The sequence below is a fragment of the Ambystoma mexicanum genome, chromosome 5q (assembly GCF_040938575.1).
Source record: "Ambystoma mexicanum isolate Mex_15411 chromosome 5q, UKY_AmexF1_1, whole genome shotgun sequence".
NCBI classification, from domain to species: Eukaryota; Metazoa; Chordata; class Amphibia; order Caudata; family Ambystomatidae; genus Ambystoma; species Ambystoma mexicanum.
This window is the reverse complement of record NC_090933.1, coordinates 932,512,164-932,584,252: the sequence shown is the minus strand read 5'-3', so window position 1 is coordinate 932,584,252 and position 72,089 is coordinate 932,512,164.

The window sequence follows — 72,089 nt, the reverse complement described above, 5'->3', positions numbered from 1 at the left end:
TTGTCTGCACTTACCTTGCACTTGCCACCAGCTGGCCCTATTTTATTTATTTTATACTACTTACCTTGTACTGCACTTCCCCCCCTTCCCCTTGCACTTTTCCCTTCCCCTTACCCCTGCACTTGCGCGATCTAAATGACACCTGGCCTAGTAGGATCGTTGTCTGTCTTCCCCTTGTTCCCCCCTCCCTGCCTCGTCGCGCCTTGAAACACTTGTGTATAGGCGCGTTACAAATGCCATATCATATCATATCATATCATATCATACAAGATAGGGCAATTTACACAGTAGAACAAGCAGACACGGATCAGAGCTTGGGTGTAAAGATATATAATTATTTATTTAAAAACACATCTATGGAAAACACACTGACACTAATATGGCAAACAACTTCAATCACAGTTACTATAAGTATTTATCAATCCCATAACAATATTTCGACAAGTCTAGGTTCAACGGCACCACTTATTTGCAGACAGAGGTGAATGCTTTAACCTAGGTGGCACTCTAGTATTTGTTAGAAAGGGAGAGAAAAAGGCAGGTTATGAAACCAACTCAGTACCAACACTTTTTCGAAACAAATGCAAGGCGAGCAAGGCAGGGTCTACTGTAAATCACAAAGTTCAGAGGCCAGGCCCACTCGGAGAGAGGCAAGGCTGTATGTCCCAAAAGTATCACAGTGGAAATGCACTTCAAGTCTTTGTAGCAAAATGTCACAGAAAGGTTGGACCAGTTTAGAACAAACGTTTACGAAGGTCTGGAGGCGACCCAATGGAAAGGTAAGGATTTAAGACACTTCACGCTAACCGTTTCAAGGGAAGCCAGGCGGCACAGTACCTTGTAAGTGAAGAGCCAGCTCCGGCGGGGGCAGTTGTTCCTGGTGGTGGATGCAAGTCGGGGCTTTGCCAGAAGATGAGAGGCTCTCGTCGTCGAGGAAAAGTTGAAGATCGTTGCACCACCAGGGAAGAGACCAGCCGCGGAGTGCTCCGTCACAAGGCACCACCTTTTGGTCGCGGTACAGTGGTCAGTGGCTATCCGGTTGCCGGGGTGCTCAGCACGGGCAATTCGACCACTAGACGTCCTGGAAGCGAAGACAAAAAGCAAGGGACTGGTTGTTCCCACCAGTCAGGGGAAGAAGACTCTCCAGCAGGGAGATCTCCTCTGTCGTCGGGAAGTGGCGAGTCGGTTCAGCAGGGCTCCACCGGAGGTGTCGTCGTTGCAGGTCGGCTCAGCTTTACCCTCGTCAGATTCTTAGGTCCTGTGGCGACTTCTGAAGTTCCAGTCCCAAAAGCCCTGCTTTTATGCAGAAAACCCCCATTCATTCAGCCTAGCTGTCAATCAAACATGCTAAGTGGTGAGCGGGGCGGCTCACCACTCGGGCCAATCACAAAAGAGTGCGACTTGAGTTGGCAAGGCAACTCAGTCCAGGGTGCCTAAACCTCCTCCCACACCCCCTGTGGTACCCAGACAGAATGGCACCACTCTGGAGGGCTTCTGTACAGAAGCCCGCCAAAAGTGGAACAAAGGGCTCAACCTTTGGTTCGGAGTTACAGAGGCGAACACATACGCCATTTTAAAAGACCGGGTTCTGGCAGAAAATACCAACCGGTGGATTTATTTAAGACAAATTAACCGGCGGTATGTTAGAGACTAATGTGAAAAAGTATTAGCCTCCAACAATGGGAAGAATCCCATAGGAATATATTCGCGGTCGAATATCAAAAGTAGTATCCACTGCCACCAGCCAAAACTCGACGAGGGGGACGGGACAGTGCCCCCTCGAACAACAGACCCAGGGGTAATCGAATTACCCCTACCAGTACGTCCACAATAGGATGGTTTGTACTGTCTGTTAGTAAATTTAGGCCTAGTAAAGCCAATGGTGACTTTACATGCCCTGGGAGACAGTAGTCAGTCCCAGGGTATGGAGTCTATGGTGGGGATCCTCTAGCACACCCCAGTGTTACGGCACGGAGGGTGCGGTGTAAAACACATAGCAAAACACATGAGGCCCTATGGAGTAAGAGTGGTAGGAAAAGAGTCTCACTCTTGGCAGGATGAAAAAACAAACTCCAGAAATACAGCAAAGCTGCTGGGGGACTCACTAGGTTAGGAAATTCAGCCTAAACAGAGAATTCTCCCTAACAATCACTCACCTGTGAGTACTAGCTTAAGGACTTCCGGCAAACCGCTACCACAGCTGCTGTTCGAACATTGCGACCTGCAATAACGAGAAAGTGAAAAACAATATTAGAATGCGTGCTTCCAAACATCGAATTCCATCAGTCTTACCTGAATTCCATTGTGCTATGCCACGCTTCCATCCAGAGCACCACAGCAACATCTGCAAAGGAAAAGAGACATATTCAGATTTGCTTTCAATATTAAACAACCGCACAGTGCTGTGCTACCTTAACGGATTCGGGGGGCCTGTTTTTCATCGTGCTCTCATCCATTCGCTGCACCACAGCGGCCTGTGAGGAGAAGAAGAAGAAAACACAGGTTAGCTTAAAAAGACAATAAAGGCGCTGCGCTTCACGCTTTCTCTTACCTAGAAACGTGCCTCTCCATCCGGAACGCTAGCATCAAGACCTTTGCACCCGAAACAAAGGAGATAAAGACATTTACGAATTCCCACCATAAACAGAACAAAGACTTACAATTAACAAACCTACCTGCCTATCAGCAAATTCGGGGTCACAGCTAGCCTGGGCCCAAGGAAGGCGTACTGCACCAGTGAAGCAACTCGGGCAGCTCGCCAACAAACATCAAGCGCCCCTGCACAAGAAACGCAGGACGGATAGCTCACCCTACAACTAAGGTGAGAAAAGAGCCCAGTGGGAAGGGAATCGGTCAGAGGGAGGTGGGAGATTCTCCCATTAGAGACAGTTATCACAAATCCTCCCTTCTGTAATTGCAGATTCATTATTCAGCACTGGGCAACTACGCACCCAGGGTTCCAGATCTCAGAGCCTTCCAGACGCCCCCGGGGATATCAGGTGAGCGTAACAAGAGTTGTCATCTGAGGTGGGTTCAAAGGATGTCTGTGGGTAAGAGTATGGTAGTATGAATACTTCAGAAGTTGGTTGGTCCTCGTTATAAACATATAATACATTCTCATCACTATTCATTGTTGTCGGACTGAGGGGTTTTCATTGTGTGATTCTTGTGCAATGAGGTGAGATTTGTAGAGGCATTGTGGACCCATATCAATTTTACCCGATCCCAAATTAGCAGCGTTCCCTCTTGCACCAATTTTCCCTCACCCCTCTTCTTTTATATCACCCAAAATAAAAGAGATGCTCAAACAGAGACCTAAACATAATAATAATGTGGAAAATACAATGGCCGTGAAGTAGAGGCCACAGTCATATGAGTAGGCCCTAGTGGCACTAACATTGCCCCTACTGCTATCTATCTCTGTTGTGGCGTCATTGAGGGCCCTCGTTTCTGCCATGTTTGTACATACAGAGTGGAATACAATGGGTTAAGTACATTTTCAGTTATAAAAAACATAATATTCCATTGAGAAAGAGAGACAGAGAGAGAGACAGAGAGAGAGAGAGAGATAATAACACATACTCATAATTCAAGTTTATATACATACTAATTAAGCGTTCATTCTTTTATTTACACGGGTATCACATTGTTTGTAATTCTCAAAAATTCTGTTTTCACCCATTGATTCTCTTTAGGGTACTGCCACTTCCTGTGCATTGGGCTGTTCCCCTTCTGGTGTCACACTACCGTGGGCTTTTCTAACGTCAGAGAGGTGTAGATTTCAGGCTCTTAACCTTTACTGCAGAAAGTGTGCAATATATCACCTTGTAAGGGCCATGAAATCTTGGAGAATTCCATCTCCTCACGAAACTCTGCCCATATACCAACTCCCCGGGCATTAACAGTGTCATGGGGCTGTCTGTTGCTGCAGTACTTGTGTCAGTCCCGCTTTCCCTAGTGAACGGTGGAGCCACTTGTTTAGCTATGCTCCTCACTGCCTGTGTAAGCTGTGTCAGTTACTCCTTGAATTCCTCCCCTAGGATTGTGGCAGTATTATGAGCATCTGAAGCTCTTCTAATTGGAGATAGTGGTGTTTGTATGCGTCTTCCTGTTACCATTTCGTGTGGGGACAAGTGGTGGTCTTTGCTGGGTTGTGTTTGTAATTGAAATAGTGCTAAAGGTATTCAATGTTCCCAGTTCTTTTTAAGGGTGTGACACAACTTGGACAGTCTGCTTTTAAGGAGGCAGTTTATTTTCCCGACCACTCTGTTCGCTTGCGGGTGGTTAATGGAACATAATTTGGGTTTTATTCCAAGTAGTGACTTTACTTCTTTTAAGAGATCGTTAACAAAGTGTGTTCCATTATCAGAGCGTATAACATCACAAATGCCCCAACGTGGGAACACTTCGCTTACCAAAAACATTGCTGTGCATTTTGCATCTGGGTGTGCACAGGATCCTGCTTCCACCCAGCATGAAAAGGGGCATACCACCACTATCAGGTATCTAGCTCCATTGCACCTTTCTCCCATGTCTACATAGTCAATGTGCAGCTCACGGAAAGGTCCGATGGGGCGGGGCAGAGTCCCTCGCAGTGCCCTGATGGTCGTTCCAGAGTTCTATGTCTGACAAGTTCCACATTATTTTTTTATTTATTTATATTTGTAAAGCACACTACAGCCCACGGGCATCAAGACGCTAAGGAGTCTGAGGATTAAGAAGGCTTACTTAAAGGGTTACCGTTAAGCCTCCCAATGACACTTGAAAGTTACGCTGCATGAATGCTGAGGACTTTGTGGAATAAGAAGGCTGCTTAGTGGGTTACAGTTAAGCCGCCCAAGGACACTTGAAAATGACGGTATATGAACATTACACAGATAGCTAGATCGATACATAGCCACACAGACACATATCAGAGTGACTATAGGTAGAGGCAAGTTATACGAACAGGCAGGTTTTGATGGCTTTGAAGCATGGGAGTCAATTAGTCTAATGTGTGGTGGAAGGGCATTCCAAGTGGTGGCAGCCACAGCAGGGAAGCTAGAGCCACCTGCGCGAACTCTACGTGTCCTGGGTACAGTTAACGTGTTGGAGTAAGCGAACCTGGAAGGTCTGGCTGCAGAAGGTTTGGAGAACCTGTTAGCAAGGTAGGGGGGAGCTAAGTCGTGAAGGCACTTGTGAGTCAGGGCAAGAGTTTTGAAGATGATTCTTTCTTTAACGGGTAGCCAGTGGACCTGTCTTCTGAGCCCAGATATGTGGTCCCTGCGAGATACGCCCGTGGCTGCCCTGACAGCGTTGTTTTGGACCAACTGGAGTTTAGCAAGATTTTTACTGGATGTGCCTATGAGGAGGGTGTTGCAATAGTCCAGTTTAGAGCCTATTATTGCTGTAGCAATGGTGAGGCAATTTTGTTGGGATAGGAAGGGTCTTACTGCGTTAAGGAGTTTGGAGTGGTAGGCCGAGGTTGATGCAATGGCATTGACCTGCCTAGTCATGGTAAGATAGGGATCAAGGTAGACACCCAGGGTCTTGACTACTGATGAGACACTAATGGGGATGTTGTTTACAATGAATGAGCTGTAGCGCTTGTCCAGCTTACCCAGGGTAGAGGGGGATCCAATGGGCAGAAGTTCGGTTTTCTCACTGTTGAGACATAACCTATTTTCCGCCATCCAAGATTGGATCGTAGAGTAGATGGTGTCGAGGGTGTTCAAATCAGACAAGTAATCTCCGTGAGGGGGATAAGCACTTGGGTGTCATCAGCATAGTTGGTGTATGACATGCCCAATGCGTCAAGTATTTTGAACAGTGGCCTCGTGAAGAGGTTGTAGAGGGTGGGTGCGATGCACGAACCCTGTGGGACACCACATTGGATGATGCTTGGGTCAGCTGAAGCAAGGTCGGAGAAGACCTTCATTGCTCTTCCCTCCAGGAATGAGGTGATCCATTTACAAGCACTGGGGGAGAAGTTAGCTGCAGTGGAGAGGTGGTGGCAAAGGGTTTTATGGTCAACCAGATCAAAGGCAGCGGAGAGATCTAGAAGGAGAAGTAGTGCCGGTTTGCCAGCATCTCTTATGTCATCCATCTGGTTTTTGAGATCAAGGAGGGCTGTTTCGGTGCCATGCGTTGGGCGGAACCCTGATTGCCGGAGACCCAGAAGGTGGTTGTCCTCAAGGAATTTTTGAACCTGAACGTAGGCTGCCTTATCAAGTATTTTTAGAAGAAATGGGACCGTGGTGATGGGCCTGTAGTTGCCCGGGATGAGGGGGTCAAGGGACGGCTTTTTTAGGAGTGGACGAACCCAGGCTTCCTTAAGGCCAGTAGGGACATGTCCGGATTGGAAGGAGGTCTTGATGAAGGCAGTAATGAAGGGGGCAAGGGAAGGGGCACAGTCCTTGATGATCTGAGCTGGGCAGGCGTCACCTTTGCAGTTGGAAGGTAGGGTGGTGACTTCTGCTACAGTCATGTCTTTGAAGTCAAAGATGGGGGAAGGTGAGGTGTTGGTGGTGGGGTGTGAGCAGTGATGGTTCTTAGCTATAAGGTTGGATATGGCCTGGTGGTGTGCAAGGATCTTCCCTTGTAGTGTGTCAAGCTTAGTCAGCATTGCAGATTGAATAGAGTTGCATCAAGCTGTGTCCCTTAATAAGGTGGGCGGTGGGGAGGCGGGAGTCTCTAGTTCTCTGAAAATGGAGAAGATTTCTTTGGTGCAGGATTTAGCATTGATTATTCTGGAGTTGAAGGAGGAGGCTTTGGCTTTGATGATTGCAATTTTATATTCAATGGACATGGCCTTGAATGCAGCTTTGGTGGAATCATTAGGGTTGTTTTTCCAGGTATTCAGTGCCACCCTTTTTTTAGATCGTAGTAGAGATAGATCTTGGGTAAACCAGGCGTTGGCGTGTTTAACTTTCTTGGCTTTTTTGAGGGTGAGGGGAGCTACAGTGTCAATAGCCTTCGTGATGGTGGCTTTGAAGGTGTTGGCAAGGACCTCAGCGTCATTGGAGAAGGGGTGCAGCAAGGCAGGAACCATGAGGTGTTTGGTGAGATTCTCCTTTGTGAGCTGGCGAGAGCTCCTGGTTAAAACAGCAGGGAGAGGGATAGTCGGTTTAGGGGGCCCAGTAGATGTTAAGATGTCAAATCGGATGCACAAGTGTTCGGACCATGGAACCGGTGTGATCTCCTTAACTAGGATGGTGCAATTATGGTAGGAGACCCAATCTAGTGTGCAGCCTTTAGCGTGGGTGGGATCTGAGATGGCTTGTGAGAACCCAAAGGTGTCAAGTGCTTTCCTGAGGGCAGAGGCGTGGGAGTCATTGGGGTCATTGAGCCCCATGTTGCGGTCACCTAGGAGTAGGACCTTAGAGGATTTCTTTAGGTTGTCCGAGAGTGAGTGGGTCAAGGCATCTAGGAAATCAGTGGTTGGGCCAGGGGGGCGGTACACCAGGTGGAAGGCCAGAGTGCAGTTGGTGGAGAGTTTTAGCTTGAGCCGCAGATAATCAGCGTGATGGCCAAGGTCACCTTGAATTTCTCTGATAGCAAGGTTCTCTTTGGCGATAACAGCTACCCCGCTGCCTCTCTGGGTGGAGCGGTCTTGCCTGTGGATGAGGTAACCATCTGGAATGGCAAGTGTGAGGGCTGGGCCTGAAGAGGCATTGAGCCAGGTCTCACTAAGGAAGAGAAGGTCAAGGTTGTTGTTCAAGAGTAGGTCGTGAACATCTAGGGCGTGGGCTGGTACGGACCGAGCGTTAATCAGGGCACAAAGTAAGGAGGCGTTGGAAGTACTAGTGATGGCAGGCGCAGAGGTCACATTGGCAATACAAGGGCCAGGGGCTGGCATAGGAATCACATTGGCATTAAATGGGCTCGAGGCTAGCATAGGAATCACATTGGCAATACAAGGGCCAGGGGCTGGCATAGGAATCACATTGGCATTACATGGGCTCGAGGCTAGCATAGGAATCACATTGGCAATACAAGGGCCAGGGGCTGGCATAGGAATCACAATGGCATTACATGGGCTCGAGTCTAGCATAGGAATCACATAGGCATTACATGGGTCAGAGGCTAGCATAGGAATCACATTGGCAATACAAGGGCGAGGGGCTGGCATAGGAATCACATTGGCATTACAAGGGCCAGAGGCTGGCGTAGAAATCACATTGGAGTCAGACGTATTCTCAGTATGGTGCCGGTCGTGCCTATAAGTAATACAGATGGCAGCTTGTGTGGTTGCCATAGGTGTGGCGCCAGCTGGAGGTTCTGCTGGAGGAGCAGGCAGGGTTATATGTGCGCTGCTATTATTCATGGATTGAGTTAATAGCCCCAAGTGGCTAGATGCTGTAGTAGTGGGGCTGGTTAGCAACACATGTGGTGCGCGGCGGTCTTTGCAAGGGGAGGTTGAGCGAGCGTGTACTGTTACCATGGCAACATCGGAGGAGTCCGGAAGCTCTAAGGGGGTGTGTGCAAGCAGGCGGGATGGGCTCGCTGATGCTCATCGGCTAGGAGTGCAGTGCCGGAAGGATCGCGACCCCAACCGTGCAAGCCTAGAGCGGATACCTGGAATGGTTGTTGTGTGCATTCAATTGTCGTTTTGCCAAGGTGTTCTTGGAGATTTGGGACAAACCAGTCTTCCTGGATATCAGCAGCTATGTGTTGTTTTGTTGTGTGTGCTGGGAAATGTAGTTGTTGGAATGCAAGCTGTAATAATTATACAGGCATTACTACCTTTCCTGTTGTTTCTTGCCACCAAAGGATATCAGTGGGTGACTGTGTACAACCCCTCTTTGACCATATCTCTTGCTCCTCAATTGGAGCCCTTTTCTGTAGCTCAATTATTTGTGTGATGGGCAGTGAATTATATCCAAATCTGTTTCCTCTTGCGTGCTACCCTTTAGCAAATACTCTGTTGTTTGGGGCTTTTGGAAGTATGCTGCCTGCTTTTCAGCGATGTCTGCTGCTGCGTTTCCCAGTGAGATTACATCACTGTTATTGTATGGGCTTGGCATTTTACCAAAACCACTACTGATGGTTCTGCGAGAGCTTCTATCAGTTCATTTAAAAGTTCAGCATGTTGTAATGGGGTCTCGTCTGCCCTCCTGAAACCTCTCCTCCTCCACCTGGACAATCCAGCATTTGCTGTTGTGGTTACATATGGTGAATCCGAACAAATGGTTACTGTACATCCTTTCGCTGCCTGCAATGCTTCAATTAGTGCTACGATCTCTGCTGTTTGTGCTGAGTAATGCAATGGTAGTCATTTTTGTACGATTACCTCATACTCCCTTCCTCCAATCTTACTACTGCTGCACCCACATGCTTCTCACCTGTCTCTGGGCAAATAGATGCTGACCCATCTCCAAAGTACACTTCACCTTCCTCTAGGGCATTCTCGCTTGCTTTGGGAATGTCGTCTCTCTCCCCTTCGTATGTGGTACAATCATGATTTTGCATGTCTTCTACTGTGCATGGCTCAGTGAGGAATGTCGCTGGATTTACAGTTTTGCAGTGTACTATGTGAATGTTTGAGCAAGAAAGTATTATTTCGTAAGATGTTGCTCTTTTTGTCGTAAGTGTAGATTTAGATCATTTGAGAATTGCAAACAAGGAGTGTTCAACAATCAGTGTGACCGAGCACACCATTACGATGGTGGCACTTTTTTCAATCGCAAAGGCGGCGGCATCGAGAGCCTGTTTGCACGCGAAGTGCTCTTGCATCACGGAGTCAAGGGTGCCGCTGTAGTAGGCCAATGGCTTGTGCCCTAATGATGTCTTTTGTGTTAATACAGCTGTCATGATTGTCCCATTGCAGTGTGAAAACAGGAAGAATTCCCATTCATAATCCGGGGTGGCTAGAATGGGAGATGTAGAAATCAGCTCTTTTAGGTTTGTAAAGGCCATGTGCATGTCTGGTGTCCATATAATAGCTGTGCTCTCCTTTTGTGCTTCCTTCAGTGTTTGTAGTAGGGGTTTTGTATGTGCTGCATAGTCGAGTATCCATCCTCTGCAATAATTACATATGCCAAGAAACGTTTGCATGTCCTTCACTGTGTGGGGTCTATCTGCTGCACGTTCCACTGCTGCTCTGGCTGGAATTATTCTCTTGCCATCTTTAGATATTAATTGCCCCAGATACAGAACCTCTGCTAGGCAGTCCTGCAACTTTCCTTTGTCCACCTTGTACTCCTTGTGTGCCAACAAATTCAGTAATATTATTGAATCTTTTCTGCATTGTTCCTCATTCTCACTATAAATGAACTGATCATCCACGTATTGTATGACTGTGTTTTTAACATCAATATTGCCGAGATCCTTGTGCAATATTATGTTAAAGATGCTTGGGCTTTCACAGTATCCATGGGATGGCCTGCAATATTCGTATCTTTTCCCTCCCAGGGTAAATGCAGTCAGGTATTGTGAGCTTGGATCGAGTCTTACCGAGAAAAAAGCATTTTTCAAGACTACCACTGTGTAGTGTGTGGCCTTCTTTGAGATGCTGCACAAAATTGATGCAGGATTTGGGATGAGGGGAAACTCCTTCTGTATGACGTCATTGAGTGGGTGTAAATCCTGCACCATCCTCCAAGCCCCTCCCTTTGCTTTCTTAATCAGATAAATCACTGTATTACACAGGGAGTTCGAGGGTACAATGATACCTTGTAATAGGGCATGTATGGTTTCTTTTATTCCCTCCTCTTCTTCTCGCGACAGGAGATATTGTCTCACCCGGGGTAACACTGCACCGGGCTTAAGTTTAATTTTTACTGGTGTTACCTCTTGCAAAAGCCCCACGTCATGGGGGTTAGTCGTCCATAGATTTTTGGGTACCTGCTGCATGTCCTCATCAAAAAATGATGGTGGTACACTGACAATGGCCATGAGGGGGTTCATTACTCGTCTGTTTTGGATCATTATATCACATGGCATGCATATTTCCATTATCTCGCCATCATTGTCCTTGCCAGTGAACAACTCCTCGTCTGTTAGATCCCAGAGCGCTATGTTTGAGTGTATGCACAGTACTGTTCACCACTTGCATCTGTGCGTGTCCACACCTATTGCCACAATACATCCAGCTGATACATGTACTCCCTGCAGGTCTAATGAGAGTATAATACCTGGCAATATTTCTGGGGCAGCTAAAGGGCAGAAAACAAAGTCATAGCGTACTCTCCATTCCTTTTGTGTTATTTCGGGCACTACTCTGGCCAGGACCTGTATCCCATTCACAAACATGTCTGTATTCGTTGGCCCCCCTCGTACAGCTACTTCATTTGCTATTGTGTTAATCAACAACATTCCCAGAAAGTGGCATATTCCTGGGGTTGAGCACACTATAGCCCTTTCAGTAAAGGAAATTGTCATATTAAGCTTACTAAGGAGGTCTCTTCCCAGCAAGTTTACTGGCGAGTCTTTGTAGTGCATCAGGGGTGCTCGCACTGTTTTTCCCCCTTTCTTTACATCCAAATCTTTAGTGCACAGAACCGTGACCACAGCCCCAGAGAATCACTGCATTTCCAAATTCTTGCCTGACAGCAGAAATCCGCCTTCCATTAGGCACGATTTTTCCGCTCCTGAGCCCACCATGAAGATGAACTGTCTGTCTCCTATCTCCGCCCTCACCAGTGGTTCCTCATCTGTACGTAGGGTAGTTGATAGTACTGGACACTCAAGTACTCTCTGTGAGCTGTCCTAATCTGGGTGTGTGATTGTCCCTAGGAAAAGAGAAAACATTCTCCTCAACCATAGATGTTCCCTGAAATGGCGCTAGTGCACCGTTTGCAGTTGTGGTGAAAGGATTATTGTGCATGTTCCCCATTTGGTTTTGGCACGTTAATCATTGTATCCCCTGTGGTGGTGCTCTGGGCCCCTGTGTGAACCGGGTGTCGGTATGTTCCTCTTGTCCATAACCTCCCGTAGGAAGCCCATAGGAACTGCCTGGGTGGGAATGGCCATATTGCTGTTCATTATTATCTCTTTGTGCATTTGGATAATACGCCATGGGACGAACATGACATTCCCTTGAAAAATGGCCACAACTCCCACATCACCAACATGCTCCCTGTCCCTTCCTCTGGGCCCCTGTCCTCCGTACCTCCCTCGTTGTCACTGGTACCCACCTCTTCCTCTTCCAGTCCTTCCTTGCCACTGGGGCCATCCATACTGCTCTTCTCCAGCCCATTGTTCCTGACCGTTAGTCATCCATGTGGCTGCCATCCTAGTCTGTGAAGCTACTGGCCCCTCCTCTTTGTTCCCCTGCCGTTCTAAGGGTGGTGCAGCTGTTACTGGCATGACCTTCACCAACTTACTTTGTACTAGTTTTGCTTCATCTGCCAATCTTTTCTGTGCAATTTCCTTTTCCCTTTCTTTGATCCTCCTGCAATGATGTACTATAATACTCTGTATCTCTGGCCAACCTTTGGCTTCTATCCCAGCAATTTTATCAAGGTATTTCTGTACCTCCTTCGGGAGGCCTCTCTTGATAATGAAATAAAAGAGGGATGTTGACTGGTCCCAAGCCGTGCCTGTCTCTCGCAGCATCTTCCTCGTCCCCCATTTTGCATTGCATCATCAAGTGTAAATCAGGAGTATCAGGGAAGGTCCTCCGCAGCGCATCCCACACTTGTGCCCTCACGTTATTAAAGGAAGCCCCATTGTGCCGGTCACAGCCCATTGTTACTCCCGAGAACCCCGCTTTCACCCACAACCTGTCTGCTTGATCACCCGCTGCAGATACTAGCAGGCTCTTGATATCCCCTATTGCTAAAGGCACCCCTGAAGTGTTTTTCTCGTAAGCATATATCCATTTCCCCACCCCCTCAGAAAGCGGAGGTAGTGCTTTCAACGGGTTGTTTTCATCCATCAACGCCCAAGGTACATAGTGAGGCCTTCCTGCTCCCTTATGAATGAGGGGCATCTGTAGATTTGTTCTTCCCCTACTTTTACTTACCTTCATTCCTTTCTTCTTTGCCAGCGCCATTCTCCCTATCCTGTTCCTGAGCTTCGTTGCCACCCTACCTCTTCCCCTTCCAGCTATGGTGTTTGCCGCTGCACTTGCTGACCCCCTCCTGTTGCTCCCTCCTCATACTGATCAACATAGCTCCAACATTCTTCTTCTACCCTGTCAGATATCACGCTACCTTGCCCTACACTTACCAGGTCACTTTCCTGCTCTATTCACACTATCTTAACTGGGGCACTATCGATGCCGAAGAGGAAGTCCCCGGACATCCATTCATCTTCTGCTATGATGGAGGAGTGTTTCAATGGTGGTGGCGGCGATGTCTGCTCTCCCCCTGGCAGCGGTTGTGTATTCTCGAACAATTTATTTATTTATTTATTTTAATTCTTGATAATGAGCCAAATCGCCTGCAGGCCTCACAGCACACACAAGAACAATACAAGACAGGGACGCTCAGTAGAAACAGAGAAAATCAGAGACAGGAAGAAGGTAACAAGCTGGTCAGGGGTGTTGAAGAGATGAGTCTTAAGGTTATTTTTAAAGATAACCAGTGCGGTAGAGCTCTTAAGGTGAAGAGGGAGTGTGTTCCAAAGAGATGGTGCAGTGACACTGAAGTTGGTTTTTCCAAATTTGACTGAGCACAATGTTCTTAGTCGGTACAACTCTGCTTGGGTACTAGTCAGTTGGGCTTCTAAATCTTGGGTGATGCTTCCTATGTATAAGGGGGAGGAGGGGCTACTGCCGGCATACTTGTTGGACTTGGTTGGAGTAGAAATAATGGATCACAATATCCCTCAGCAGGTTTTGTCATGGGTACAACTTTTTTGGTTCCTCGCCTTCTTTACTTCCCCTTCCTCCCTCCTGTTTTGTGGCCACTACAGGTTGTGACTCCTTTTCGTTATTATTTGCAGGAAGTGTTTCTTCAAACATCCTCTAGAGATCAAATACTTCCCTTCTATTTTGGAGCTGTTTCCCTTTATATTTGGCCATTAAGTATGTTGCCACAAGGTCCAACACTATTTTATCGAATTACCCTCCTTCTGGTCATATTTGAGATGACCCTTCCCCCTTAATGTCTGTTAAACACTGCCCATAGTACTTTTTTATTTTCTCGCTATGTAAGGGGAGGTGTTGGCAGATGTGTAGGAGTGGTGTATCTGCTCCCATGATTTCTTCCCACTGTCAGGGTGCGTGTGTGTGTGTGTGTGTGTCAGTCACCACTGCCGATGCTTCAATATTTTGATGTCTCTAACACCAACCTTTCAAATTGCATTTCAAAACATTTTGCTTGTGCCTTATATTGCTTTGATCAATTCATAGGAAGAACAAAGAAATAGAAACTTAAACCAATTAACAGGTTGACCTTACAAATCGATGCACCTTACTGACAACAAAAAACATGAAACATGTATTTATGATAACCCTTTATATCCTCTGCGCTCTTTCAAAAATGTTATACTTTCCCTTCATTCATACCTCATATTCACTTCACCCTGGCCCCTTCTGGGTCGACCTCTAAAAAATGTTTATCCCTACCAAAAGAAAGAATTGCTGCTATTTTCTGAGTCTACTCAATATACAAGACTCCTACTTATTCCTTTTTCCTCACTTATATTCCTGCACTGGTCGAGACACTACTATGTAGCGCCACCATCCACCCCCTTTCAGAGCTAAGTTCCCGTATCTCCTCTGATTTCATCACCTTATATAAAAACCTAATAGCCATATGAAGAAGAAAAAACACCTTAGTCAATAATCACTCAATTTGATTTATATCCAATCCAACCCATAGCCCGTTCCCCTACTTTTTAATCTGACCCTTCTTCTATCAATTCTCCCTTCTTTAATTCTTCTTGCAATCAATACTCACGTGTCTGTGATGGTCCGAGAGCCTCATTTTGCGATCTATCCACAATTGGGGTGCCTCCCCAACCCTGTGTCACCCGCTCCGGCGAGCAGTTGGTTATTCACAAAGCCCGGACCCGCAGAACCTGCTCAGGAGCGTACATGGTTTAAATACTGGTCAACCGTAGGTGGCGGTGGTCTTAATGGGGGTGCCCCGGATTGCGCCGCAGAGTATGGGGGACGTCCCAGATCAATCACATCTAAGGGGTCACCAAATGAAGGCACCCATTCCCAAAATACAAATCCCAAACTCTGAATAAATGGACACACCCGAGTAGGGAATGAGACCAGGAGATAGATTGCAAGTTGAACAAAGTTTATATCAAATAAAGATGCACGCAGAGGACTCTGCTGCTCTGAGAGTGCTCTGTCAACAATACAGAAACAGCACATTATAAGAACAATTCTCGTCATCAGTGACTAACAGTATTGGTGATGAATACTACATGGTCATTGGTTCACTAAAAGATTGCAGTACGGGCTATACTGGTTCGATGCAGTTTGATTGGCTGGTGCTGGGCTGTTGCTTCTTGCAGCACGTGGGTCAGCTGGGCTCATCTGGGAGGGGTGAAGGTCAGAGGCATCGGGCACAGATCAGCTAACTAATCTCTTTACTCTGACAACATAGAGAAAAGTCTAGAAACAACTAATGAACATAAAATGCTGACATTTAGTGGAGGTGCTATAAAGTTCAGCTAACAACTATATATCCAGCTTATACTTTGTCCTCAAGGAACAGTAAAATACAGTGCCTTAATCCAAGCGCCCACCACGCAAGGGTTTGATCTACTTGGTGCCTCATGACACAGATTAATAGGTGTGGTTTCTTCATTGGATATATGGTGCAGGGGAGACTTAAGACTGTGGTGGGTGATTCCTCTGGTCATTGCAGGGGGTTAGATGTTTATCAGAATCAAAAGGACAAAGGGGTCTGGATTTGGTGAACGATGGGTGCGAAGGTGGTGGTTGAGAGGGCACATGCGGGTTTGTGGAGATGGATGAGTACACAAGTCAAGATTCACCATGGTCACACACAGGGCAATGAGCACAGAGGAAGAAGAAATATACAGGCGATTTGCAACAATACATGGCTGTACTTCTGTGAGAAAGGAATTTGTGCGGCACAGAAATAGGAGGAGGTGGTGGGGGTGTCTGGGCTGGTTGTGCGCTGTGCTGAACGATTGGAGAGATGGCTTTTAGAAATCCTTGCGCGGCCTAGTAAAAAGATGGAGTTTGAGGTGGCACAAAATCGAGTCTGTATGTGTCAATCAATGGGTACTCTCCTCTGTCATCAGAGGAAAGACAAGGGGACATCTCCCCACGATGTGATGAGCAATAGATTCCTTTCATGCAGAATGTACAGGGGGGGGCGAAAAGGCCCTTCCTCCCTTACAAACCACTGCTGCGTATTTGTGATTGTAGATAATGTGTTTCATGAGACTGCTGCCTTGTTCGTGGCATAATGTATCCATGTTAATATGATGACAATAATATGACTAACACTCTCCTCATAATTATTGTTGTCAGGTTTTCAAAAATACAAAAGAAATTTCAAACTGCTTCTGCAAGGTAATTACCACTTTCTTGGTCACAAGTGCAACCACCGAAAATCAAGTAGTCAACTGTGCCTAAAAAAAAAAAAAACTGACATTGTTAAATCTAGAAAGAGTTAGCACAGTAAATCCAACTGTATATGAGAGGTAATGGGCCAATTAATTTGTTTTTGTGTGTCATTCATTTCGGGACAGTTCACTGCTTGATAGAAGGCTGAGTCCAGTCTTGAAACATGCTGCAGTATCTGGTGTGCCGTGATTTCGCATGCCACCAGCAGAGTTGTAATTAAATTGTAGCATCTGTTTGAAATGTGTATTGTATTTGATAAATATTGAGAATAAATACCTCTTTAAGAAGTGGTGTTACACTTTCAGATTATTTAGGCATTCAATGCTCTCTTCCTTGTGCAGACAACAATTGACAATTTCTAAAGTACTCGTATTAACAATATTAACAATCTAACACTGATTTTAATTATCGGCATTTGGTATCATGGACACAAGCCATCACTCTGCACAGGTAGAAATCACGAGATACAATATCTACCAACTTCTTCAGTGTTCAGATTCCATTAAGTCTGTTATTTTTTGCGAATGACTATCTTAAAATGACAATACATTCGATAGTGGATATTCGGAGTAATCTTTTGAAGTGTAAGGGAAAGTACTCCTGAGTTGTAGTGGTTAGCATGAGTCCAAGGCATTTCACATTCCAAACCAGGGAGATCTTCAAGGTATCCCTCATATCCATTCATGATTTCCACAAAACTTCAGCATGATAAAGCAACTGTAGTCCTTACTCCGAGATCTGAGACAGCAGGGTTGCATGTATTTCACAGTTTTTCTTCGCATGGTGAACAATTGTTCATTGTCATGTCACAGTTAGATTTGTATGGTTTTGCTGAAAATGACAGGCACAATGAGGGACAACCCTCGGTTTTTCGGTCATGCACCATCACAGTCAGAACGTGTCCGTATTGAAGGACTGTTACTGTTGGGTATAAAAACAACCCATCATTTGGTAAAGTCATAGGGCCTCATTACGACCCAGGCGGTAAATTACCGCCTGGGCCGTGACTTTACCACCATGGCGTAAACTATGTTTACGCCATGGTGGTTGGCGGATTTACCGCCCCATTCTAACCTTGGCGGGGCGGTAAATCCCCATTTTCCCATTTTCCCTTCCCCATTCCCATTTTGCCCCATAGGGCATAATGGGAGTGGGGAAGGCGTTAATTACGCCACCGTAAATTACGGTGGCGTAATTAACTCCATGGTCCCTTAGCGCCATGGATTTTAACACCTGCTAAAAGCAGGTGTTAAAACCTCCATGGCGCTAAGGGACCTCGTACTCAGGCGGTAAGGGTCGGCGCTGTTTACGCCGCCGTAAAACCCTTACCGCCTGAGTTGTAATGAGGCCCATAGTGTGATTCAAGCCTGCGTGCAGGCAGTACCTGTTGAAGACAATTAAATATTTTAAAAACTGTAAATAGGGCTGACCAATAGCTTCTCTGAGAGCTTTACAAGGTTGATTCCACTGGCATCAGAGAGGATATAGACACAGCCATACGCAGACACCAGGATGCAAATCTGTTTTGCAGTAGGTGCTCTACAAATCAACAATAAATGAATGAACAAATAAATAAATAAACATCACACGTGGTCCGCTCAATATATGAGCCATCACCTTGCCCCCCAGCAAAATATTTACAGACCTCCCTCATACATTAAAAACATTAAATCTCATTTTTGGCCTCCAATCATTTTATACAAAGTTGGCATTCTAACCACCACCCTTGCTCGGTTTCATAAGCGCCACCACAAAGTATGCTATTTCATAAAGGAAAAAGCCCTGTGACGCTGCCAAAAGTGTATTTGTAATGCTTTACGTTGTTCCTCAATGCTATCTCCATTTCCTGTTGTTCAGGTGTCCAATTCTGAATGCACATGAATTCAGAATGAGCAGATATCCCTTACCCAATGTAAAAAAAACAGACTGTGACAAATGTATTTTTCTCTATTAGTGAAATGAAAACATTTAATAACGTGATATTAAAATAAAGTAGTGACAGTGGGTGTAAGGATTCCTAGGATTCAGGTAATTTGTGGAGTCTGCCCAACTTAGTTAATGGGGCAAACACCAGGATCGGTGTCCTAGCTTATATCCATAATAGCCCAGGAGAAAGAGCAACTAGGGTCTTTGGAATCATTGCTGTGTATCCCACAGCCCTCCTAAAGTGTTACTGGGGGGATATGGTGAGGAGCTGGAGATAGAGGCACTTGGCAGAGAATGAGGAGCACTACAAAAGGTCTGAATCCAAGCTGCTTCAGTTGTGGGCCTCACTTCCCAGATCACTGTGAGACCTTGTGAGATTTGAGACATCTGACAAGACTTTGGACTTCCTGGCAGCCATTTTGAGGAGCACACTATTTAAACCCTACCTGAAAGGGAACACATGCTGAGTGTTCCTATCACAAGTAATGTTTACCATCTGGTTCTGAACTTACCTGCGATCCAGCTTCTGGGACTGCCTGCTTCGGTGATGGCAATCTTCACTTGCTCTGTTCTAGTGGCTGGAATGTTCACCTGCTCCACTGTGGTGACTGGAATCTTCTTCACTCCCTCTGTGCAGTCCACTGAACCTGAAAACAGAGATCAATTTGAGAACCTTAAGCAATGTCCTACCAACATCACTAAGCAGCCCACAAACATATAGACGCTTGTCAGCCAAGAAGCTGGTGCCGTCTAACCAGTGAAGTAACTGGTTTGGAAATGCTTTAACTCAGCTCCTGTCTCGCTCCACGCTCAGGTACAGCATATACTGGGAGGGCAACTAGGGAAAAGGCTGAGTAAGGAGGCGTTTATTGGGCTCTTGTGTCATTATAGGAGTAGTGGGTTGGAAGGCACATATCATGGGATCACCTGGTTTCAAACCCCATTCTTCCTATTGGTTTTCCTGCAAGATGTACATAAGAAATTATTTCCGTTACGGTTTTAATTTCTTTTTGAAGTTAGACTCACTTCAAAAAGAACCCTCGCCCCTTGCCCCAACAGGACAAAGAAGGCTCTGTCTTCCATGCACTGCGCATAGCAGGAACTAGAGCCGGTTCCTTGCATGCGTGGAGCATGGGAGATAGGCCTGGCTGCAGAGGAGATCCTCGGAACAGCAATGGATTTGGAAAAAGGTAAGAAAGTGGGGGTTTTTTTGTAAATGGGTGTGCGTGCGTGTGTGCGTGCATGCATGTGTGAATGAAAGGGTGCATGTGTATGTATATGTATATTATGTAATGTGTGTGAGTGAGTGCATGATGTATGGGTGGCTGGGTGTGTGAGTGAATGGGTGCAGTTTAAATGAGCAGTTGAATGGTGTGCTTGTTTTCAATACTTACATTACTTTCCTGCATTCCTCATTAGTCATAGTCCTACTCTTCCTCGTCCCAGTACTTGCCTATGAATCACCTTGCCTCATACTTAAGTACTGGGATGAGGAAGATTGACATGGAGTTAATGCTGGGCCAAGGGGCTGAGTTTGGGGTTGGAGGAGGAGAGTTTGAGTTGAGGGGACATGTCATGAGGGTGGGGCAGGAGGGGGTGCACTATCACATATGCGCATCCATGATTAAGCAGGCATGATATGTGTTATTAGTGTCTAGGCTCGCATTTTGGTAGAGCAAGTCTAGTCATTTCTTAATGTGGCATGACCTTTTTACAGGGAATCTATGATAAAGTAAGCATGACAAGTGTTAATTGCCTGTCTAGATTGACATTTATATGCAGCCAGTCTAGCCATTTCTTACTGCGTCATGGCATCATTTTCTGGGAATCTATAATGAAGTAAGCATCATACGTGTTAGTACGTGACAAGACTATCATTTTGCTGCAGCTAGATTAGCCATTTCTTACTATGGCTGATCTTATATCTGTAGGCGAGCGATAGACATAGCAATGTTGTAAGAGTCAAACCTAACAGCTGAGGAGCACAGGAAGGTGCGCAGGAAATTAGGGGGGAGTGTACTGGTGTACTTCAAATCAGCAGCAAGGCGGGTACTCCTGTAGGTGAGGGACAATGTTCCCTGACAGTTTGAGCGGTTTGAGCAGGACAATGCAGGCAGATATGTAGTTGCTGCCCGGCAGGCTGACTGACAAGCGGGTGACACTGATTTGCACGTATGCTCCCAATATAGATAGCCCAGAGCTTCTATAGCAGATCGGCCCACTGCTATGCAGATATGCTGGGTACAAAGTGATGTGGATGGGGGACTGTTACGGCTCTCTAGATGGAGCCCTCGACACGTCAAGAGTGAGGGGTCGGACTTTGGAGCTTGCCTTCAGAACACTCAGAAGCATTCTTATGGATCGCAGATTGGTTGTGGGCTGGAGGCTTCTGCATCCAGGAATCAGGTACTACTCATTCTTTTCATCTGTGCATGGGTCATACAGTCACATAGATTTTGCATTTTTGCAGGAGGAGGGTACTAGCACATTGAGAGCAGCGGAATATCTAGATAATCACTATCAGACCATGCACCCTTGCTGATTACAATAGAACGGCTGCAAGTGTGCACTCCAATGCCAACCGGGAGACTAAGAGGAGAGCATACAATGAAGCAGGCAATAGGGACATTCTTCGAAAACAATACAGATACTGTGAGAGAGGTGGGAGCACTTTGGGAGGTATTTAAGGTAGCAATAAGAGGAGTTTGTATATCCACCACATGGGGGATCAAACAAGTGATCACCCAGCAAAGAGGGTGCCTTGAGACCAAGAGTGGAGATTTGGAGAAGCAGGTAGCAGATGGTGGGGTGTTGGAGAGGGTGCTAGCTGGGAAGAGAGACCAACTGCACCAGGACTATGAAAGGGTGGGGAAAATAGAACAAGCAGAGTGCATGATGAAGCTGATAAGCCAGGCAGAACCCTCGCATGGTTGCTGGACAGGGAAAGAGGCAACAGTAATATCTCTGCAATAAGTGATGGGCACGGGAATATCACACGTGAGCAAGAGGACATCGATTAGACATTTAGGGAATTATATGTAAACTTGTATGCACAGCAAGACCAGCCTGACAAGGCCCAAGTGGCTGAATTGTTAGAGGAGTCAGAGCTGCCATGACTAGGGGTGTCGGACAGGGATGCACTGGATAAACCACTGGATGTAGAGGAGGTTCACTGGGCAACAGAGGACCTACAAAACAGGAAAACACCAGGGGGTGGGACGGGATTCCGATTGAATTTTACAAAACCTATAAAGAGCTGGTGGCACCCAGACTACTTGAGTTGTACATGGAGGCGCACGCGAAAGGCGTGTTGCCACCAACTATGTGCAAAGCGATAATTATAATTTTGCTGAAGCAAGGGAAAGACCCGGTGGACTGCGGCACATACAGAGCGCTCTCACTGATAAATGTGGACTGCAGGATTCTACCCAAAATACTGGCCCACAGACTATCTAAAGTGATACACAAAATAGTGCATGCGGATCAGGAGGGATTTGTCCCGCAACAGACCACCATGATGAATGTTAGAAGAATGTTCCTAGTAATAGAAGGCATGGTGAGGGGGGCAGTGGGGAGGGGCCAGCTGGCATGCACATAAGGCCTTTGACTGTGTGGATTGGCACTTTATGATCGAGAAACTAAAGAAGTTTGGGATAGGGGAAGTATTGGTAAGCTTGGTGAAACTGCTCTACAATGAGCCGTATGCCAGGATCAAAACGAATCAAACTATCGCAGAGCGATGGAGGGTCTACAGGGGTACCAGACAGGGTTGTCCTCTGTCTCCACTATTATTTGCCACAGTGATGGAGCTGCTGGCCTTCTTAATGGGGGGGGGAATTCATGGACACAGGGTATAGCATAGCAGAGCAGACCCACATAATCTCGTACGTGGACAACATATTTCTATACATAATTTTTTGCTTATGCTGGAGCAAATAGAGGCGTATGGGATAGAGGCTGGATTACAAACTAACTGGGGAAAATCATGCCTCTAACCGTTGCTAGAAACAGACATTTCACCAATGGCAGGATTAGGCATTCCAGTTATGGAGGTGCCCTTTCACTGTTTAGGTATTATGGCTAGTGCGTACATAGAAGACGCGTATGACACCAATGTTACGCAATCCTTGGATCCGAGCAGCACGTCGATGGAGTACTGGTTGAAATGTCCTTAAACATTGATGGGCAGCGTGTCGATTTCCAAAATGATAGTGCTCTCCAGGCTTCTATATATATTCCAGGGGGTTGCCATGCCAACAACGGAAAGGAACTTTAGGAGGTGGGATGAACTAATGGTTTGTCTGTACTGAGGCAATAAGCACCACAGAATAGGGATACAGGTCCTGAGGTTAACTTACGAGGAAGGGGGGGTTCGGGCCCTTGATTTTAGGTTCTAATATGTGGAAGCGCTACTGTAGTATGTAGTGCCGTGGTTCACAGAAAGCGGTCAGGACCAAGCGACAAGGTTATTAGGGGCAGAAAATGTGCTGCTTCAGTAGCTGAATGTTCCATTAACGTGTAGCAGGCAGATGATTAAGGGCCTACCACAGCACATGCAGGCAATATATAAGGTATGGAACAGGAGCACAAAACTAGAAGGACTCAAAAACTATATACAGAACAATGCACCATGCGCAGGGAAGGGGCACAACACAGGGAAAGGACATCAAGCAATGGGAGCAGCTATATGGGGATGATGGCTTTCTGGAGTTTGAGCACACCAAAGCATAATGGGACATGGGGACAGCTGCTTTCCTGATGTATGCTAGGCTTGCTACATTTAGCAGAAAAACCTCAGGGGACTCCTGTAGCACACCCCAAATACATGTAATTAATCAGGCTATGCTGTCATTGAGGGAGGGTCGCCGGAGTTTAACGATGATATACAGGGTGTGTGAGAGGACTAGGTCCCGCGGATGCTAGGTATCCTAGAGAGATATGGGAAGAAGCTGTAGGGCAGGCCCTGGAAGAAGCAGAATGGAACATAGCATGGCACAACACTGTCACACCCAATATGAGGTTAAAATTGATTCACTATAAATGTTTGCACCGTGCATACATAGCACCGACAATGGTGCAGACTATGTCTAACCCTCAAATGCATAGTTTCAGGTGTATAGTAGTTGAAATTCTAGCAAACATTACAGCGTGCGCACTCACCACACTAATCAAGACATGTCTGCTGGACTTAATACCTAGCAAGAAGAACACTAAACTCAAGATGAAATTCATGCCGTTGGGGCTAACACTGGCAGAAAGGCAAATAGCGATGAAGTAGAAGCTGTCCACTGGGCTGTCTGAAAGACTCTGGACTAAGGATATGGTAAGATGGGCTACAGCAGAGAAGGATTTTAGATTGAAAAATCTGGGGGAACAGGAAGGCATGCACTCTATATGGGATGAATACTTGGAGGCAGTACTGGACTCGCCATACTTAATTGCACCATAATTTCTAAGTGCAGCGCGAGCGAGGGGTGTTACCAGACATTTAGGGGAAACTATGTGGAAGGTAAGGGAGAAATGTGCTTGGGTACGCGGCGAGTGGTGTTTATTCTCAGGTCATAAAGGAGTGCAACACAAATTGGGAGTGTTAATCAAATCAAGGAGCAGTACCGATGAAATTGGATGGTGAGACGGGATGGGACATTGCTGATGCATGAAATATGTACAGTGATGAATTGTTAGTGCTAATTTTATTTGTTCTTTTTATTGATGATGTTTTATCAAAAAAGGAAAATGTGTATTATATGCCAATGCAAATTATCCACTGTGCAATAAAAAAAATATTAAAAAAAGATAATGCTTCAGATAACAAGCTACCTTCCGAAACATCTTGACACTTACGTATCAGTGATTTTCTCTTCAACTTTGGATTTTGCACATGATCAATATATTTCACAATGATATGTGAAAATGCAAAACAAGTTGGGTTTAGTGAATGCACATTGTGATGAATCCTACCGAATCCTCACTGAAGCCCTGCAAGGCATAAATATGCATTTTTGTATAGCAATTTGCTATGCAATTCTGCAGGTTTGCTATTTAAATTGGCACTTGTGTAGCAAAGCTAGCTATTTAAGTTACCTTGTTCAATGAAAGCACAGCTCGCCCTGCATTCCACTCTTGCCTTTAGGGCTCTCTCCAATCTCTTTTCTTTGTTTCCTGCGAGTTCAAATGGATAGAGAGTGCAGTAGTAATACTCTCCTCCGCTCTTAAGTTCCAAAGGCCTGTGTGGGAGTGCTAAGCAAGAATATTTTTCGAATAATTGCAATCCAGAAGTAATGGGGCCAATACTTTTATTAAGCTAACTATATCCTGTCATGCAAAGACAAGTATGTGTTAACTTTATTTTTTGAAAGACTTTGAGTTGTTACATAATGCATACTTACAGTATTGCTACTGTAAAACACAGCCTTATCTCCATGCTTTACAGCAAAGTTTAGATTTGTGTATCTAAATCTCAGTGTGAACTATATTAAATTTTGTTGATGTAGATGACAGGTGAAAATGTTTTTGAAAATGCACATGACCAAATTCTTTTGATGGCAAGCCTAGTTCTGTAACCTGCTGGTTGCATTCATATTTGCAACTGGTGCTGAACCTATGAGCTGATCTCATACTCATTGACAGTCTATCTTATCAACCTGTTGCTTTATACAAGCTAACCTGAAAGTGAGATGTCCGCAAACTGCAATATTCCACCTAGTTTGCCCAGTTATCTGCATGCTACACCATCCACGCTGCTTACTCTCTTACTTCCTATCCTCTTAAATAATGAATACACAAAGCTAACAGCAAGGTAGTGCAAAGTAGTGATCACTAGTTCCATCCAATCTGTACATCTACAGATCTATTGCACTAGCATACACCATAGTGAGCCACCAGAGCTTGCTTTGCTCTATGATTATGATTGCATTACATATTAGCACCTCTGGGAGAGAACTGGCCAATTTGTTTTCAGAGCAATTTTATCATATCTATTTATTGTTTCATGCAGCTAACATTTTACATTTTCCAGACACTCATCCAGGGCTTGCAAAGTACTTTCGGCCACTCGCATAGTCCAGTAGATTTTATGAAGGGCGAGTACCATTTTTAGGGAATGTTTGAAACTTTTATTTAACATTTACTTTGCAGTAAATGCCAAAAAAAGGTTTCACTGTGCATGGTTGGCCTCTGGGTGGCAGCAGTGTGCCGAACATAAAGTGGGTTTGTGGTGACATGAACCATTTTACAGAAAGCACATTTAAATTTGTTGCCATTGAACAAGTGCATTTTATTTTAGGTCGAGTAAGAACTAATTACTCGACCTGCAGGTCTAGTGGAACTTTTCAAGAATTTTAAAGGCCCATCTTATTTCACTAATGTCTCACTTCAGCAGTAAACAAAACTGCTTTATTTTTGCTCACTTTATGTCTTGGGTACAAATAACCTCTGGTGACATTAAAAGTATTAGAGCAATATTGCTAATCAAATGGGTTTGTTTGCTATTCAAGAACATTTTAATTTGCAAACTCAGCTAATACTTTTTTGAAAACTAATATATGCCTTGCCCTGCCTAAAGTCTCATCTCAGGTGGCTAGGGAAAGGCAGACCATTACTGATCCTAACCCTGGAGGCGGTGTTATCCGGGAGGATCACCTGAGAGTGAAGGGTCCCAGGGTGATAGAAGGACTTCGTGGGATGAGACGTGATATTTCTCTTCCTCAAAGAAAGGAATATCATTTATGCTGGCACAAGTAATGGCATGTTGTAAGAGGGAACTATTAATCCCTAAAGCTAAGTGCCAGAATATTAGTGAAGATGATCATAACGGTGAGGTATGTGGATTGAGAAAAAAGTCCAAACTCTTCCTGAAACAAGAAACCCTGTAAATTCCAGAATAATCAGGCGGAGAAGTCTTTAAGGGTAATTAATCTAAATTCTGAAATATCTCCTTAGTCTGTTAGATTAAATATATCTTTCAATTCTTGTGATTCTCCTTTAAGGAATATGCATAAGAAGAGAAAATACTTGAGTGGTGAATTTAACATTGAGAAAACTGATTGTAAAATTGTGGACTGAATTCCCTGAGTACTGAGAGGGAGAAGAGGGCTACAGGGGCACAAGGTTGCAAAGTGCAACCAACTAATGGTAATGACCCACACCTGAGGGTAGCTGAGAGGAATAAAAGGCCCCCTCAGGTGCAGGCCATGAGGTGGAGGCTGAAGTGTAAGGTGCAGAAGCAGCCAATGCAGCAGCAGTAGGAGGGAAGTTGCAGTAGGTGAGGGATTTCTAAAGCCTCCATGAAGCAGCAGAGGAACAAATTACAGAGTAACCAGGATGCCAGAACCACCGTGGTGAGAGAAGTTGCTACGGGTCCTGAGAGGGTCAATTGGGCTCATAGTCTCAGCTGCAGAGGTTAAGCAGTGGTAAGCCCACCATTTAATACTTTTCCCTATTGTGAAGCGTTCTGTGGTGGCAGGCGAGTACCAGACTGTTTGGGAAGGTAGGAGAGCCCTCTTCCCCACTGTGAGGTGTTCCACGGTGGCAAGCGAGCACTGGACTGCAAAGGAGGAGCTGCCAGGCCATGTAAAGACACAGAAGCACACACGCTGGAGGCAGCGAGGCAGACAGATGTGCAAGCCATACCCGGTGAGTTCACTGTTGCATTGTGGCCTGTGAGAAACCTGAGGGTATCCTCATTTCTACTCCCCTTTGGTCCTCTTTCAGGTGGCCAGGGAAAGGCCATCGCCCTTGGATCCTGGCCCTGGGGGTGGAGAAGTGAGGGAGGATCACCTCGGTGGAGGGTCCCTGGGGATTGGGAGTGAGACATACTCAGACGCATTACTCCACAATTACCTTTCAAGAAGAACCCTCTATTCCAAGAGCAGTTATGGGATATTGTTATCCATGTCCCATTTGCCAAGAAAAGGATAGGAGATACCCCCAGTCCAGACATATGTTAAAGGGGACATGGTATCCCCCTTTCGATATTGACGACCAACCTAACCCTCCCCCAACCTTTATGGGCTTTGGTGAGCCACCTTCCCTCATTTCTCCACAATTGACACTTGACAGTACTGGGACTAAGAAGAAACAGCTGCGTGCAATGAAAACTACAATGTTTTACCACTCTGGTACTGGGACGATGAAGATGCCTACTAGGAACTGTCAGGGTCAGGCATGTCCCTTTTGTTATGGTGAGTCAGGGCTAATTGGACATTCACACCTGCAGACTGTCATGGGGTTACAGGTGTATAAAAAGAGACCAACCCAGCCAAAAAAGGGGAAAGAGGGAGACCTGTGTGAGGTGCAGCAGAACGAGAAGACCAGCAGGAGCTGTGGTAAACTGTGGGGAGCGGAGCACGCTGACATGAAGTGTCTGGGGGCTGGCTTTAAAAATCCAAGCTCTGTATGCAGAGTTTGTACAATGGGAAGCAGTGCCAAGCTGGCTGATCCCGTATTCCTGAAGACTGGTGCTCATTGACTCTGGGCATGAGAGCCATCATGGAGAGTGTTAAGGGCAAACTGAAGACCCTTAATCATTGTGGTATCATGTGGAAGCAGAGGAATTCGTGAAACAACGCTGCATGTTCATGCAAGAGCTCAAGAGCCGGTGAGTTTCAGAGACACAGGAATCACTGAGTAACTCTGCGTGCGAGCGGGATAACTTAAAGCAACAGTATCAGTGAACGCATTGTCCGTGCCGGTAAATTGCAATAGTGAGTTGATACAAACTGACAAGCCATTGTTAAAGCAAGTAGAAGACTTAAGAAGAGAAATAATATCGGCAAACTAACTTTACACAGAAAGTGGTATGAACCTGAAAAGGGTAAAGAAACATTGTGCAAGCCACAGAAATGGCTTGAGTGTTTGCTAAATGAACTACAGACATGTTGGGAAACCTTTTAAGAGAAATATAAATGGAATTTCCCAATGAAAGGCACGTTGTGAAGATTTTGTTGAATATATATTGCACAACAATTTCACTCAAATCTTAAAGTCAAGTACATTGTGGGCTGAAGAAAGCCAAACAGTGAACCTTTATGAGTGACTGCAGTGTGGTCAGGCCAAGGTTGGCCTGAGGTTTATGACACATGGTGGCAGGGCCACGAGGCTAACAAGGAGAAGGCAGAGAAGTGTGAAAATACCCACAAAGCCAAGAGGCTGAAAAAAGGAACTAAATGAAGGTGACTTGGTGCACAGGAGCAAGTGCCAAGAAACCTGCGTGTGTGTGCCGAGGAGTCCCGGGGGCCCTGGGTGCACGACCTGTAATGGGTAGACTGTGCAGTCTAACAACTGCACCTAGACCAGAGAGTACTGCAGGACACTGAGCCACAACATAATAAAACCACTGCAGATGAGTGAAGTCTTGGGGAAGGGAACCCTGAGACTGAAAAGGACCACATTTGTTGTCTTGAGACCGGAGTCTCAAGACCTGTTTTGTTTTGAACTGTGTTAATTTAAACTTGGGGAAGGGAACCCAGAGGAGTAATTTTGAACAATGACATTTTGAACTTAAGAAAGGTGATCATAAGACTTTTTCATGGAACTTTCTTGTGCTTGGGGAAGGGGGAGCTGAAAGAAAGCATTGAGCTGGAGAGAGCTCAGAACTTTAAGTTGAACACTATCGGCTTCATCACGAGTTTGGCAGTAACCTTTAAATGCAGCGGTAACGCTATTACTGCTGCAGTTAAGGGTCTGCCAAATCATGGGTTTGGTGGATTTACCCCCAGCTCTGAGCTGGGGACAAATCTGCTGCGATTGTGCCTATTTTCAGTGCTATTACCGCAGGCGGTGATACCGCCAGTGGTAATAGTGCCAAGCATTCCCCATTGGGCCCAATGGGGAATAGGAAATTCCCAAATGGGCCCAATGGGGAATGGGGACTTACCGTTCTGCCAAACCCGTGATCTTTTAGCGGCATGGCCACACCCATACTGGGTACCGGGTCTGGGTTCCTTGAATGGGGAAATATCAGGCCATTCCAACCTTGGAGGGCCCGGTATTTCCCCATTCCAGGAACCCAGACCCGGTGCATCCCCATTGCCATTTGAACCCCGATAGGGCTCAATGGGAAAGGGGAGGATGCTAACAACGGGCCCGTTAATGACGGATCCATTGTTAGCATCCTGGTCTGTTCACGGGACCCGCTAAGGACGTCTGGTAAAACCAGGCGTCCTTAGCGGGACCCGCGAGAAGACCTTGTAATGAGTACCGGCGCTGTTAACCCTCTACCGCCTTCCTCATAATGGGGCCCCTAGACTCTGTGGCCCACTGGCCGAGACCAGGTCGCACTTTGAATACCAAACTGATGTAAACCAAGCTAATCATTTTTACATATACCAAGCTGATTCAAACCAGAACATTCAACATAACAAGAACGCATCTGCAGGCTGTGATTGATCGTTGTTGGGTTACCATATAAGTCACTCTTATGAAGGGGCAACACCTCAAGCAGAAAACACAAACCAGTATTGCCAAAGCCAAAAGAGGGTTATACTAAAGCCATTAACAAACACCCAGCGTTACCCAAGCCAAATGAAGAACATTGAGCATTTAAGTGTCTGCAGAATATTGCCCATCTGTTAACGAGGCTAAATTAAGAGGTGCCTTAAACCCTACATTGCCAAATAGGCAAATAAGTATAGAAGAGAGCAAGAGTTATTGTTGTGAAACAGAAGACATTGTTGAAACATTTGAAGTTGACCTTTACCACAGAAGTACTTAGAAGTAGTAGTTGGTCTGGCAAGGGAGTATAACCAAAAGGGGTATCAAACATCCTGACAAGACATTTATTGATAAACCAATGAAATGTTGAAAGATTTGTTGTTACAAAAAGACAATGGCCCTCATTACGACCCTGGCGGAAAGGGGTTTACGCTGGCGTAAAGCATGGCGTACCTTTCAGCCTGACTACGAGTTCCCGTAGCGCCGTGGTGATTTTTACGCCTGCTTTTTGCAGGCGGAAAAATCCATGGCGCTACGGGACTTGTTGTTAATTACGCCACCGTAATTTACAGTGGCGTAATTAACGCCTTCCCCACTCCCATTATACCCTATGGGGCAAAAATGGGAATGGGGAAGGGTAAATGGGGATTGGGGACTTACCGCCCCGCCAAGGTCGGAATGGGGCGGTAAGTCCGCCAACCACCATGGCGGAGTTGGCAGCTTTGCGCCATGGACCATGGTGCAAATTGCACCATGGATCTCCGCCAGGGTCGTAATGAGGGCCAATGTCTCAAGATCCTTGTTGAAGTGTACATTGTTGAGGATAAGATAGTGTCTCAAAACCCTTACTGAAGTATACATTATTGGTGACAACAAGAAGCTGTCACATGACCTAGGACACGAGTGGAAATAGGAAAGCTTTTGTCAATCAACTTTAAATGACTCGTGGAATCCAATTTGGAACTTTGTGTTGTCAAGTTGAAAAACTAACTTGGAACTTTTTATTGACCCAGTATTTCCTTATCCTTTGTGAACAGTTAAAAGTCTGTTAGAACCTTTGGAAGGGCATTCACCCAGGTTTTTGGAAGAAGCAGCTATTATGATGTGAAATCTACTGTAGTAGTTGTTGAATTGCTATATATTATCTTGTTGATTTTCTGTATGTTTAAGTGTGAGGGTCAGAACCCTTTTTTAAAGTGATATGATAGAATATGGCATTTATAACGCGCCTATACAAAAGTGTTTCAAGGCGCGACGAGGCAAGTGAGGGGGAACAAAAGGGACGACGGACAACAATCTTACTAGGCTGTCTAGTGTAGATCAATTCACTACAACGTTTGACGCAGAAGGCAGTGAATTGCCAAATGATTGTTTTCTAACCTAAATATATAGTTTGTGAGTGCTGTTTGGTAGATATTTTAAAGATGTTGAAATGGGACTATTTGCGGTTCATTTGATTGGAATCAACTTAAAAATGCAAGGGATCTACACCAGACAGACTGTAGTCTGGATCAAGTTCCTGATTATCTGCAAAACTTTCAAACACTTCTGAAGCTTCTAGAAGAGATATTTGAGGTGGTTGTCATGAAATTGGTGATATATGAAAACTGGTCATTCATGCAACTCAGGCTTGTGTGGCATACATTGCACAACAGATTGACCTGCTTTAAATGCAATTACTTTTCTGGAATTACTGTCTTCTGAGTTAAATACATTTCAGAGTAGCTAATGGGCTTCATCACGAGTTGGGCGGTAGCCCTTAAATGCGGAAGTAACACTGTTACTGCCGCATTTAAGGGTCTGCCCAATCATGATTCTGGCGTGTTTACCCCAGTTCAGAGCAGGGGGTAGAAACGCTGGAAAAATGCCAATTTTTCAGTGCAATTACCACACAGTAATACTGCAGGCGGTACTGCAGGCGGTAATTGTGCCAAAAAATTCCCCATTGGGAATGGACACAATGGGGAATGGGGAATAACGTTTAGTGCCCAACCCGTGACCTGGCGGTAATACCACCGGACGGTTGGGTACTAACGCAAATAATGTTGGGTGGTATCCCAGTCGGGATACTGCCCAACTCGTGATGAGGCCCAATAATTGTCTTTTAGAAGCTTCCATGGCTCTACACTGTTGTTCAAATCAAATTCTGGCCGCTGCACACAAGCATCATTTATGAGTATGGTTGATGGTCATTGTTGATGTTGCAATATAAAATCTGCCTGAGTTCATGTTGTTTACCACCTGGTGTCCCCTTGTTTGTGGTGTGGTGTTTGTTTTGGAGTCTTTTTCTGTAAGGACTCTTGAAAAATTATTATATTTAAAGAAGTCCCCCTTCTCCAGGTCAAACTCCCTACAGCAGCTTTCAAATGTACTGAGTTGGTTTCCCTCGTATAGTTCCCCGATTTCCCTCAACCATCCCTATATCCAGCTTTTGAACCTGTTGCAATCCATTCCCGACAGGAAAGCAGGGTTTGATAAGATAGGGTTTCGCGAATATGGGCACGGCGCTGCACTTCTTCTCCAAGGCCCTTATCCTCTCATCTGCTCCTATTGCCTGCTGTTTCAGTTAGGGTACTTTTCTTTCTAGATCTGATACTTGACCCTCTATTACCATCACTCGATCCCTTAGTCAGTCAATGGGCCGCATTACAAGGTTGCCGGTACAGAAACAACGGTGCCAGTAAGGATCAAGTTCCTGATTATCTGCAAAACTTTCAAACACTTCTGAAGCTTCTAGAAGAGATATTTGAGGTGGTTGTCATGAAATTGGTAATATATGAAAACTGGTCATTCATTCAACTCAGGCTTGTGTGGCATACATTGCACAACAGATTGACCTGCTTTAAATGCAATTACTTTTCTGGAATTACTGTCTTCTGAGTTAAAGACATTTCAGAGTAGCTAATGGGCTTCATCACGAGTTGGGCGGTAGCCCTTAAATGCGGAAGTAACACTGTTACTGCCGCATTTAAGGGTCTGCCCAATCATGATTCTGGCGTGTTTACCCCAGTTCAGGGCAGGGGGTAGAAACGCTGGAAAAATGCCAATTTTTCAGTGCAATTACCACACAGTAATACTGCAGGCGGTACTGCAGGCGGTAATTGTGCCAAAAAATTCCCCATTGGGAATGGACACAATGGGAAATGGGGAATAACGTTTAGTGCCCAACCCGTGACCTGGCGGTTATACCACCGGACGGTTGGGTACTAACGCAAATAATGTTGGGTGGTATCCCAGTCGGGATACTGCCCAACTCGTGATGAGGCCCAATAATTGTCTTTTAGAAGCTTCCATGGCTCTGCACTGTTGTTCAAATCAAATTCTGCCCGCTGCACACAAGCATCATTTATGAGTATGGTTGATGGTCATTGTTGATGTTGCAATATAAAATCTGCCTGAGTTCATGTTGTTTACCACCTGGTGTCCCCTTGTTTGTGGTGTGGTGTTTGTTTTGGAGTCTTTTTCTGTAAGGACTCTTGAAAAATTATTATATTTAAAATTACAAAGTAGTTCGGATGCCTTTACTTTTCATAACTTGTGTTTGAGTATAAAAGGGATTACTATTTGAAAATAATGTTTAACAAAAGATGCAACGGTGGAAACATGGCAACTTGAACATTATTGTCTTGACAAGTGATGCTAATAGTGCAAGTACAGTCAATTGTTACCCAGCATAGGTTTCCTGATTTTCTGGGATGAGGGAGAGACAGCAGACCTTCTGCCATTGCACGTCTCAGGCGAGACCCAAAGTGATTTACCTTGCTATTGTCTCTAGCATCTTATGTTATTTATTTACATCATCACTGAAGTGAGAGAAAAGATTGAGAGGGTGGGGATGCCATTTCCTGAATTGGGGGCAGACAATTGGGCCTCATTATGAGTGTGCCGGTAAGCCTACCGGCACTGTTGTTACTGGACCGGCACACTCCGAGTCTGCGGGCAGCTGCCGCGCCGCCCGTCTGGCGGGTGGAACAGCAGCTGCCCGCAGACTTTCACGGAGGCACTGTCACCGTTATTAACGGTGCCGGTGCTTCCGTCATCCCTATTCCCATTTGAGTCCTGTTGGACTCAAATGGGAATAGGGATTAACAATATTCCGGCGTCTGGCTTCCAGGAACACCAGGGTCATAATCCCCCCGTGTTCCCGTGAAGCCAGGCCCTGGAAAAATTCACAAGTCCAGCGGTAGCCTGACGGTTGTATCGGCATGGCTACCGCCGGACTTGTAATGAGGCCCAATGTAATACATGTATAAGTCGTGTTACACACAGACCTTACAAATGATAAAATCTCGTCAGATCTTCTTCTCAACCATAGCAGAGATACATGCATTGGTTGTGAGATGGATGAGTGCACAAACAGCACAATGGCTCCCCATCGCCTCCTTCAAACAGACAATGAATTTGTCAAGCTGAAAAGACACAGTTGCCACATTTCGATATTTCACAGGCACCGACATGGAATTAGGCCTAGATATTAACCAGACACATATTATACAACTTCCTGCTCTGACTTTTACAAAACAGAAAACCTTGTCTAATCATCAACACGACCATGCCTGGCATACCTGCACTGGTAGCGATGTGCCTAAGGGCACCAATATCATCTTGGCTATCCTGCCTCCACATGTGCATGAGAAATGAATGGGTCAAGAGGAAAGGGCACAACAGTAATCAGACAGATTTTAGCCACCTCCCTGCTTTTACTTTAAAAAAAAGAAAATCTCACCTAATCAGTGGTTGTGTTGTGTCTGAGGGCACCAGCAGCATACTGGCTCCCCCTGTCTCCTCCTGTAGACAAGCAATGAATGGGTCAAGAGCACAAAGCCCAGTTATCACATCTCGATATTGCACAGGCAGATACATCGGAATAGGCCTAGACATTAACCAGACAGACATTTCCAACCTGTCTGTCATGACTTTTACAAAAGAGAAAGTCTCAACGAATCATCAACACAACTGTATCAGGCATACCTCCATTAGCTGCAATGTGTTGGAGGGCACAGTCTTCACCTATCTCCTCCTCGGACAATAGCACGAAATGGGTCATGAGCAGAAGGCACAATTCAGATCCACAAAGTGCACATCCTGTAGTGGATTAATGATATCTGCCCAGCCATGATATATATCACACTTACTGGGCTATTGCCACGTGGAAAGAGTGCTGCTACTGCATGGGCAAGCCATCGCTTAGTCGGTCTGGGATTGGCTTTGTTTTGTGAATCCCACTAACTCGTACATTTTGGCTGCATTCACTGTAATGTTTGCCTCTTTTATCTAACAATATTTTGATTAGTATCTCTATCCATCTCACCTGGTCGAATGCCAGAATGTAATGCAATCATTCTCGGATCAATGAAATATCTTTGGAGAAAACATGTAGGGTGGTGCCTTGATTCTTGGTTTATGTAGAGTTAGACAGAAGGCTTTTTACTAACAAAAAAAAAATCTGTAATGGAAAACATAAGCCATTTTTACAGTAAATAACACTTAGAATAAGTGAATAAGACATTCGTATAAAAAAGACTTCAAACTTCTACTATTAAAACCAAGTTTGTCAGTCCAATTGATCAATATCACAATTCAAACAGTATATGTCGAGCAAACACTACTTACAACTATTCTATTACTAAAAAAATGAAATTACAAGAAGGATGGATAAAGAGAAATATTAGTATGTGAATGCTATTTCAGCCCACAACAAAAGAAAAGTTGCCTACTTGTCATTTTTGTTTTTGCTCTTCCCTCAACGTCCGAGGGAAAACATGTGCCCTGTGTGCTCTGACCCAGTACCCACTGCTTCATCTCTTTTGCTCCGCCTGACTACTGCCACAGCTTTAGCAGTGTTTGACCTCTGCAGCTGTTTCTCACCACCATAGCTATGCTGTTGTTCACAGCCCTGCTGTGTGAGAACTCCCGGAGCTTGGACTGGCTCGGTAGCAGCCCTGTGTTGGTAAGAAACTGCTTCAGATTGCAAATGCCACTTGTAAAATGTGTCCTTACCACATAGAAATTGGTACTCTATCTATCAACCTAGTAAGGATGAAAGGCTGAGTCGGGCTCGCTGGTATTCAAAATGGCAACCTGCTGAGCACACATTTTTGGCCTGCAGGGTACTAGGGCAGTGTCTGAAGTGCTGGAACATCATGTTTGAGTGGGAAAGTTTTGGGGGAATATTGCATGAAAATGTTATAAATCAGTGCACTATGCAATTGGTAGTTTTAACAAATATTAGAAATGATCTATTATGGCAGATCAAAATTATACATATACCACCAGAATCCTCCTCAATTTCCAAAAACATACATTATGTGTATTCGATCCTCAGGTGTGATTTGAAAAGAGTAGACAACAGTTCTGGCATACCAAGATGGTACAATTAAACTGTTCAAACCTTTAATGCAATGTTTAATAGTAAATGATGAGAATCGACATATTACCATTCACTCGTTAAAATGACTAATGTTTATTTTTATTTATAACTATAACTTTTTGAACTCATGAAAGTTCTCATGTACAATAGCTTAGCATTAGCACAGATTGTTGTACTTCAGTTCCGTATCATCTAATATTCTTGCATAGCAACGTAAAATAAAACTCCCCGCCCAGCATAGTGCTGATGTCGCGTTGCACATTTTGTGTAGTTTTTCTGGGGTGTAGTGGCATTGGTGTAGCAACTTGTATTGTAGCTCGCAATGTTGTACCGAGGGATACGGCTGTACTATCCCTTTAAGGCTTTATCCCATTCCTTATCCGTGACTACTCTCCCCAACGCCCTCTCCCACTTGCCCCTCGTTGCCCAGCTCTCCCGCTTCTCATTGTCTGATAGAATCTTATAGATGGCAGAGATCCATCCCGTATTGTTTTCTGTGTTAGACATTAGCTTCTCCCATTCTGTCTGTACCCTTCTGGCCCCTTCCATTATTGTGGGGGCCCCCGCCCAGTGTTTTAGCTGCTGGTAAGAAAATAAGTCCCCCTTCTCCAGGTCAAACTCCCTACAGCAGCTTTCAAATGTACTGTTAGTTTCCCTCGTATAGTTCCCCGATTTCCCTCAACCATCCCGATATCCAGCTTTTGAACCTGTTGCAATCCATTCCCGACAGGAAAGCAGGGTTTGATAAGATAGGGTTTCGCGAATATGGGCATGGCGCTGCACTTCTTCTCCAAGGCCCTTATCCTCTCATCTGCTCCTATTGCCTATTCCCTCGCTGTTGATTGCCCCAGTAAGGGGAAATTCACTAATATTCTAGTTCACCCAGGCCCTCAGGGTTCCCGCTGTCAGCCTTAGTTCCAGTGTCCCTGGCTGCTCCTTACCAGTGTTATGTTGTTCCTGCTGCTACTTCCAGGTCGCTTCTGCCAGCAATCACGGAGCCTCTGGTGCCTTCTCGCTATGCCTCCACATCGCCCAGCTGCACACTTTCCTGGAGTCCTGTGGTAACTCTTTGGCTCTCTCCCTCTCTGGGTGTCCCTCGGTGACAGTGCTCTCCAGTCCTTCACCACCTCGATGCGTACTCTGTTGCTCCACCCAGCTGCTCACTATCCCAGGGTCTGCTGGTGTCCCGCGGTGCCTCCTTCGCTTTCCCCTGCTCTGGGTGTCCCTCAATGATGGCTCTCTTCAGGTCCTTTCCTCCTTACTTTGAGGTTCGCTCTGGGATCGCCCCGGACCCTTTGTGGGCTTTTGCTCGCTTCTCGGGGTGATGTGGTTCCTCACGGAGTGCTCGGTGCCTGCTGGTCCCAACTCACCGGCTCGTTTCAGTTTCTGTGTGATGGGGTTTGAGGGTTCGACTTCTTTGCCGGCGCTGCCTATAGCCCCCCACCCACCATTTTTCATCTGGGCCTCTCACTGTCACCACACCTGCTATGCGTCTTCCGTGGGCCGGGTTTCCCGGGTTTTATGGTGCTCCCCGTTTGGCTTGTTTGTAGCCCCCAGGTTCCTTTACTCAGCGGGGTCTCCCGCTTGTTATAAGATGCAGGCCAGTTCAGGTTATTTCACTGAAGATTCTGGGCAGGGACGGAACTTGTTTCTCACCCGTCCGCTAAGCTCGCCATCTTGGCCACGCCCCATGTTTATTTTAAAAAAATGTCCTGCTAGAGAATCCATTCTCTTTCAATGTATTTTACTCTCTTATAACAAACACTAGCTGTTCCCCATTCCCATAGACTACTATGGGAATGGGGAACAACATTTTACCGGCACCTGACTTTCCGGGTCACCGGGGTGATAATCCCCCAGTGGCACCGGGAAGTCGGGTGCTGGTAAATTATTCCGAGTACGGCCGCAACCCGCCTGTAGTACCGGCAGGGTTACTGCTGAATTCCGAATGAGACCCATTCTCTGCGGTTTGCTGTGATCGCTTGCAAGAGTTCCTCCCTTATACTAGCTCCCTCTGCCTTAACCGTCTCTGTCAGTTCCCCTTTGAACTTGGCCAGGGCCGCAAGCAGATCCTCCTTGGTGAGCGCCATCTCCTCGTCATTGTGCACCGTCTGGTTTCCGAAGTGGAGCTTTGTCTGCGTGTGTCCCTTCTGGCGTCCCTCCTGGGTTTGCACTCCGGGTGTGGTTCTCTTCTTTTTTGGTCCCATCTACATTCTTTTGATCCACTCCTTTAGCTCATTGCATAGCTTTGTGTAGCAATGCACCGCTGGTCCTCCTCTTCCCTAGCCCTCCGTGGTCCTGGGTATTCCCCCACCAGCTTTGGATTCCCCCCCCACTTAGCATTAGTTTCCTTGGTCAGCCCGTCTTGTCGTGGGCCCTCTCAGTTCTACCCCCACTTGCACTCCTCCTTGTTACTTGCTCTAGAGAAGGGGGCCTCCTTCGCCAGGCTAAGAGTCCCCTAATGAGCTGTGTCGCCTCCATTGTGTTGTCCCCTTTTTATTCTCTTTGCCTCCTCCTACTACTGCTGCCACTTGGATTGCCCCTCGCTGTTGATTGCCCCAGTAAGGGGAAATTGGCTAATATTCTAGTTCACCCAGGCCCTCGGAGTTCCCGCCGTCAGCCTTAGTTCCAGTGTCCCTGGCTGCTCCTTACCAGTGTTATGTTGTTCCTGCTGCTCCTTCCAGGTCACTTCTGCCAGCAATCACGGAGCCTCTGGTGCCTTCTCGCTATGCCTCCACATCGCCCAGCTGCACACTCTCCTGGAGTCCCGTGGTACCTCTCTGGCTCTCTCCCTCTCCGGGTGTCCCTCGGTGGCAGCACTCTCCAGTCCTTCACCACCTCGATGCGTACTCTGTTGCTCCACCCAGCTGCTCACTGTCCCAGGGTCTGCTGGTGTCCCGGGGTGCCTACTTCGCTTTCCCCCGCTCCGGGTGTCCCTCAATGATGGCTCTCTTCAGGTCCTTTCCTCCTCACTTTGAGGTTCGTTCTGGGATTGCCCCGGACCCTTTGTGGGCTTCTCCTCGCTTCTCGGGGTGATGTGGTTCCTCACAGAGTGCTTGGTGCCTGCTGGTCCCAGCTCGCCGGCTCGTTTCAGTTTCTGTGTGATGGGATTTGAGGGTTCGACTTCTTTGACGGCGCTGCCTATAGCCCCCCACCTGCCATTTTTCATCTGGGCCTCTCACTGTCACCACAGTTGCTGTGCCCCTTCCTTGTCCTGGGTTTCCCAGGTTTTATGGTGCTCCCCGTTTGGCTTGTTTGTAGCCCCCAGGTTCCTTTACTCAGCGGGGTCTCCCGCTTGTTATAAGATGCAGGCCAGTGCAGGTTATTTCACAGAAGATTCTGGGCAGGGACGGAACTTGTTTCTCACCCGTCCGCTAAGCTCGCCATCTTGGCCACGCCCCATGTTTATTTAAAAAAAAATGTCTTGCTAGAGAGTCCATGCTCTTTCAATGTATTTTACTATATTATAACAAACACTAGCTGGGGTACCCGGTGTTGCCCGTGTCCTGATCAAGTGGAGTCTCATGTGCCCTGGAGGATGTTGCTCTTGTCCTCATGTCAGCAAGTCTTGCTTCAGTTTACTCTTGCATCTCATTTGCCCTGGAGGAGAAAGTTGTCCTCTGGTTGGCAAGTCGTGCAGCATTTTTCAGTCACTCAATGGCTTCAGCACATTTGTGAAAATGTCCAAGAAAGATTGACTGATTTTGCCCTCTTCTCGTGAATGAACTTAAGTAAACTATATCCTTGCCATTGCCCATATTTGGAGTGGGATGATAAAAGACAATGGGCCTCATTACGACCCTGGCGGAGTGGGTTTACGCCAGCGTTATTCGCGGCGGACCCGTCCGCCCTACTACGAGTTCCCGTAGCGCCATGGAGCCGTTTTCCGCCTGGTTTTTCCGGGCGGAGAAATCCATGGCGCTACGGGACCTTGATGTTAATTACGCCACCGTATTTTACGGTGGCGTAATTAACGCCTTCCCCACTCCCATTATACCCTATGGGGCAAAAATGGGAATGGGGAAGGGTAAAATGGGGAATGGGGATTTACCGCCCCGCCAAGGTCGGAATGGGGCGGAAAATCCGCCAACCCCCATGGCGCTATCGGCGGCTTTCCGCCGTGCTCCATGGTGCATTTTGCACCGCGATTTCCGCCAGGGTCGTAATGAGGCCCAATGTAATTTTTTTTATTCCCTTTAAAAATGCTTTAATAAACACTTTCGATCTGTATACAAAATGATACATTTCAAAGGAATAACCGACACATTGAACATTTTGCTTCAGACACTTTCCAAATTTTGCCTCCTTCTAGTTCTGTTGTGAATCGGGATGAGCATCAGTAAATGAGGGTGTCTATGGAGTGAATTATTTGCATCCAAACATAGACTACAATCTTGCCCAACCAAATGAGGAATCCATGCAAAATTTGTTAGTAGTGGGTTCAACGGTGTGGGTTTGTACCCACCTGAGGAGCAGGAGCTCCAGGTGACGTCCCTGCAGGAGCAGCTGACCCACCGAGGAAGCATCCAACCAGCCAAGGAATACTGGTAAGCGTAGATGCCCCCGCGCCACCTTTCCAGAAACCGCCTTCCTAACTTGTGTATTACTGCAGACGAGTGATTGCCAAAGCCTGCAAAAGGAAACCCCCACATGTGCACACGGTGAAATTAACAAAGCAAACCCCTCTCCTCCATTAAGGTACACGAGGTACCTAGGAGTTCAAAGATGGCCTTCCGCGACATGCCTACAGCCCCTCTTGCCTAACGTGGCCACCAGCAGCCTGCTGATTGGCTACTCAGCCTACTTCACCTGTTTTACGCCTGTTTTCGCCATATACGCCGTTTGCCAGCCCCCCTGGCCCCCGCACCAGACCACAGCAAAGATAAATCTGCATCCCCTTGTAAGCCGCTGCTATGCTATCACTGGCTGACCACCATTGTTACCCCTGCTTCCAAGCCACGTGAACACCTCTGTCATTACCTACGGAACTCTGTTTACTCCACCTCACGGTGCACATGCAAGTGCTCACCTACCTCCAAGTAATTACCGCCACCACTATATGATAATACTGTACCTAGCCTAGTCTCTGAATGTCAAACCTAGGTAGTCATTGATGTCATATTATCATTTTCTTGCATACTGTTCTTTTTTAGCCCAATCTGTGACGCTCAAATCTAGGCATACCCTGTGCCACATTGGCTCTCATTTGCTTGCATACTGTTCTTTTTTGGCCCAATCCGTGACTCTCAAATCTAGGCAGACCCTGTTGCCACTTTTGCTTTCACTTGCGTGCATAGTGCCCAATCTGTGACTCTCAAATCTAGGCAGACTCTGTTGTCACATTGGCTCTCATTTGCTTGCATACTGTTGTTTTTTAGCCCAATCTGTGACTCTAAAATCTGGGCAGACCCTGTTGCCACTTTTGCTTTCATTTGCTTGCATAGTGCCCAATCTGTGACTCTCAAATCTAGGCAGTCCCTGTTGCCACATTGGCTCTCATTTGCTTGCATACTGTTCTTTTTTTGGCCCAATCTGTGACTCTCAAATCTAGGCAGACCCTTTTGCCACATTGGCTTTCATTTGCCTGCACAGTGCCTTTAGCCCATCTCAGTGATGGCCGATCCTAGACAATTTTAGCTGCCACATTACCTGTACCCAGTGATTTCACTCCTTACCAACTACTCTGGCTGAATAACTACCCTGGCCACCCAAGATGTATCTAGCAGTTACTTGCCTCATCATCTGATTCCCACCTTGACCTTCAGAATGTACCTACCAGGTATCTTCTCAGTACTGCTGAGAGCAATTCTCCACCTGAGCCTCCTGTCCAGCCACCCTAGCCTTACCTCTAGCTCTGCCTCCACAGGCACCACCTCCCCTCTTACTATGCACCTCTCAATACCATTTAACCTCACAGCCAGAAACTCCAAATTACGTGCCAGACTACCCAAAATGTATGAACCCAGATCCAGAGACTCTAACCAGTCTAAATTGTCCAACCGGACCCTACCCATGCTCTCGATCCCCTCTACCAACCGCCTCTTTGACACACCAAAGCACGGCCAAACTCACACTCAGCACAAGGTCCATACCTAACCACTACAACCACCCACACCAAACCCACCACCCCTCTCATACGAGGTGCCTTAATTAACGCACGATCACTAGTAGCCCATGCCACAAATGTAGCAGACCTCATTCTAGCAGAAGAACTAGACTTCCTAGCTATTACCGAGTCGTGGATCCACGCAGCCGCTGGACCTGCCCTTTCACTAGCCGTCCCCGACAACTACACCATCCTACAAGCGGATAGAACAGAATCTAGAGGTGGAGGCCTCACTATAATTGCCAAAACACAGCTCAACATCAGACTCGACACCACCAATCACTTCCCATCATGCAAATCCCTCACAGCCAAACTCCCTACCGCCAACTCCCAAACTGTATCCATCCACTTACTTTACAGCCCCCGGCCCACTTGGTTCCTTCAAGGAAGACCTCACCACCACTATCACTAATAACCTAAAAAACACCTCCCAGAGCCTTCTCCTAGGAGACTTCAAGTTGGGCCTCAAAGACCCTGAAGACCCACAGGCAACCCTCATCAACAATACCCTGCTAGAACTAGGCTTCAGCCAAAGAGTGTCCTCCCCCACTCACAACAGAGGAAGAACCCTGGACTGGGTAGCTGACCACAACTGTGTGGCCTCCATCACAGCTAACACCCCCCAACCATGGTCCGACCACCATCTCCTTGCCTTCAACGTGAAAGCTGCGAGCCCCATTACTAGTAACTTACTAGCCACTGCTATCCATACGCGAAGCAAGAAAAACATCACAGCTAAAAAACTCATCCTCCCAACCTTGAACCAACTCCCAGCCACCTCCAACCCCCACCACCTCGTAGAAAGCTACAACAATAGCATGTGCTCAGCATCAGACACTATCGCACCCCTAAAACTGAGAAAATGCAAGCCGAAAAAACACTTGAACACCTGGTTCTCTACTCACCTAAAAGCCCTCAGAGCTGAGAAACGCTTAAAAGAACAAGCTTGGAGACATTCTCCAACAGACATCAACAAGCAGACCCTCAACAAAACAGTCTCCACTTACAAAAAGGAAATCATAACCTCCAAACAGGAATCATACAATCAGAGAATTTCACAAGCCAAATCCAACACTAAAGAACTCTTCACCATTATCAAAGAACTGGAAACACCCATCCTAGTCCCAGACACCTGTGTGAAAGATAAACAATGGTGCACTAGTGTCCAAAATGCCCTGTCCAACAAAGTAGCAAGGAAACCATCCCTAACTAAGTCTACCAATTCCACCAACACCCCCACACACCCTACTCCCCTCCCCACGTCCCAGAAAACTACACCTAACCGACTTCCAAAGTCTCCACGTTAGAAGTAGAAAAAATCATTCTCAGCCTCAAACCATCAAACTGTCAAGGCAACCTTTGCCCTCCCAAATCATCAAAGACGCAGCTAGAGACCTCTCACCGTTCATCACCAAACTCATCAAGCCTCCTTCTCCTCAGGTACCATCCCCAATAACCTCAAAGAATCCTGGGTCCTCCCCCTACTCAAAAAACCCACCCTTGACCTGTCGATTCCCACTAATGACAGACCCATTACCACCGTCCCCTTCCTGCTCAAAATATTAGACAAGACAGCCTATCAACAAATACAAAAATACCTAGAGCAAAACCACCTCCTGGGAATCAGGCTTCAGACCCCAACATGGGACAGAGACAGCTCTCATTGACCTTAAGGACCAAATTGACACTCTGAGAGACAAGGGGAAAACAGCTTTACTGCTTCTTCTAGACCTCTCTGCAGCATTCGACCTAGTTCATCACAAAATTCTTTGTGACCACCTAAACTCGGTGGCCCATTTCTCCCAAGAAGCCATCGGCTGGATTGAGTCATTCCTCAGTAACAGATCCATGCGTGTCTTCTCCACCTCAGCCTCCGCTGACTCCATACCCATCACATGCAGAGTCCCCCAGGGATCTTGTGTTCCCCCACTCTGTACAACGTGTTCACGAAGCCCCTGTTTGATGATCTCGATAGTCTGGGTGTCACCTACACTAATTACGCTGATGACACCCAGATCCTCATCCCGCTGACTGGAAACTACAACACGGATTTGGCCTTGGTGAACAGGGTGTACCTCATCATCCAGGCATGGATGGCATCCCACAGTCGATGCCTGAATGATGACAAGACTAAACTTATCATCCTCGGATCCACCCCTAATCCAAACAAACTTGACCATAACTACTAGAGCTTCACTATAGACGGTAACCCCATCAAGGTAGCTAAAGTAGTGAAAACCCTAGGAATCTACCTAGACTCCGCTCTTTCCTTCCACAAACAGGTTAGCACGTTGGCCTCTTCCACTGCCTACACTTGTAAGCTTATAAGAGCAGCCAAACCTTTTCTATCCACACAAAACTGCATTACCCTGGCCAGAGCCCTTGTTTTATCCAAATTCGACTACTGTAACGCCCTTTATGCTGGAGCCAACAAACAGATTACTAACAAAATCCAGACCTTGCAAAATAAGGCCCTTAGATCAGCGCTTAGCATTCCCAAGAGAGCTCACATCTCCAACATCAGGAGATCTCATAACTGGCTTACCACCACTGACAAAATCTGGCTCAAAGTAGCCTGCTTAACACATAAATGCCTCAATAATGCAGACCCCCGCTACTTAGCTGACAGAATAATAAGATACTTCCCTAATAGGCCTACCAGAACATCCAATGCTAACTTGCTTACAGTTCCTAGGTTCAACAGATCCAAAATGGGCGGGAACAGCTTCCAGTTGAAAGCAGCCCAACACTGGAACTCCCTCCCACTCGCTTTAAGGACCCCCCAATCACACCCTCGCTTTAGACGCAGCTACATTCAGTGGCTTAAGAACAACGACCAATAACTGACCTGCCTCTACGTTTTATGCTTATATGTAAATATGTTTATTTTGTAAACTGCATATCACTGTATCTATTGCAACTGTATTAACCTATGCACATATTGTATATCCTCTGTACAGCATTGTAACCAAGCTGAGAATAACCTTACTGCTCCTGCGCCCTCATACCTTCGGGTCTGGTGCGCAATACAAATGAAGAAACTAAACTAAACTAAACTAAACTAAACAAACACACACATCAAAAACATGCATTCAAACATTGACAACGATCTTGCCCCAGACAAGAGAGGAATCGAGGCAAAATGTGGTAGATGCGGGTTCAACGGTGTGGATTTTTATAGCCGGACAAACATACACACATACATACATTTAGCTTTATATATTAAAGACAAGAAGAACTTGAGAACTCTTCCTCGATGGAACTTACAAATCATACATTGATTACTTGATGCCCTTTCATTTCAAGTTAGCCGTAGATCTACCAAGTATATGCATACTATGCCCCAAGACAGTACCATCTATTCAGAAGAAATACAATTTTCCAGTCCCCAAGTCCAATTCTCAGGGATAGTCCAAATAAATGTTAGAAATGTAAGAGTCACTGACAACCATACCTACTGAACTAATATATATCCATATTATACTTGACGATGGATGGAAAGTGTGACACATGTAGGAGGATGGGTTAACACATTGGGCCTCATTACGACCCAGGCGGAAAACCATGGTGCTAATAGCACCATGGTCCATGCCGGTAACTTACCGACTCCGCCATGGAGAAAGGGGGAATTACCACCCCATTACAAGGTTGGCGGGGCGGTAATTCCCCCTTCCTCCATGGCCCTTCCCCATTCCCATTTTTGCCCCATAGGGCTCAATGGGAATGGGGAAGGCGCTAAGTACGGTACCGCAAATTGAGGTACCGTACTTAGCACCAAGGTCTACACCAACCTGGTCTACACCAGCCGTTAAAGGAGGGACCCGCAAAGGGACCTCGTAATCAGGCGCTAATGGGTTAACGGCACCGCAGCCTTTTACAGCGCCGTTAAACCATTAGCGCCAGGGTCGTAATGAGGCCCATTTTTATGCTGAAAAGAAAATGTGCCACTCGGGCACGTGAGTACAAAAACATTTCAATATCATTTTTTATCAATGTAATGCAATAACCGCTCATTAGCAGGGACCAGTAGGAGAACATTGCCTCTTACCCCCTGCATCAATGTTATCAGCATACAAAGAACAAAATTAACAACATATGTGCCTTAAAGTTCTTTTGAAGGCTGATATTACGTTCTGAGTGGATCTTCTCTGCAAGATATGGGTGACATGTGGAATTCATACAGCAACGGTTTTTCTGTAATGTCAGCATCAGATGACATTGCTGACGATGGCACAACGTTTATACATCTTCCATGGGACTAGGTTAAAGTACAGGGATGGTGTTGTTTTCTGCCACTGCCTCACACCTGGCGATGTTCTGTTTGTCTTGCTCCTGTTTTTTCATCAGTATACTCAAAATATTCAAACATAAATGCAAGCAAACCATCCATAATGCAATTTAGAGGTATGGGAAAGTCAAAAATATTTGGGTAGCGTGGATGACCTATACAAAAACAGTATAGATAAACCATGTGCTAGTAGAAAGGAGGATAAATGATTAAACAATGGAAAACACACTCTTTGTAAAATTGAAAAATTGCAAGAGATATGTCCATAACATGGCTATCACATATTCTGTTTCCACAATGTATGTTAATTGACAGTATTGTAACTATTATTCAAAAAATCAACTTGCCTGAGACTTCTTAGTGCAATGCAGACATGACAGCTGCAGATCCATTATTAGCCCAGAACCTTTCAATTCAAAATCCATTCAACCTACCTTATGTACTACCTATTCCTAGTCCAAGCCCTGCCTTGCCCAGCACTTTGCGATTCATACCACAGCACCCACTGTATGTTCCATCATGGTTGTGCCAGCAAGAATCTATGCCTGTGTCACGTAAGACCCTTCTCAGGGGAGAAACTGACTGAGAGAGGTGAAGAGGAATATCAAATTTGGGCAGACCAACCAGATCATGCATGATTAGAGAGCTCCAGCCAGGGAGAAGAAGTATCACGTCATTGCGAGCCTGCAAGGTCCTGCGATGAGGTTCATCCAGGTGCCACAGCGAAGGACATGGGGTTTTTGGAGCCACTGAATCCAGCACGGAGCTAATGGCTAAGTACTATAAAACTCACGTCCAACAAAATGAGAGGCTTTAAGGATATCTGTCCAGGACAGGGTCGATTCTGTAGCTGGCTCTCCAGCGGAAGGGGGTTGAGCCAAACAGCCTGAACCTAGTCAGACGGCAACAAGTGATGCGCTGAGCCAGATCACTGCCGGTGATGCCTCCACAGCTACAGCTCCGACAATGGACTCAGAAACGACCTTCCCTTGATGAACCATTCTGGGAGTTGTGTACTCTGGAAGGGCAAATGGAGGGCACAGTGTATAGTCTACCTAGTCAACTGTTGTCTCCACACGCAGCCCCAGAATATGAGATGAAATAGCAAGTGGGGGAGTTGCGCCAGACCAACCAGATGATGCAGAGGGCACCCGGCCAAGACACCGCCTGTAGTGACACCGAGGCTAGCAGAGTGTGGGAGAGGCTGTACACCATCATACAGGGAACAGGGAGAGGGAACAACAGCTTTCGCTGCATGCTCAAGAGCCAAAGCCACCACGAAGTACCAACGGCGCAACGTACACCTCTATGAGCAAGGGAACTGCTAAACAAAGCTAATGAATAACTAATAACCTGTCATAATGTAAATGATCTCCAGTGAACCATGTGTGGTTTTTTTCCAACTTTGCTCCCCTTCGCCCTCCATCATTTCGATTTATTTTGTATTTTTAAAAGGCCATGGCTATCTCATAGATGCCATTTTATAGATACCATTTGTGCATTTTGTATGTAGTAAATGAGACCTTGTTACGTTGAGGGGGCTTTTAACAAAAAAATAAGGAAGAACTCTGTCATGGGAACACGAAATAACCGTGAGTACATTGGTCCCAAAAATGATGTTTCACTAGAAAAATATAAAAAATACAGAGAATGCCTAATAGCGGTGGTATTTTCATTGCATGGAGCGTTTCCAGTGTTTTGCCGGACAGAATGCAGCTGGTTTAGATGTCTTTACCTTTGACATACTATGTTGTTCAATCAAAGGACATCATAATGAAAGAAAATCAGAGTTTAGATAATTCCATCTCATCCTGGATCTCCTTGTGTAAGTTTTGCCTTTTGAGCTTACCCACATGGCCCCCGTGGATTTTGCTTCAAGTGCACACAGCAAATGAAATGGTTATCATGTGACTGAGGGCTTCGGATTTCAAACTTCTCTAAGAAAGAATGGATGCATGGAGGCGACAGTTCCATGCTGCAGGCAGTAACGCACCCGGCCGAGGCGGCGGTTGTCTCCTCTGTGTAATAATTGTATTGTCATGGATATTAGGTTCCCACCAATGTGAATGAAGGATGCTATTCATTGTAACAAACACTAGAGAGCAAAAAAAATAAAAAGTTAAATATCTGTAGATATGCCCTCCATGTTGCTTTGATAATGTTTTAATATTTAAGTGTTATCATTAAATATTTATTCTGGCAATTATTTGGGCGCTGTATCATTTTATGACCAAGTCATAGCCTAGGTCTACCCGTCGCTGACGCAGATCTGTAGTTAGTGTCTCCAGTGATGCGCAGATGAAATAACAACCTGAACACGTTTTCTCCTTTGGGGTCCGGTGGCCCGTGTTAAGGGGCATGAGGAGGATCCGCAACGACGTTCAGGTCAAATGTCTGCCGTAGTCAAGGTTGTCATATAGGGGATGCCCCTTGAGTAACTTTTATATTTTAATTTAAAACTGTTACAAGACGCAGTGCCCTCACATGGAGGTTCGCAGTGGTAGAAGTGCACCGAAACAAAGAAGTGGAACTGTGGTCTTTGCAGGAGAGAGAGTAGTCAGAAGCATATGTGACAAGGTGTTGAGGCCGGAGCATTGCAGCAGACTAAGGGGGTCATTACGAGGTTGGAGGTAATGGAAAAACGATGCCGGTATGGGATTACCGGCACTGCATACCGCTCCGGGCTATTCCGAACCAAGAACCTGGTATTAGAGGCGCCGCTAATAACATTGCCACTAATAGAGGCATGGGCGCAGGCATGCAGGCCTTCAGGCCGACAATACCGGGATGCTGCTAACAGGAGGACATCACAAGTCAGGCGGACATGCAAATACCGGCATCATGAAGGCGCTAATACGGGATACCGGCATGCCGGCAATACCGGCATCGCAAAGCACCCATAAACTGCTATGTGCAGTGTTCCCAACTGCCATAGGTGCACACAATCAGTACAGGTGGAGGCAATGGAGTCTGGGCCAGCACAAAAGGAGCACACCCACACAGCACACCACTTCCCACACCAAAATGATTCCACTAGTAGTATCATTACTGGGGCTGGAGGACATGCTTGCATTGCTACACCAGCAACAACAACAACAACAGCAGGCACCACAGAGGAGACGCAGGAGGAGAAGGAGGGTGAGACAGGCCCAGCTGGCCCCACCAGTGCAACCAGTGGTACCACGCAGGCAGCCCCCAATCCCTCGCATCAGAGACACTCCATTCAATCTAACCCCTGAGCAGATCCACACCCTGTACCGTCTGGACCGGGACACCATCAACACCATTGTGGACATGATACACGACGACATTGCCAGCCTCATTGAAATACGCACCGCCATCCCCTCTCTACTGAAGCTAGTGTCGGTGCTCCACTTCCTGGCCACAGGCACCTACCAGCACACAGTGGGGCACATGCATGGCATATCACAACCGTTATTTTCTCGCATGCTGAACCATGTGCTGGATGCCCTCCTGAAGCACACAAGGGACTACATATCCCTACCACGGACTCCCCAGGAGAGCTTTGATACAAAAGTTGGCTTCCATGCACTGGCAGGCATGTCAAATTTATTGGTGCCCTCAACTGCACCCACGTGGAGTTGGTGGTCCCGCATGCCATGAAGGTGGTGTACCACAATCGCAAGTAATACCACTCCATCAATGTGCAGATGGTATGTGACGCCAGCAAGATCATCACACATTGTTGTGCCCGATATCCCGGATCAACTCATGACTCAATGGTCCTGCGGAACTCCACGCTACCATGCTACATGGAGCGACATGCAGGACGACGTGTCTGGCTGCTTGGTAAGTTGCATGACAGGCACATGGCAGTTTAATGGGGGGGGAGAGATGCACACACCACCATGGTGTCATTGTTGTTGTGACAGCACGATGTGCACATCTCAAAACACTGTGCCCCAAAGCTCCCAAACTGAACATGATAACCAATTCCCATAGCAATGAAGTAAGCTGCACACCTATCACAACATGCCAAACTTAAAACCACCCCACATCCCACAACACGTGCACCACCCATCATCATACCTCACCCTCCGTAACACAATCCAGCAGCATGCTGTGAGTATTCACTATGTAAATGTCTGCACCAAATCACCACACAGGAAAAGCATCCATGAGAGTGCACTGAACAAAACCACCAAGGGAATACACTGCTTGTCACAGGTCCACCACCACAGAAGTGCAGCAGGTCACCAGGGGAATAATCAGCGCTGAATGGCAAATAATGCAGAGACTACTGCCAACGCGGCCAGTTAGAAAATCATACAGAACACTACACAGCACATATTTAACACAAACACAGCGGTATGCGTCCACAATGCATGAGCAACATCAAGGCAGTGTATACTGTGTATCATCTTAAAGATGCAATCCACACCATAAATCCATGGCACAGAACACATTGAGGGCATGAAAAATGTGTGCATACAACTAGGGACATGTGCATGTGACCAACAATTACCTGCAGGCATGTGTGACAAGTACAGCTGTCCATCATGAATCGACTAACATATACCTTTTATTTCCTCTCATGCAGGTGATAGTGGCTATCCCTTGAAGCCTTGGCTCCTCACCCCTGTCCGAAACCCGCAGAACAGGCATGAGGAGGACTACAATCATTCCCATACTCGTACCCGTGTGGTCATCGAGCAGACCTTTGGCCTCTTGAAGGCACGATTTCGCTGCCTTAGCCGGTCGGGTGGGGCACTCCTCTACAGGCATGAGAAGGTGGGCAGCATCATCATGGCATGTGTCATGCTGCACAACATGTGTATCCGACGGAACGTGCCCCTGCCATCTGACATTGAACTGCAACCACCTGGTGATGATGAAGGGGATGAAGAAGATGTGGGCGCACATCATCGCGGTGCAGATACACAGGAGGGACGTGCTGTGCATCAGTCAGTGATTGCACAATATTTCTAACACACATGGGTGCAGAGGGTGACATGAAAGTGGGACAGAGGGCACTGCATGTGGGAGTACATGTACACTATGCAAGGTATGTCAATAAATGACACATATGCAATGTGCTCAAACCCTTCACCTCACACACCCCCTCCCCCTCCACCCACAACTCCCCACACACATCCTCTCCCCCCTCCCTCTCCCCCCACAACTCCCCCACACACCATCTCCCCCTCCCCCTCCCCCCACAACCCCCCCACACACCCTCTCCCCCTCCCCCTTCCCCCACAACTCCCCCACACATCCTCTCCCCCTTCCTCTCCCCCTCCCCCCACAACTCCCACACACATGGTGTCCAAGGAAATGCAAAAGGTGTCTGCGTCTATTGTCCTAATTTGGCTGCCACCTCTACATACATCCACTTCCTGAACCTGGTGGCAGCATGTCAGATCTCCGCAGGTGCGCGCTGACCTGCGAAGGGGGCTGGTTTGGGTGGAGCTGGATGACGATGCTGTGGCCGCATGCTCCAGTCTAGGGGCCGGACGCTCAGCCTCCAAGGAATCGGCTATGCGGGAGAGGACCTGCCTCAGAGCAGAAACCTCCTCGCATATGCGCGTTGTGCTGGCCTCAATGGCCTGCCTCTGGGATGCAGTGTTGTTGCACCCCTCCTGCCATGCCTGGGCACTGTCTGACACAAACTGCCTGACTGGGGCAGTGAGCTCCTACTGGCATTGCACTATGTGTGTTCGATCTGCTGCACCCTTGCCCGAACACTGGTGGAGGTGGATGGTCCATGTGTCACATCCCCAGATCCGTGTGGCTCCTCTGTGGGGCTCATGCTCCCTTGAACTGTCTACCCTCCAGACTGCTCCAGTGTGGTGTCATGGTAGGAGTACATAGGTGTGACCTGGGGTGATGGTGTGGGAATGGGTGTGGGAGGTGATTCCGAGGAGTCATCCTCCACGGGCACACACACCTGGCCCTGGCTCTGCGCGTCCTTGTCTGTCTGGGGTGCCATAGCTGCTGCCCCCCCAACAGAGCTGGTTGCTGCTGAAAGGGCCCCATCGGCCACTGCTCCTTTGCAGGGGACACAGGTGTTGTGGGGACTGTAGCAGTGGCCCTTAGCTGCACCAGTGCTGTGGCATCCAGTGGTGTCCGCCGCTTCTGTGCCTGTCGTGGCCTGGCTGGCACTTTGGTTGACAAAGGCATGTGCTTTCTTCCCTGGCCCTCTACCGGGGTGTTTTTGCCTGTGGGGCAGAGCCCCGGGCCTCGCTGTCAGGATCAGAGCCTGTGGGGGACCGAGAGAAGGATGGCATCAGTGACGGTTCAACATGCATCATGCATACATTGGTATTATTGCTGTTCAATACATTAGAGGGTATTTGGTATTGGAGTTTTGACATTCACGTTGCCTGCTATATGGGTGGAGCATGCAGGCATCAGTCAGGGTCACTCCTGTTGGAGCTGGCGTATGCTGTGTGACATACATTTCTGTTGTGGACTGCGTGCAGTGTGACTTATGCCGTTTTCATATATGTGTGGTGTGTGTCAGGTATGGCATTGCCATGCTGCATGAATGTGCATGTGTCTGTGCTGCAGATGGCATCTAGGCAGGGATGTGTCATATGTTTATGACATTTCCTCTTTGGACGGACAAATTGGTGGACTATCATCATAGTTTGCATTACAGTGTTTTCTTTGGACACTCACCTCCATCCGCCGATGAGGTGGCGCCACGTTCCATCTTCTCCCACACCTTCTATAGCCTTGATACCAATAGTGCTGGCGCAGATTTCCTCCCACTGGTTTAGCTTGATGGGTGAGCTGGAACCACCACCAGTAGCCATGGCCTGGCTCCGGTTTGCAGACAAAATGTTCCTGACTCTCAGGCGCAGGTCGTCCCATCGCTTGTGAACATCCTTGATTGTGTGGCGGGTATTCCCTACGGCACTGACTTTTTGGGCAACAAGTTGCCAGATAACTTTCTTCTTAATCTGTGCCTCTTTCTTGAGGCTGTTGGCAAAACTACCTCTGCATTGTCTGCCAGTGTCTCTGCCAGCATAGTCAGCTCGTCCTCATTGAAGAGCTCTTTGCGCTGCCGGAATGCGCCTTTTTTTACAGCCTTGGGCATGATGCTGGTGGTGATGGTTGATATCTGCACTCAGAAATATGCTCCAGGTCCTGTGTGGTGAGGTTGGCAATGGATTGTGTTTTTCAAGATGGCCACCGTGCTCTTTCCTGTTCCTGTGCGATGACGCTACTTCCGGTTCCGCTTATTAACGGACACCACTATTAGCGGGCACCGCTGATAACAGTGCCCGCTAACGCCGTATCCATTGATGCCGGTCACGTTATTTGGAGGAGGACGCCAACGGTTGTGCTGTCTGCGCTTTCCATGATGCCGCTAAGGGCCATTTTTTTACTTTAGCGGCATGCCGGTAATGTCGTTACCGGCATGCTGCTAAGTTTGTGCACACAAACTCGTAATAGCGCACTATTAGCGGGCTCTTTACTATACAGACACAGTATTTGCTCCATGCTGGTAAGGACTGTTTCTTACCTCCAACCTCGTAATGACCCCCTAAGTGACTAGTAACTAAGGCTCCTATTACAACTTTACACTTGCACAGGAACATACATGGGCAAATGCTCTATATAGAATTTGAATATAGCTGTAAAAAGTAGAGGAATGGTAAACGGAAAAAAATAAAAGTAGTGGACCACTGCTCCCAACCGTTCCCGCTCGCGTCGATCACTGGTCCAAAGAGTTCTATACTCACAGCCTAACACTTTGATTGAATTACCTCTGCATTGAATCCAACTAAATTTGGCATTGCACATTTTTTGTTGGTTTTCTATTGCTATTTTAGTTCATTTCATAAAGCGCATGTATCTCACAAAAGGTTTCTTGGAATTAGTCCTAAGAGACAAAGATGGCTCATCAGACACAGAAAAAGTACTATTCCGAGAAATCTGTCTAGCAGAACCATGCTTTACCCTTTTGATGAGCATTAAGAGTGGAGGCGGAGCTGAGGAAGGACAGGAGAACATTCCAGAGGCAGGGGGCCAGCAGGGCTGAAACACCCAGAACATGCACCACATCTCTGTCTCCAGTTTCTTGCCAAATCCTCTACCAAGAAAACCATGGTGGTTCCAACATTACCTGCATCCTACTTGCTGCCTTGCGGATGCCCTCCCAGCTACAACAGCTCAATGCTTCACTAAGCCAACTCTGACTCACATAAATGATTTTATTAACAACTCACAAGCAAAGGTGTGGTCCCGGATCCCTGGAAGTTATCCTTCATCTCTCCTCTTCTGAAGAAACCATTGTTAGACTCATTTGTCCTGAGTTAGTGGCCGTACTTTCTTGTTTCTCAAAAATCCTTGAGCAATCGGTTTAATTTTAACTTCAGCAATTTATGGAAGCAAATGCTATGCGTGAGCAGCGGTTTTTGCCATAGACATCGGCTTGAAACGGCACATGTTACAGTATGGTAGGATATTCTTGCAAATCCTTGCAATGGGCCCCTGACACCACCAGTGGATTTGTCCACAGCATTTGATACTGTGGACCTTGAGTTCCTAACTAACCGAGCAGGCATTTCAGATCATGCCTTGGGTTGGTTTTGCTCCTTCTTGAATACAAGCATGAAAGAGCCATGGTCACTTTTCATGGTGGTCCTCTAGTGCTCTTGCGCCTTGATTCAATTTGGGCTGCCTGTGGCATATTATGAATCCATTCAGAAAATTCTGAAATTCCGACAGTTACCTTGCTTTCTCTCACTTATTGGCCTTTTGGCAACGGACCCTCGAGACCAAAGCCATGGGGCACAAGTTGCATGTGGTGTTCTTTTTTCCCTGTCTATCCACCCTCACCTAGCACTCCCACATCTCTACATGCTTATGCTATACAAATCACCTAAATGAAAGAGTGAATATTTTCAAGGTGTATCATCTCCGGATCGCATATAAATATTATCTACAAGTGAGGGCAAGGTGGGACATTGCGGTGCTGCAGAGGCTGCCTATCTCATTGTGGGGAAGACTGTGTCCTGCACGACACTACTAATGGTCAGTTAGGATGACTTAATTCAATTTAAGGGCAAGCACTGATGCCCCCATTAATGGCCTCATCTCTCAAGTAGGATGTTATGGTCCGCTGTATCACAGGTCTCGGATAGGTCCAACAGGGTCAGAGCTGCTTGAGTGACCTCGTTCAAGAATTCAAGGAAATCCTCATGCTTGTAAATGAAGGATGACTCCGGTCCCGTTGATGATGGGCAACATGATGTCTCGATTAACTTTACAAACAATTGCGACCACACAACAGATATAGCTTTGATAAAGGCAATAGATTTGATTGTGTTGATTGCCAGGTAATCCCTCCTATGGGCACCTAGAACAATCACTTTGCCTATGGCAGCCTTGACCTGTCATACTTAAAACCATGGAGAGGTCATTTTATGATAGTTGCAGCTATCTATGCCCAATTTCAGGTGTCATATGCCCAGCTACATCCTCATTTAACTAGGTACAGCGCCATATGCCCGGGAAAAGCCTCAGATGACCAGCTAATACTTTCATATACAAGGCACACACTACATTCATGAACATAGATCTCTAAAATAGACACAATTGGATAATTATCACGCGGGCAGTGTACCTAAGCCAATCAGACGGCTTAGAAGGCAGGCACTAGCCACTGGTAAAGATCTCCCCGCCCGATCTTCACGTACATTCTCTATCTCCGTTATCAACACCAATTTCCAGGGCTGCCAATGGAAATGGAGAGGGGGCACAGGGATTTCCTCTCACCATTTCCACGGTGGCTATCTTGGAATGTAGTTTTTTTTTACAAGAGAAATGACTTGAGCTTTGTGTACGTGCCAACTCTCATGCTAAAATGTATTAATATTAGCACCTCAAATGTTATGCTGGGCAACCTCCCATGCAGGCTTTTCTGATTTGTAACAACACCTGGGACTTCGTTGAAGGAAGTCACTTTTCTCGGGTCCTTTACTTTGGTCTTGCCCCCCTGGAATGCTGCGTGGTTGTGTTCTATTGATATCATATTGTTGTGCTCATTCTGGAGCCTAATGCACATACCACTTGGTGGAATTTGCCAGGGGTAATAGTGGGTCCCATTATTGCCTTGTCATCACCTTTTCTCAGCATGGCAAACATCCTTGTTGCCTCAGGTTCCCCGTCCAGATAGAATTCTAAAAAACCCTGGCTTTGCAGTCTAAGGCAATGTGGGGAGCTTGTAGAAATCATATAAAACAGGAATCACCCTCAGAGATGTTAGGTAGAGAGTCTGACTGAATGGCCACTTCTCTGTGGCACCCAGGGAGCTAACCCCTGAAATCCTTCTGACATTATGGTCCCTGCAATGCGGGGTGAAGCGTTCTTAGCCCCGGAACATATGGTGCTCAACCTGAGGTAGAGGTGGGACGTACAAAATTCCCCCCACCCACTTGAAAACTGCAGCGGCTCAGAGGCTAGGCCTGCAGACGGTGGTGGCACGTGAGCACAGCCTAAGGCTACGTACGTAGAAGGTGGTGTCGCATGGATGCTGAGAGCCAGGAAAGTGGTCAGAAAGTAGGGCCACGGAGCAGCTGCCAAACAGCAAATACCTTCTGTGGGTCGGTGCCTGTGCTTTGGAGGCAGTAGAGTGAACGTGGAGCTGTGTAGGTGCAGTGAGTCCCAGGCCGCTCAAGACATACGGCTTGGAAGGTGGGGAGTCGGAAAGGGCTACTGGAGTGATCTGCAGGTCCCGTGTGGCAGAGGGACAGCCGTAAGGGATCAACAGAGTGTGGGGCATTCCATCTGTCGATAAATCTGCCTGGGGCTGCCTGGGGTAGTGCCAGGATGCTGAGTGCTCCGGAAGGGGGCTTATGAACCTGCAGGTCGGCGTGGCTGATGGAGGCTTCTCAATTGCTCCTGTTGTGACTGCTGGGGCGAGTGCCTAGCTAGAGCTGCCAAGAAGCAGAGGAGAGCAAGGAGGCCGAAAGGTAGACCCTACCCCTGTCACTGTAGAGCAAGAGTGAAGTGACTAGAGGCACGAGTTGGAAACTGTTAGCACTTCTGCTATTGCTGGTGCCTCATATACCTACAGTGGCACAGAAGGTGGAAACAGTGTAAGCACTTCACTTGTGGGTGGTGCAGCAGCTGTCACTGTTAGGGGGCATCCTAAGACAAGGGAGAAAGTTGCTCAGAGGTCTGGCAAGCCCCACAATGGTCAAGGGTCCGCAGAAGCAGAAACTGGAACAATGAATGGGGGTCAAAGGCAAATCGTCCAGGCTGAAGGCACCCCTGATGGAAGATCGAGGTTATACAGCACCTGCAGAGTATCAAGTAACGATGGGAAGACTGCTGACGGCGATTCAAGACTCCAGAATCTCCATGGAAAACAAGGCACAGACGGTATCAGCGGAGCTCTCACCGGTGATGGTGGACCTTTAGAAGATGGGCGATTGAGTGTTGGAGGTGGAACAACATGTGGGGGAGATGGACGACACAGTGTCTGTGCTGCAGTCTCAGATCAACGCACTCACGGCGGCCACAAGGGCACTGGAAGTTAGAGCTGAAGATGTGGAGGTCTGATCTCAGCGGAGTAACGTCCGCATACTAGCATCAAAGAAGGGGAGGAAGGCTCTAGTATGGAATTTTACCTGGAACAGCTCTTCGTTGAGACCTTGAAAATCAGGGGACCTTCGATGTGGTTCTCTATCGAGAGGGTGCATAGGGTCCTGGGGAGAAAGCTACCAGAGGGCGCACTGCCTCCGGCCATTGTGACAAAATGGCTAACTTTTCGTAAATTGGATGAAAACCTTCAAGATGAAAGGAGGAATATAGTCTAGAAAGTGGGAAGTATGAGGATCCTGGTTTTCCCCAACTTCACACAGTAGGTGCAAAAACAGCAAAGGTCATACAACGCAGTGGGAAGGAGGCTAAGGGAGCCTGGATACAAATACATCATGTTTTTTCCAGAAAATTGAAGGTGCTTGCTGAAGGCCGCTCCCTATTGTTCCATCACTCAGTGATGTGTGGGACTGGTTTGATGCAAGGCTGCCAGGAGCTACAACCTCAAAACAAGGGAGTGGATGAGGTGACAGGTTGGTAAGAGGGGACAATCCTTGACAACCATGTGGTCCAGCTGCAGTAGTGAGAGTGGGACGGGTGTATGTAGGCGAGGATGGCACGCTGGCTATGTGGGGAGAGTCTCGGCCTCCTGATTCTGCTTACGACGGCATGGCCAATGCCATTAACAGCAACAGCCAGATTGTTGAGGGGGAGGAGGACAATGATTGAGCACTGGGTTTCATATGGGCTGACCGACACTAACTATGGCACTACTGGAGCAGGACTGCAATTGGGTAGTCCTGGCTGCTTTTTCCCCCATTCTTTTTAATGGTAACAGGGGTATTAAAAGCAAAAACAAAGGAAGGAGAGTTTTGGGATCAGTTCTGGGAGGGCGTTCTAAGTAAAATAAATCTCACTCAGGTGACGCTGCGCTACTCTGGCTGGACAAGGTGGGGCGACAGAAAGGTTCTGTTGGGGCTTACTGCTACTTGGAGGCGAAGAGCACAGGTTGGTTTAGCGTTCGTTCTCATGGATTTTGCTAGAGGGAACCACCTCCAGATCTCGACCTTGCTTTTTGCTGTTGGCTTGCCAAGCTGGGAAATAGGGGTGGAGCCTTTGTTTTTCCTCGCAGGGAGGGGAACGGGTGGTTTTTTGGGGCAAGGCAATGGGTTGTGCCCAATGTTGGGCAAGATGTGTGTGGTGTGGTTGGGTAGGCTTGAGGGAGGGTAGAGAGGGCTGGGTCGTGTGTGGTGCTGGTTCATCTTACATATATACTTGAGTACTGGTCTAGATGTCGTGAAGGAAGGGGGGAGATGTGAACTCTGAGGTTCACTCATGGCTGTGTTGAATGTACTCACCGGGAATGTAAGAGGGCTTAACAATGTAGTAAGGAGGGGCAAGGTTCATTCGTATCTCATCAGACATAAGGTGGATGTAGCAGTGCTGCAAGGTTGTGGGTACTACCTTTTCATCCTACTCCAGCGGGGTATTAACGTGTATTAGGGACATATTGAAGCTGAGGGTCACTCACACCCTGGTAGATAATGAAGAGAGATACGTGGTGATTGAAGGGGAAGCTATGGGTCACCCTATATTCCTCCTAAGAACATACACCCCTAATATGGCTCAGGCTGAATTCTTTCAGCAAATGCAGGATCTCATAGTAGGACACAGATTGGCTTGGACTCTCTGGCTCAGGTCTTTAACTGTGTGATGAATTGTACAAAGGATGTTGAGAGTGCGGCTGCCCGACCAAGGGGCCCAGCTACTAAAGCGCGGGTTGTGGGTGAATTGGGTTTATGTGCTGCATGGTGAGGCACGCACCTCTTCCTACGTCTCGGCAGTGCATGGTTTCTCTTCAGGCATTGATTAGGCCTTAATTGGGGGAGAGGGGTGGCTCTGATCTCCTCTGCTGAGTTTTTGGACAGAACCTTTTCAGACCCTGCACTGTTAATACTGGGGCTAGTTAAGAGAAACAGTAGACCACCCATCTCCAAATGGAAATTCGATAATCGAATGCTACAGGATGCTGCCTTTTGGACAGCACTGGGAGATCAGATCTGACAGTGCTTGGAGGATAATTGGGGGTCGGCGGCGTGCAGGTGTTCATCAGGGTGGTCCGCATCTCGGCAAGGGTCGGGAGAATAAGGGTCCTAACGGAGGAAGCGGAGGGGCTTGAAGTGAAGGTAGCTGAATTGGAGCAGGATTTGGCAAATGGGAAGATACAAGCTCATGTGTTAGCTGAGGCTCAGAGTGATATCCATGGGTCAAGGGAACGGCTGGATGCATACACCTGTGCTGAATGCATGGCTAAGCAGCACTGCGAAGGAGATCAAGCCAGTAGACTGTTGGCCTGGTTAGTCAAGAAGGAGGGTGGACCACATGGATGTGAAGGGGTGAGAGATGGACAGGGGACATTGGTCACGGAGAGGGGAGGTATATGCAAAGTATTTAAAGAATTGTATGGCTCCATATATGCAGAGAATGAGGGGTTTCATGCATAGTTTCAACGCAGTGGTTGGATGAGGTGGCTCTTAACCGGGTCTCAGAAGAACACAGGGAATAGTTGGGGAGAGATGTGGATGTTCACGAGGTGGAGCGGGTGGTTAATGGTCTATGCATAAGCAAAACCCTGAGTATAGATGGGATCACAGTAGAGGTATACAAGGCATATAGGGAGTTGTTTGTACACAAGCTATTGTAAGTGTTCAGAGAGGTTAAGGCATTGGGTAAATTCCCACTTTCGATGCATGAAACTCTAGTGATACTACTGCCTAAAGAGGGAAGGAGAGAGAGAGCACCTCATATCGCCCATTGTTTATGATAAAAGTGGACAATTAAGATTATGCCGTCTGTTAAGTCATGCAACGTTTCATACATCCGTACCAGACCGGATTCATTCCAGGGAGGCCCACTGTGCATAACTTGCGACTACTGTTATTGATCCTGGATAAATACAACAATTTGCCAGAGGAGGTAGCTGTGGTGAACCTAGATTTGTATAAAGCCTTTGATTCAGTTAATTGGGACTTTCAGTGGATGGTGTTAAGAAGGATGGAGATGGGAGACCAATTCACAGAGTGGGTCAGGCTCCTATATGAGGTCTCAATGTTAAGAGTGCAGGTAAATGGGGTGGTGTCTAGTGCCTGGCCAGTGAGGTGCAATACACGGCAGGGGTGTCCACTGTCTCCCTTAATCTTTGCACTGGTTATGGAACCATTGGCGAGGGTTGTTCGGAAGAGGCATGAAGCGGTAAGACTACGGATGTGGAGGGAGAGACATTTTATCTCTGTGTCCTTTTATATAAACAGGACCTGGTGGGTATATAGGGGACTTCGGGAAACTCACTGGACTGGTTATTAACAACTCCAGGTCTGCTATCTATATGTTACCGACAGCGGTGGGTGGTAAGCTGGTGCAATATGTAATGGAGATTCCTGAGGGTGGATTTTTGTATCTGGGTATAAGGATTAGTGTGGACTGGGACTGGGTGTATCAGCAGAACGTTGACCGAGTGGTGGCCGTCTTTGATAAACTAGCAGACCCTTGGGTGCAATTTCTATCTCTCTGGTGGGGTGTGTTACGCTTATTTAGATGATAATGTTACCAAACCTTTTGTATGTGTTCCAGGTGAAGCCTATGGTAGTGCCTGCAGCCTACGTCCTGGCCCTTCATAGAACTATGTCCATATATATGTGGTGTAAAAGGGTTCAAAATAAAAATAAATTGGCATTTTTCAAGGTCGCAGTAATGGAGGTTGCAGTAATGACATAGATTCGACTGGTTTGCCCTCCCTCATGCAGATCGGCTCACGGACTCGATTATGGCTGAAGCTGCTACTGTAAAGGTGATGGAATTGCGAGGAGGTCGGGAGAGGGAACTCGGATAGGTGTTGTCACTGGTTAGCCCCATTATCAGGACGTGGTGGAAAGCCACTAGGGCTTCTGGACAGCCCTTCCCCTTTTTGGCTGAAATGTCCCTGACCTGTAGCAAACTGTGACAAGTGTTTAGGGGAGAGAGGGGATGAACTATTGGGCGATTGGGGCAAGGTGGCCTAGTTGGGGATATTTATAGGGAGAACAAAGCCATTAGGTATTTTGAATTTAGGGAAGCACACCCAACGGTTAGGCTGACATTTTTGAAATTTGCGTCCCCAATGACCTGGGTTAGAGCGGCATGGGGGTTCCCGGACAGACCACGCACTCAGAGGGTGAATGGGGCACTGATACAGTTGGCTGGGGCGGGTAGAAATGTGTTGGAACTATATGCAGTGGACAGGGCTGAACTGGAATTTAAGGCTACAAACCTGAGGGATAAATGACAAAGGGACTTGGGGGAGCAGTTCTCGGATGGTGAGAGGAAGAGGGTCCTCTTACATGCCAAACAGGTGTCTAGGAATGTGCGCTTTCAAAAGATACAGTATAAGATCGTGCAGCGGGGCTATGTCACACCTGTTTGGATGGTCAAAATGGCCCCGGTTGCGGACACAAATTATGGAGATGTCAGAGAGCGACAGGGACATTTCTGCACATGTGGTGAGAGTGTGACCAGGCGAGGGGGCTATGGGAAGGGGTCTGTGAAGGGCTGTCTGACCTGGTAGATGCCCGGATGCAACAAACGGTGCAGCACTGTATGCTAGGGCTGGGGCCTTCTCGGAAGAGAATGAGGGGTAAGGCCATTACCAGAGTGAGGGCATTGGGGCTCCTGCTGGTTAAAAGGGAGATCGCCATGGCCTCGAAGGCAAAGGCTGGGCCTCAGTTGATGGATTGGCAGAGAAATACGCAAATGAGTGCAGCTTGAGATGGATTTTGCCTCATTGATTGGTGCACTGGGGGACGGTGTGGTGAGGTATTCAGTATGGCACGAGGTCTTAGACAAGCCCAAAGCGAGGTCCGAACTACGCCCGACCTAGCTCTCTGGAAAACATGATTAATAGGCTGAGTGCTTTGTATAAATAGGTGCAGTTTTGTATGCCCAAGCATAGGCATAATTTGCCACGTGTCATCTCATATTCTCACATACATACATTGCATTCTAGAGCCACATATCCACAAGTGCCTCCATCTGGAGACAAGACCTATGCCCAGCTGCAGCGTTCGTAGACCAACCTGCAGACTGATATGATCACCTAAAACTTCTCAGACACAGCCAGTATAGGCCAACGGCAGCTTCATATGGCCAGCTATGGCCACAATACTATAGGCCCATACACAGCCTCAGGTGGCCAGGTATAGCACTGCATGCCCTAATAATGACATCATATGCAAGGAGCAGCTGTATAGACCCAAAGGTCTCCTATACCCAGTTATGCATCCGTATGACAACGGTACACAGTCATGTTATAGCTACATGCACTTATGATGAGGTACTGACAATGTATTCCAGGTATAGCCCTTCCATACCAGGGACAGCCTCATGCTCAACTGTCACCATCACATATCCAGGTACACCCTCCTATGTCAAATTCCAGTATGTCCAGATCCCAATATGTCCCATACGAGCCACATATACGTAAGTGTAGCTTCATATACCTGTACAATCCCCATATGTTAAGTACAGTCTTACATTCCTGGGTGCTACCTTAATATGCCGGGTCCAGTCATAAAGGGCAATGTGCGGCCATAACTTTCCAACTACAACATCATATTAGACAGTGTAGCCATCCTATGTCCAGGGATGTTAATATGTTCTTTTATACAGCTTCACAGTTATATGAATTGCCATCACACATATTCTTGGATCAGTGAACTCACTTCCTGCAGCCATCTTGGATCAGCCCAATCTCCAGCTAATGGCCTCAGGTGTCATATCTCATGATCCCTCCGCTCCTTCCAGACCTGGCTCCCCAGGTTCAGTGTGGTGATTTCGCCATTCATTATTCTATCGGGCCACTGCTAGCCCCTTCTATGCAAGGTGGAAGCTGTTTGGGATGTTGCATGGCAGCGGGCGGCACCCATGAGACGCTTTCTTACAACATCGCGTTCCACTGCCTCTTGCTGTCCTGTATCATGGAACGCGGCATCGCATTACCAGCTTTGCTTCACTGTCAACCATAAAGCACTGTGCGTCCCGCGATCGGGTGCTCCGAATTAGAGTTAATTCTGTTCCTTCGTGGTTTTTGTTACAGTTCTTGCTAATGTTCTTGCTACTTTGTTATTGATTACTGTTACCGACTCGGCCCGCCACCTGGATTGCTTTCTGCCTACGCCCTCAGGTCTTGTTACAGCTCACCTCCTATCGACCTCGGACTGTCCCCGGATTCTGCCTGCATTCTGCTTTGCTGAATTCTGACCACACGGTAACGACACAGCCTGCTCTGGATTGCTCTGTGTGTTTCCCTTCATTTAACCTCTCTCCTCCCTTTCATTTGTAGGCTCCCTTCTTCAGTGTGTAGCAGTTCTATTATCAGGAAGCCATCCTGCTCCCTTCCATTGCAAATACTTACACACTTTGGGGTCATTCCAATATTAGACAACCACCTCCTCTTTTCACATCAGCCACTATCTTTTATGGATTACCCTTTCTACCTTTGAACAGTGTGACGTGCACTTGACTTTGGACGCTGTGCAGAAATCACCAGTGTGCACCATCCCAGCTCTAGTGCGTCCCTCATGCCATTCGGTGGTAATTCCTCACTAAGCTTCCTTCCCTTTCATTTTCACCTTACCTTCTCCTTATCCTGGACTCCTCGTTGGACTGCAGCTGTTGTCTTGGTAAGATCCCAATCATTCCTTGTTACTTAGGAAGTAGGGTTGGGGGGAAGGGTAAGGGAAGTTTATTGGCTAAATCTCTCCTAACATTCACTTTTTTTTATCAGGGAAGACCCCTCACACCACGTTTCAAACGCGCTTGACAACCTTTGGATACAACCACAGCAAGGTCAGTGTACTTCTCTTCACGTGGATTATGATACCCTCTCCTAGGACTCTACTCATCTGTACCTCCTTAATTGTTCATAGCCTGGTGTTCCTGTGGGCAGTGACCCTCAGATGGTGTTCCTGTGGGCATTGACCCTCTCCCTTTCAAATGATCTACTACTCTAGTTTGTTCTGTCTATACAACTAGTGAGGTGTATCATTGGGAAGGTCTTCTCTGATAGAGGAGACCTGGGCTCATTGGAGCCCAGGCTTACTACGCAAGTACCTTGCTGAGTATTCTACATACCCATTACTCTGGATGGTAGGAGATTACTTTGGTGGGTACTTGGCATTAACTGTTGCTTTGAAATTGTGACAGCTTGTGACAGAAAATAATATACTGATAAAGCACTCCAACTAGAGTTTATTCGTCCATCAAGCTCCTTGGCAGCGTCACCCTTGTTTTTCGTCTCTCATCTCTCAGAAATGATGCCACAGACAAGATGGAGAAGGAAGTGGCATATTTTCCTTACCCAGAATTCCAGTACCAGCCCTGTACACTGCAGTTCCGGTGCCCCAGATAATAGAAATACAACGAAAAGCCCCTAGAGAAGAACAGGAGCTGTGGAAAAATAGAGGATGTGTTCTCTTACCCACAGACTTGCTTTGGAGACAGGAAGTGACGGTGAAGGTAGTAATGCATGTAGAGCTGCTTCATTTGGCCCTAAAGAAACTACATTACCCATCACATACTTCTCCATGACAAATCACAGCAGAGCTCCAGGAGGATTGGTTTAGCGCTAGCTTACAAGAACAGGTAATTAGATTTGTAGGGAATTGTGTAGTATGCAAGGAGTTCAATTCCGGAAATACCATGAGGTCAGTGAGGTGGTCTTGTCAAGCTCCACATGGATTTTGTGGACATGATAAAGAGATGCAGTAATTGCAGATATCTTATTGGGGTGGCTTGTCCATTCTTCTGGTGGCTTGAAATTGGTCCCCACGTACACCCTGATGCGAAATTGGTGGCAAGATTTCTGGTGAGAGACGTATTTTACATACAAAATCAGCCAGGGAAGGACCACCATTTAAGCCCTCGCAAAATTGTGACAGGGCATAGGATACATACACCTCTCTCAACTAAACGTATGACATCAGATGCACACAAGACAGTAGCGGTGTTAGGAGAGTAGTTTAGGGAATATTTTACAGCATTAACACAAAGTGTTAAGATTATGTCAACACAGGTTGTGTCTTCTCACCAACAAACAACATGAGAATGTGGGGAGACTACAGACAATCAGCACAAAATACAACTTCTCCCTGGGGACAGAGTCTACATTCTCACCTTTGTGCGTCACTGGAATAAGCAACGTTTCCATGGGCAACATACAGTGGTCTATTACTGCCAGTAAGATGGAAGGTAATAAGAGTTGGATCCACCTGAAAGACCCTCAAAGGGATAATAGCAGCCCTCCACGTGCACATGAGCAGGCATAGAAGTTAAGTATGCCCTAAGAATTCAACGTTTGTTTCAGTGCAAAGAGGGGTGTGAATGGAGATCTGGAGTTCAAATAATGTTTGTATAAGAATAAATGTTTAAGATTGTAAATTGTGTAACAAATAATGTTTTTGTGTTTTTTTTGGGGTTCTTGGGTCATGTAAGGAAGGCACGGTATCAAAGTAAAACAGACGCAAGTGATTACAGTTCAAGGGTGTTTATTAAACTAAAAATGCGTGAGATAAATGCCTAATCTAAACACCTACAGGGTAATTCATAGAAATTCGCACAAAAGTGGCGCACGCGACTGGCGCACAGCGTGCCGGTGCGAATGTCTGCGCCAGCCGCGTGCGCTAAAATCGATTTCTGCGCACAGCGTATTCATGGATTTTCACATCCAAAAACAGCCGTGGAGCAGCGTGGCGCAGCGACCCTGCAGCAGCGCCAGTTACGCCCCCAAGAACGCCCTCGCGCAAGGAAAAGCCTTGAAAATCCCCAAATAATCGCAAAGGGCTGCGCTAACCCTGGACCAGTTCACAGGGCTGGCAAACAGCAAACGGCAAGCGGGGAACGTGTATTTCAGTGGTTCGCGGGAAGTTCCACATGCGATTGTCCTGTGTACGTGTGCCATCAGGGGTGCGCGGGAAGTATCACACGCAAAATCAGCAGGGTACGTGTATTTCAGGGGTGCGCAGGAAGTATCACACGCGATTCCAGCAGGGTACGTGTATTTCAGGGGTGCGCGGGAAGTATCACACGCGATTCCAGCAGGGTACGTGTATTACAGGGGTGCGCGTGAAGTTCCACACGCGATTTCAGCAGGGTATGTGTATTTCAGGGGTGCGCGGGAAGTATCACACGCGATTCCAGCAGGGTACGTGTATTACAGGGGTGCGCGTGAAGTTCCACACGCGATTTCAGCAGGGTATGTGTATTTCAGGGGTGCGCGGGAAGTATCACACGCGATTCCAGCAGGGTACGTGTATTACTGGGGTGCGCGGGAAGTTCCACACGCGATTGGCCGCGTGCGAGCAGGGTACGTGTATTCCAGGGGTGCGCGGGAAGATCCACATGCGATTTCAGCAGGGTACGTGTATTGCAGGGGTGTGCGGGAAGTTCCACACGTGATTGGCCCCGTGCGAGCAGGGTACGTGTATTTCAGGGGTGCGCGGGAAGTTCCACACGCGATTTCAGCAGGGTACGTGTATTTCAGGGGTGCGCGGGAAGTTCCACACGCGATTCCATCAGGGTACGTGTATGTCAGGGGTGCGCGGGAAGTTCCACACGCGATTGGCCCCGTGCGAGCAGGGTACGTGTATTCCAGGGGTGCACGGGAAGTTCCACACGCGATTTCAGCAGGGTACGTGTATTTCAGGGGTGCGCGGGAAGTTCCACACGCGATTGGCCCCGTGCGAGCAGGGTACGTGTATTTCAGGGGTGCGCGGGAAGTTCCACACGCAATTGGCCCCGTGCGAGCAGGGTACGTGTATTTCAGGGGTGCGCGGGAAGTTCCACACGCGATTTCAGCAGGGTACGTGTATTTCAGGGGTGCGCTGGAAGTTCCACACGCAATTTCAGCAGGGTACGTGTATTTCAGGGGTGCGCGGGAAGTTCCACACGCGATTTCAGCAGGGTACGTGTATTTCAGGGGTTCTGGGGAGTACTACACGTGAATTGGCCGTGTGGGTCCTCCCAGGTGTTCGCTCTACAACCTCCACGGCCCCTGCAGGCAGCCCACACCACGGGGGACTACCATGCCCCCCAGCCAACCCACATATCACCTTGCACTACTGATCAACAATGCATGTCTCCCAGCACCCCCACTCCCCAGCAGTCAGGGGCACCCTCCACCAGGCCCCCACTCATGTCCCCTATTACCCCCACCCCCCAGCAGTGCAGGGGCAGCCTCCGCCAGGCCCCCACTCATATCTCCCACCACCCCCACCCCCCAGCAGTGCAGGGGCAGCCTCCACCAGGCCCCCACTTATGTCCCCTATTACCCCCACCCCCCAGCAGTGCAGGGGCAGCCTCCACCAGGCCCCCACTCATGTCTCCCACCATCCCCACCCCCCAGCAGTCAGGGGCACCCTCCACCAGGCCCCCACTCATGTCCCCTATTACCCCCACCCCCCAGCAGTGCAGGGGCAGCCTCCACCAGGCCCCCACTCATATCTCCCACCACCCCATCCCCCAGCAGTGCAGGGGCAGCCTCCACCAGGCCCCCACTCATGTCTCCCACCACCCCCACCCCCTGCAGTGCAGGGGCAGCCTCCACCAGGCCCCCACCCATGTCTACCACCACCCCCAGCCACCAGGGGCAGCCTCCACCAGGCCCCCACTCATGTCCCCTATTACCCCCACCCCCCAGCAGTGCGGGGGCCGCCTCCACCAGGCCCCCACTCATGTCTCCCACCACCCCCACCCCCCAGCAGTGCAGGGGCAGCCTCCACCAGGCCCCCACTCATATCTCCCACCACCCCCTACCCCCCAGCAGTCAGGGGCACCCTCCACCAGGCCCCCACTCATGTCTCCCACCACCCCCACCCCCCAGCAGTGCAGGGGCAGCCTCCACCAGGCCCCCACCCATGTCTACCACCACCCCCACCCCCCAGCCACCAGGGGCAGCCTCCACCAGGCCCCCACTCATGTCTCCCACCACCCCCACCCCCAGCAGTGCAGGAGCAGCCTCCACCAGGCCCCCACTCATGTCCCCTATTACCCCCACCCCCCAGCCACCAGGGGCAGCCTCCACCAGGCCCCCACTCATGTCTCCCACCCCCCCACCCCCCAGCAGTGCAAGGGCAGCCTCCACCAGGCCCCCACTCATGTCTACCACCGCCCCCACCCCCCAGCCACCAGGGGCAGCCTCCACCAGGCCCCCACTCATGTCTCCCACCACCCCCACCCCCCAGCAGTGCAGGGGCAGCCTCCACCAGGCCCCCACTCATGTCCCCCTGCACCCCCACACCCCAGCAGTACAGGGGCAGCCTCCACCAGGCCCCCACCCATGTCTACCACCACCCCCACCCCCCAGCCACCAGGGGCAGCCTCCACCAGGCCCCCACTCATGTCCCCTATTACCCCCACCCCCGAGCAGTGCAGGGGCAGCCTCCACCAGGCCCCCACTCATGTCTCCCACCACCCCCACCCCCCAGCAGTGCAGGGGCAGCCTCCACCAGGCCCCCACTCATGTCTCCCACCACCCCCTACCCCCCAGCAGTCAGGGGCACCCTCCACCAGGCCCCCACTCATGTCTCACACCACCCCCACCCCCCAGCAGTGCAGGGGCAGCCTCCACCAGGCCCCCACCCATGTCTACCACCACCCCCACCCCCCAGCCACCAGGGGCAGCCTCCACCAGGCCCCCACTCATGTCCCGTATTACCCCCACCCCCCAGCAGTGCAGGGGCAGCCTCCAGCAGGCCCCCACTCATGTCTCCCACCACCCCCACCCCCCAGCAGTCAGGGGCAGCCTCCACCAGGCCCCACTCATGTCCAACTCATGTCTCCCACCACCCTCACCCCCCAGCCACCAGGGGCAGCCTCCACCAGGCCCCCACTCATGTCTCCCACCACCCCCACCCCCCAGCAGTCAGGGGCACCCTCCACCAGGCCCCCACTCATGTCCAACTCATGTCTCCCACCACCCTCACCCCCCAGCCACCAGGGGCAGCCTCCACCAGGCCCCCACTCATGTCCCCTATTACCCCCACCCCCCAGCAGTGCAGGGGCAGCCTCCACCAGGCCCCCACTCATGTCTCCCACCACCCCCACCCCCCGCAGTCAGGGGCACCCTCCACCAGGCCCCCACTCATGTTCCCCTGCACCCCCACCCCCAGCACTGTGGGGCACCTGCCAGCAGGCCCCCACTCATGCCCAACTCATGTTCTTCTGCACCCCCACCCCCCAGCACTGTGGGGCACCTGCCAGCAGGCCCCCACTCATGTCCAACTCATGTTCCCCTGCACCCCCACCCCCCAGCACTGTGGGGCACCTGCCAGCAGGCCCCCACTAATGTCCAACTCGTGTTCCCCTGCACCCCCACCCCCCAACACTGTGGGGCACCTGCCAGCAGGCCCCCACTCATGTCCAACTCGTGTTCCCCTGCACCCCCACCCCACATCACTGTGGGGCACCTGCCAGCCGGCCCCCACTCATGTCCAACTCATGTTCCCCAGCCAACATGTCATCACAATCTAGATCCCCGGTCCCTATGGTCAGCCTCCAAATGCAAAACACCCACCCGAGTATTGCATCCACCCACTCAGAAATGGCAATAACATGATAGAACTGCAATTGCAAGTTTGGAAACGAACACATGTCCCTCACATACACCCAATGGGTGTCAGTGAATCTCAAAACCCATATCATGATATGCATGAAACCAATGAGATGATACTACACATTGAAGTTTGATAAAAAAATATGCATTAAAGAAAACATGAATTGAATCAAAAATAAACTAACAGAAATGGGAATGTAAAAAAAGTAAAAAGAAGCATGTCCATGAAAAAATGCAAAACCAAAAATCAGAATCCAAAGGAATGGTGTCCAAAGTCACAGTCCAGAAAAGAAAATCCAATGTTTCCATCGCGAATGAAGAGAGGCGCTGATGGAGCGACTGACAGCGCAAAACTGCTTTATCCGATGACCATTGTGTCAAGTGTCAAGTGAATCCAGCGCCAGAACCCAGCCAAGCCTGTTCGAGTCCCGGAGACCCTTGCAGCCTTGCGCTCGCTCCCAGGAGGGGGCGGAGCCTATTGGCGGTCACGTGCAACGTCACGTGACTCTTCCCAGCTGCAAAAGCCGGACACAGCCGCCCGAGTGGCGAGACCATTGTGTCAAGTGAATCCAGCGCCAGAACCCAGCCAAGCCCGTTCGAGTCCCGGAGACCCTTGCAGCCTTGCGCTCGCTCCCAGGAGGGGGCAGAGCCCATTGGCGGTCACGTGCAGCGTCACGTGACTCTTCCCAGCTGCAAAAGCCGGACACAGCCACCCTCGCGGCGTTAAGCCCGACAGGGGTAAAGGCACTGGGCTGTTAAGCGGCTGTTGCGTGGAGGTAAGCATAAGGTACACCTACATTATACTGTTCCATTAATTACTTCGTGAAATCGCAACTCTAGGCGCAGCACCCTGCTTGACATTACCTCTGGGTTGGGCTTACATCCTTTCCACCTACTGATTCATAAAAGAAGATAGGAGGTTGATAATGAGACTCCGGAGCACACCCCTCCTTGAAGATATGGTAGACCAGGAAGGATCATACCTCGAGGGAGAGGGTACTGCGGCACCCGACGCATCAGCCCCCTCCTCACCAGGAACATCCCAGACTCCTTCTCACGTCACCCAAGCCATCGTTCATGTTGATAACCTTCCGGCTTCTAAATCCTACGTCCCCCCACCCCTTATTCAGGAAAGTTGGAAAAGAGGACTGGAATACACTCTAACAACTAAAAAGATTCAAAGCAGAATCAATGATCACTTCATAAGGAAAAGAAATAAGAGTACAAATGATCTAGCTGATTTAATTGTTACCTCCAGCCAGTCCTCCTGTACAAATCAGGAGGGCGACAATATCTTCCCTCCATCTTCGTCTACAGACTCTC